This window comes from Anopheles marshallii, chromosome 3 (genome assembly GCF_943734725.1).
Source record: "Anopheles marshallii chromosome 3, idAnoMarsDA_429_01, whole genome shotgun sequence".
NCBI lineage: Eukaryota > Metazoa > Arthropoda > Insecta > Diptera > Culicidae > Anopheles > Anopheles marshallii.
The window spans coordinates 67,060,465-67,127,576 of NC_071327.1; the positions used below are offsets into that span (position 1 = coordinate 67,060,465).

Sequence of the window (67,112 nt, forward strand, 5' to 3'; positions counted from 1 at the left end):
ATCCATAATACTGCTGGTATTGAAATATCTACATTTAATCAGATTCAATATGAAACTTAAAATATATAGTATGGATTATTTTTAAGGTAAGTGACACATGTCGTTAGAACAAAAAACAAATCCAGTTAACAAACTAAACCAATAATCGAAATGAGGTTATTATTAAGGTTTTTATAACACCCAATAAAATGTGCAAGATAATTGAAGAGCGCTGTGCTTTTTAAGTCTATTTCTAATCAAATCTAAAACCAAAATATAGGAAATATAGAAATATACGGTTTGACCGTATTGTTCATAAACCTTATTCAAAAGATAAACGATTCCATTCAAGGATTAGTTTTAATAGGAATAGAATTGAGATTTATAAACGCTTTTTTTGGATAGCAGTATGCTACAATTTAGAAGAACAATAACATCCGGATACCAATAAATATATTTAAACTAAATGCCAATGCATTAGGTAAAAAAATATTAAAATTTGGTGTGTTCTAGTTTGTGTATATAAATTTAAAAATATGTAGTAACTAATATTGCAACTAAACTGAGTTCTCTACTACATCATGTACAACTTATCAGTGAACCGTGATCATAAGCAGAGTAAGATAAGAAATTATTTACCTTATTTAGAATCAAATTATCTTCCGTGTTAATAGAATCACATCAATTTAAGCATTTTCCCACCAATAACGATCTCTATCTAGGACTCCATCAACGTTCAGCAGATAAAGTTAACATCGGGTTGAGAAAGAATAAGATAAATAAGTATTTTCCCCATATCTTCTGTGTACGTACGTACGTACTAAGCGTACCCAAAAGCCCGCAATTCAATTTGCAGTTAACCCCAGTCGTCACCCTTTTTTTTCCTGCACGCGTACACATCACGTCCGTCTAGCTGTCCGCGAGTGGTTGTGTCATTTCAGCCTCCGGATGAATTGCGACGGCTGTAAACAACAATTATCGATGATTTTAAAGAAGGAAGAATAAAAAAAATATATGGAAGCCTTCATCGCCTCCTGGGAACGATTCCGCCGGGATAAAACTGTCCGTGCTGCTTATCGCGCGCCATTTCTGCACGCGGTTTGCCGTTTTGTGCCGGCAACGTTGGCAGCGCATCGATCATATATCAGGCAGGGACAACGTGCGCTAAAGCATTCGCCACCCTGCGCAATCGGGATGCACTCGCGTCATGTGTGCGCGGGATGCTGATTCGCGCTGAACCGCGTGAGAACCACTCGTGTGCGGGGCCACGCATGATCCGACCGCCATGATCGAACCGATCAGCTACGGTGCACGGTACCATCGGGCGGTCTGCAGAACGAGCGTCCAATTTATCAATGTCCAGTCCGGTTGACTGGCGGAACGCGCAGCTGCGTTTTGCTCATCATCGCGAGGACATCAAGCGTTGCTCGGTTGTACCCACGCAATGGCTTGCTGAGTGTTCGCCGTTTGGGCATGCCAAAACCCTTGACACTATAACAATCAATCGTTCTATTTAATGTAAATAATAATCACCAAACAGCATAACGATGTAATATGTCTTTCAAAGAGGACGTTTTTTTTAGGGCAAGATTGTCAGACTCATGTCGCTTAACAGGCTGCTGTGAGATGATTTCAAATTCAATTAAGAATATTATACGCAATAGTTATGCAACGATTCTAAATGGGTAACGTATTGTAAGATGAAATCTCTAGAATAAGCGAATGCAAGTTAAACCATTTCCCCTACATATGATATTCTACATAATCCGTAGGCAAACTTATTCGTAGACTCAGCGATCTTGGATTCTTGAAGTTCTTAGAAAAATATTTTTAAAAAACCTACATTTCTGGTAGCTACATATACGCTATCACGCTACCTTGTGTCAGTTTGACCGGACTTATCAGTGTCATTCCAATGACATAACCGACCGCCTCGAAGCCTGACAAGTTCTCTCCAGAACTTAGCATCTGGATACTTATTGGAAAACAACAATTAAGTGTGGTGTGGACCAAATGAGCATCTTCGACCTTCGGTTGAAATGAAGTGTTTTATATCGAAAAATATATCTATTCCACTTTAGTGACACACACACTATTTTTTGCATTTCGCTATCAAACGCTCAATGCTCAATCAATGTCTATCGGGGACATGAAGAAACTTTATAGTAAAATTATCTTTTATTACAAATAATCCATTATGTTATCAGTAATCCAATGCCCCGTAAGAAATCCGTGGTGCATATGATTACACCCCTGTGCAAAACGATCAATCGCGCCCATCACTACTTTGTACCGTATCGACCGATAGCGACGAGCTTTTGGTCGTTAAAATTAGTTTCACGTTGTTAAAATTCGAAACGCACCATAAAAATCAATTTGCGTTCCGAACCGCATATCACAAGCATCTTTAATCGGCACGGGTTACCGAACGGTTCATCCTCCCACGGCACCCTCGTGGTGAGATTTGTGCCGCTGTTGTTTCGCTCCCTGCCACGCAGTGCCGGTGCCTCACGTTGAAAGTTTTCATTTATCAAACAGCCACATCGTTCCTGCTGTGCGCCACGCTTTTGCACTATAATCAATCTTTAATGGACTTTACTTGGACTATGGACTATGTTAGAATACGGTAAGTATAAGTTTCAATCGACTGGAAAGATCAATCGAAATAAATGCCTGTTAGTGTTAGAAACACCTAACGGATGTCCTTTGTGGAGTGCAATTAATGTTCAATAAAAACAGGACAAGAAGATCCAAAACAATATTATCCTCGTATTCCAATTGTGATATATAACCAATTTCCAAATTTAAACGGCATTTTTCCAAGGCATAGAAAAAACTGATGCTAATATATCACAAATATTTTGCAATCCTTTATCGGTACGATAACAAACGAACGTAAAGTAACCGTTGCTGACCAACCTCCAAATATTTGGTTCGACCTTTTTTTTTCGGATGAATAATTTGCATAATCGGTCCAAAAAAGCAGTTCTTTGGCATTCCTTTTCATTTGCTTTCCAGTTTTTTATGGCGGTTGGGATGTATTTGTGTAAGATTACAATGCTCACAATCGTACCGAGACGGCTTCAAACGGCTGGAATAGCGAAAGGCCATAAAAAGCCATCAAGACAGAACACATCGAAGAATTGTGACAGAATATTGCAATCAGTACAAAGTCTGGTAAGTAAACTTAATTCATTGTACTAATAACATGTGATATATGCCTAGATAACAGTATTGAGCTAAATATTGGAGCAAATTTAAAATTGATGATGAAATGATTGTAAACTAAATAACTAAAATATAAAAAAAAACATGTAAGTTAATAAGTTTCGGTGTAACAGACAAAAAGTATTTTTCCTCTATTTGTATCTATAAACTGTTCAAAGAAAGAAAGAATCTGCGTAAACACTACAATTATGGAGGTTTATTTTCACGATTCGATACATAGTCTTGCTCCCATTGAGATCGTAGCACGTATTAGGAGGTAAACTTTGCTCGGTGGCTCTTGTTTAAAGTTCACTAAACTCAAATATCAATCGTAGCGAACACAACGCTGTGTTTCAGACAAGTTTTTACTTAACTTAAAAAGGATATATTAATAGAGAAGAATGAAAGAGACGACTTAATGGTATAAGTCGAGAACGTTTCGGCCCAATAGCACCATTTGAATGCATTATAGCGACCAAGTAGTATTGCACGGAAATGCTTGATAAACGTACAGTAAATGATAATGATATTTGCATAAACAAAACACTTGATATACACACACCGGTAACAAAACGGGGCAATAGATCAAAATAAAGTTACCTCCTAAACATCATGTTTGTTTACAACAGATCATCCGTTTTTGCACATTTTTGCACTACTACTCACAATATACGAACATTTAGAATATATAAATGCTGCTTTTCGCCGTACTTTACCACACCCAAGTGTGTTCCTAACCCATTGGACTAACTCAAAACCGTTGCGTTTTTTTTTGCGAACCTCGTACAAACGAAGAGCGCAATCTGCTTTAGGATTTTTTTTTTCGATTATTTTTGCCTAAGGGTCTAAAATAGCAGTCAATTTAAGTTTTGTACTGGACTTTTTTCTGAATTTCGAAGTGAAACTCTGCTATGCGAAACAGTTGAACAGTTAAGTCCGAATAAGAATGCTTTTCTCTCTCTTTTTACGTAACTGTCTAAATATTGGTCTTGTTCAACAATTTAATTCAACGACACATAGTTTTTTTCTCACCTTACACCAAAGCAGTTCGTTTCCATAATGTATGATACTTCTTGACAAAGCTTCTTGACAGATTATCCGAACCGTTAGTTACACATTCTATCGCTAAAGAAATTACTAATGAAATCATTGCGAAGAGTTGCGGAAATCTTGTTCATACTAAACTAGATGCATGCAACGCATGCTTCTGCAACAGCGCCATCAGTTGACGATTTACTAATGTCCTGCCTTCCTGCCTGCTTCCCGGGAACAGTTTATTGTTTTTGCATTGCTTTATGTTGTGTTTGCTTACAAAATAATAGTTATTATCGATTTTTTCCCATACATGGTTGGCTCATATTTAGGCTACGCCTCGGCAACACATACTAGAGCCCTCGTTCACTTCAAGATAGTTACTCTTACCTCACTAACGATCAGGCAGTTCCATCCCGTAAGGGAACTTTCATTTTTTTGGTAATGTCTTTTTTGTTTTCCTTGTATATGCGAGTTTATATGACAGAATATTTCGCTTTGAAATGTTAGAAACACGATCAAATAAGTAGAATAATACATGAAACAATAAAGATGCGGAAAAGTAATACAATATGTTTCGATCCGTAAACAATAATGAAATCGGCATACAATCCATTGTTTCTTAGGACTTGCACAGTCTAACATCCAACAAGCCATTTACTACACGCTAGCCGAGACCAGTTAAATATATTCCATTCATTTAGGCAGTTCGATATGCGTTCACATTACTATTCACGATAATAATACTCTCCTTCTTCATATCTTCTGGATTTACTAACAACCCGCACTAGTTCCTGGAACCATAGCGTTAACGAAACGCGTAAACAATGTTACCCTCGTTTCACTGTCAATTGTCTACTCAAAGGACAAGTTATGGTCGAACACTCGACAGTACCGCCGCGCGTCCATTGATCGAATTCTATTCTACGTTCGTTTGATTGATTGATAGTGACGTCCATGGCGCTAGCGGCCGGTTTGGACTGAGAATGAGAAGTGCTTTCCATAACTACCAGTGTTGCACTACGTTCTACGCAGATTTCGCTCTATTTTGCTACATTCTGACCATATGTGTTGATTCCAACTACATCTTAAAGATAGCATTGCTTGTTTCGTCGATTTAGTGCAAAAGTCTCAGAAGACGGCACGAACTATTCGCGTCAGCTTACATTTTCCTCATATTCAATATAGTCCAAAAACACAAAACACATAAAAAGAGATCTTCCTATTTTCTCCCCCTTAACGAAAAAAATGCACAAAACTCTCCGCAGAGGTGAAGAGTAGAACAAACATACACAAATGAAGAAGAACATGCCGACCTTCTCCGAACACGAAAAAATGTAATCTGCCAAAAATCATAACCACGATACGCACTACAAAACGTATCACTTTACCGTGCGTTGTAGTTTTTCACTTTGTCTGGTACTGCCGCCTTTTCCACTGGTACCAGCTTGTACAACTCTTCCAGCGAAGTTACGTACACGAGTTTTCGCCAAAACTTCGAACTGAAATATAGCAAATTGTTGAAACCATCGACTTGTAATGTATCAATTTAGCGACAAATTAAAAGGACTTACCTAATGAAGGGTCTTGCCATCCATACGACACTCTTTAGCCAAAACGTCGGATGCACCATGTAAAGATAGCGAAGGCTTTTTCTCAGCCGACGATCAAGCAACTGGTAACACCTAGATTGAGAGATGCAAAAGAAGGATTACTCTACAATATTCCGCATCGATATAGTCTAATCTTACTTTTTCAACCATGGAAACGGAGGAACATTGCCCCGGCTTGAACCACCGTGCAGATACACCAACACGTAGTCCTCCGTTACCAGCTGTTCGAGCGTTTTTACCACGTACAAAAACAGATTGTTCATCACGTAATGGTAATCGGCTCGGGAACGATCCGGCAGATGGCACGCACTGAATACTACAATCGCATTGTGTCCACCCGCCTGCAGATAGCCTCCGTGCGATAGCACACACTTGTACGGTTCGATCACCTTCATATCGATCTCGCGCGTTTTCCCATCCGGTAGCGTAATCTTCTGCCAGTTCCGTATATCCCGAGCTTCCTCTCGGGCTGAATACTGAGGCAGAGCAGTCGAACGCCCGGGTACCACATCGTGGACATCTGGATCGACAGCCAATGCGGCAGCCTTAGGTGTACCGGGTAGATCGAGAAAATCTTCATCGATATCCACGTTAAACCCATTATCATCCAATATGGAGGACGATGGGCTGAGCGACACGAGGTTCTGCTGCAGCTCGTCCACACTCTGGTTCGAGAGGGTGTCTTCCATCGAGCTAACGTCATCTACTAGCAGATCGCTCGGCAGTGGTACTTTACGGCGCTGGTGCAAACGTGGTGAGATTGATTTGGAATGTGGCTTGTGCTTTCGCTGCTGTCCACCGGTCGGTGACGGACCGTCCGACTGGGGTGGTGAAGCGTGCAATGCCACTGATTGAAATGTCGGTGTAACGGAAGCTTGAAATAATGAAACATCTTCTTCATCGTACGGTTCCTCGACCTCCGAATCGGTGCTGAAAAAATCTGAACCCATCTCCTCGGTTCCACGCTGACGGACGGGAGAAACACTGTTCGGGTCGTTTTCGGCACCCCTATGGATGGCATTGTTAATAACATCGAGTGTCGAGGTGGCTGTAGCTGTGGTGGATTTAACTTTCGAACCATCACTGGCTGCTGGCAACCGTTTCGATGGCGAACACTTAGTGCGTCTTGCTGGCGTCACCATGGCTACGTGAGAACGCTTCTCATCGGCTACTATCGATCCATTATCTTTTTTCTCCACGACACGACGATTCGCGTATGGGCTGGCCAGGCGCAATGGTTGCTCGCTCGCCGGTACCACGTCCGGATAGTGATAGTAATTACGCACGGACGGCTTTCGGCACCCTGCTGACTCCACTATAAACTCCGACATATCTGACTCGCTTCCCGTCGGTGACATCATCAGAGGATGGCTGCTGACGGGCGTCAGTCCGGTCGATGATGTTACCCGAGATGATACGACGGAAGGCGATTTGTTAACAGACAGTTTATGAATCTCTATCGATTCTGTCGTGGCGCCAGTAGTTGCGTTAGAATCGTTGTGCGATTCTACGCCGTTACCAAGCTCGGAGTCAGATTGGCATAGAGCAAGAAGCGGTTGCTTCACCTGTATGCCAGTCGAATCGTGGACGGGCGAATAATCCGGAGAACCTTCCACGTGAAGTGGAGGCGATGATCCGTGCGAGGTCGTGTTCTCCGATATGTCCATCCTATTGTCCGATAGAGGACTATCTTCCAAGCTTTCGCTAAAAGAAAACGTGTAAAATGGGAACAATTTACTATGTCGTCAAAGCATGTTACTGAAGTGGGAAAAAGGACTGAGTTAATTAAATTTGGAAGATTTACATCCAATTGCTAAAATTAACCTGTAAAAACTATTACATATTCATATCGATAATTTGAATTGCAACTTTTTCGCTTTTATCCCATTTATTTAATGTACATTTGCCCACAGAGACCTGGATGGAGTCCACCTTTTTGCATTAATTAACTGAATTATCCCACACATCAAAGTTCGGTCATACTTACCTCATCGACAAAGTACGTCGTCGCCACCTACGTATCAATAGTAGAAGTATTTGCTTACGAAAAAGGACGATTCGTCCACCGTTAGCCACTGACAACAAGTATGCTTCAAAGGATCAACCCACACACATACACCGCCACCTACTACTGCAACAGAACATGGTGTCCATGAACATCTATCGAGACGGTAGGCAAATATTCCTTCGATTCTGTTGTCGCGTTAACGATAGTATGACGATAGTATCTTCCTTTCTTCTGGGCGTTAGTAGGGGTCGGAACTTCTTAATCACGGTAAGCACGAGATGGCGAAAGAAGCAAACCCCCGAGCAAGCACCGTTTTCAACCACAACACTACTGGCTGGTTCGATGAATCATTATAAACCTGCACGACGCACATAAAAAACTGCACTGTATACGCTATGACGAAAGCCAATTTTGCTAACCTTTACATTTTCTTTCGAGAATTGCTGGATCTTAATTGATTACACATTGTCCCACAGAACTACGCGCACTGGAGCAGTTTGGAAACGAACGAACTGCACTTGCATCTTTGATTGTGTTGTAGGACTTCTCGTGATGATTTTTTTCTTTCCACCTTGCTGTCAAATGGCTAGCAAAACAAAGTGCGCTGTTCAACGGCAGTGTTGCCAAACAGCAAGTGATAAAATAATTTTTTTGAAAATTGTGCAGTTTCATAACGAGTTTTATTTTACTACAATAAAACTTCATTTATTGTTGTACACGAGTTGCAAACCAATAAACACTTCAAAGGATAGGAATTGTACATTTTTATTGCGTTCCAGTGTTTGTACAATCAAAAATAATTAACAGAATTGGTAAAAAACAATCGTATTCCTTTCAACTAGTGCTTAACATAAACTTAATCATGTGGTAACGATTCATTCCCATTTCTGTGCTTTGGACCGGTTGCATTTGGGTATGCAATTTAGAATATTTGATCAAATAAACCATCAGCTTCTTTGAAGCATGCATGGTGTCGAGTAAAATGGCTCCTCCTGTCTCTCTTTCTTTACCCATGGAGCCCTACACCTACAACTCTGTCCACATACCGATACCGTAAGTATTTCGCCTAACTTGTGTTTGGTTTTGTAAGGTACACTAGCGTAGAGAATATTGTAATCATAATTGAATTGCGTTATCTTTCCCTCTCATCGGTAACCGGTACCAACCCCTCCTCCATGGACGCTATGGTTGTGCATGTAGTAACTTTCGACAAAGTCAAACGATATGTTACATGAATCACAGAAAAATGGTCTTTTCCGACGATGGTTGGTGGAATCTACAATCGGAGATATGGGGATAATTAATTCGCCTGAACGATACCCTACCGCCTGATTGAAGGATGCTTTCGGTGTACTCGTCATTGTGATCAGCTTTTCGTCAAACAGCCGATGGTTGGATTCCATATGCTCTTGGAGACAGTCGTTGGAAGGGAAGAATTTTTCACACTCCACGCAGTAGTGGCTAAAATCAGGCACCATGGTAACTACGGATGACTTGCTGCTATTCATAAGAACTGTTTCGTTACTTGGCAAAAATCCTTCAACCGAAGGCTGCTGCAACGCGTTCGATAACACAGGAAACAATTCACAGCCACTAAGACCAACCACCTCCTGTTGACTCTCGGCCCTCGGCTTTACCAACGTAGTGTGGTAATTCTTGCAGCACTGATTCTCGACCGAAGTGTCATTCGGTGGCGAAACATGATCGGTCGATACTGGCTGCTGTTGCTTTTGCTGACTCAGCAAAGGCAACTCGTCATAGTTAATCCAGTCGCGCGTTGAACTTTCGATGTTTTCGAGCGTGGGTATGGCACCTTCTGGAAGCATACTATCGACCATCAGCATGGACAGTTCCTTGGAAATCGAGGGGAGCTGTTCCATCTCACCTAAAACTTCTCCTTCGTAGTTGTGTTGAACTGGCGGTTCCTCCGACATCGATTCGTCTAAATAACGTATGTAATATGTGTATCCATCTTTCACCACCACATGTTCTGATGGATCGTGCTCCGACGGCACCGGTACAGGTATTTCTTCGTCCACTTCCGCGACGATATTAGGATTTGGTTCGATGGACAAATAACAATTCCATGCATTTTGTTCCGGCACACTGAAATCGACGGTGGAAGTATATTCATTACACATCCCGCTGGATGTGTCAGACACTCCGGGAACAATACCATCCGGTGATTGCGGTATTGCTTCAAACGATCTATTTGGTTGCCTTCCATGCGGGACGTTGTTGGAACATTGGTGTGATGATCTAGATGGAATCATATTCCTCATCTGATTAGTGCGAATGTATGATAACTAAATTAAGCAGTCTCTTTGCACCGTGTCACACTAAAAGAATAATAAAAAATAGCATCAATCAGCGAGAAACACACGGGGATTACGAATTTATTCACCGATAAAGACAACTTACCTTGTAGATAGCGCATCTTCCTAACCTGTGCCATTTTCTATGCTTGCTTTGTGTTTTGCACTTGAAAGACAAGTCCAAAGAATAACAACACCAGTGCTGCCAGAACGTTCCACCGGCAAAACAATCTAATGCCTGTTTACACGAAACATATAAATCAGCGAAACCGCGGGAACAAAAAACAATCTGCTGCAAAAAGCGTGTGGAGGAATTACATAAACCTGTTGGTTATTTTTCTCTTATTGTGCCTTCTACCTTTGGGGAAGCTTCGCGAAAGATTCATTGTTGTATTTCCTTTTTAGAAAAACTACAAACTTTGTACATCGTCTGGCAACCACTGTTGTGGACAAAAAAGGGCAAACACACGCGCGGTAATATCGGTTAGCACATCAATTGTCTTATCAATGAAGGAAAGGAACCAACACAACCCTACTAACGTGCGGTTTGTAACTTGCCCTACTCTCAGGCCGCCTTCTGAAAATGTGCTCTAAGCATCCGACGGAATCTCTCAAATTCTTCCTGCTCCGAACGGTGCGCTACAGCTCTCGGCGATCTTTATGCACGCGAAAAAGGGAATCTCGAAACTGCGCAAGTGTGTGCCGCTGTCCCTTCGCGAACTGTGCAGGAAAAACAGATCTCGCGTATAGTAGAGATTCGCGTTTCATCAGTCTTGGTCGGCCCGCTCGGTGGGGCTGCTGTGTAGGTCGTGGATTACAATTTCAAATGTTTGTGCCAGCTGAAATGAATGCAAAACTGTAACTTTAAGAACCGACAAAAGTGTGCAGTGTACCAGCGAATCGTACGGTAAGCAAAAGGCGCGATACAAAAAACGGCTTCAAGGGGATGTATGTTGGACGACGCCTTTTTCGGACGGCGGTATGTTTAGCGGCGAAAAAATCAATATCCTTGAAGGGACTCTGGCATTCTGGTTCGGCATTGGCCATAACAGATGCTAAGTACGCAATAACCTTTACCCAGTTCGAGGTATGAAATGGAAAGATGTGAAGTTTTGTTAACTTGAACGAAACAAGTGGAACAAAGTTAGTGGATAGTTTGGAAAGGAATTATGCTGCGATGAATGTCGACCAGAGACGCAACAGCGATTGGAAGAAGACATTTTTGTTCTGCGTAGCGGAAACGTGAACCAGCGTGGTGTGATGTGTGCGGGAAGGGAACTGCGATGTGAACTGTCGGTGAGCTCTCGCTCTTTCTGTTTGGCTTCTCTCGCGTGTCCGTGTTGCGAACTTCCCCGTCCGAATTCTTTCCACCCATTCCGGTCGCGACATACGCACCAACAGATACGCGCGCGCACGCCTCTCACGGTCAATGAAACGGGTGGATAATGTTTTGATGTTGATATTCTTATATGTGTTATATGTGTTGTTACGATTGCGATTGTGTTTCGAGATGTATCACATTCCTATCACCAGTCCAGGTCAGAATGCAGTTGGTGTAGAGTTATAAACGACTTAAAAAAGACGCACTGTTTTTAAAACATCAAAAGCAAACTCACGTGAGTGGTTAAAATTCCCGCAAACGAACAACTATTCGCCGTAGAGTATTTCGCGAAGAAAAACAAGAAAGCAACCCCCAACGATAACAAGGTGATCTGAGTGGAGACCTCGTGATTAATGCCAAATGTGTGATGGTGATGTGTGCGGTATGCGGATTTGTCGGTGGATTTAGGCTTGCACCGTCGAGCACCACACCACAAACATGATAAGGATGCGGGAAGAAACAAGTGTAGCAAAACATATCGCAAGCACAGTGAAAGTTAACCTGAGTGTTGCTAACATCAAGGTTTGCCATTAGGTTTCTCATAGCAACGCTCGAGATTGGTCATTTGTTCTGGCGATGGAAGTAAGCCAGAAATCCATTTCCCAGTATTCTCCGTGCATATCTGAAACAGTGTACAGTGTTTGAGTTTGAAGCTGCAATAATAGAACAGTGCACAAATCACATTCCTGCGACATTCGCCAGTGATGACGCCATAGGCCGGTTGCAAACACACAGCGTCAGATGATACGCAGAACCGCAAAGAAACACCAACACCAGTGAATTTATAAACAAACAGGCTAAACGCCCCCTTCGGTCAGAAAACTGAGACGTGATTCCGCGAAGCATTATTCAATTCTCCACTGCCTAACATTGGTCCCCCATCTGTTGATCAGTTGTTTCGTCAAGTCTTATCGAAACACCCAACTTTCTTCAACAAGCATACCTTCTAAAACAACTGATGCGAAGATGCGTTTATCCACATCAAAGATAAGTGGCTTCCAGATTACAGAGTTGTAACCTTTCGCGCTTTTTTACCTTTTGTTCCAGGCTACTATGATGAAGTTAGTCTCCAGCTAAACTAATCAAGCATCGGCGTAAATGAACTGAAATGCCGGAACAACAGCAGTTTGATTGAGAGGTGCTCAGAACACCGCCTGGAGTGCTTGGAGGCGCACTCATACTTACCAAACAAACCAAAAGAAGACACTCTAGTCCACAGGCATAAAATCAGTATTGGGGACCGGTGTATTGTGCAGTATCAGCTAACGAACATGTATCCCCTACAATATCTTCAGCATCATTTGGAGCCTTCGCACGACTTCCGGGCTATAAATTTGCAAGGACACTCCACAAGAGCAATGCTCTCAATACGGAAGCATGTGTTAGGGTTCGGGTTGGTGCTGATATTAATGTTGCTGTTTCCTGCTGGACAAGGTAAGGTTGAATTCAGAATAGTATGTATTGGAATTACAATCAGCATTTTTTGGAAAAATTTAAATCCTCCTTAGGTGAACACTGAAACACTGAAAATCTTCATGAAATGTGTATTATCCTGAAGAGCCTAATCGCATGTTTACCACGATCGATCGATGCGGCTCTGTTCGTGTTCGTTCGTTGTAGACGTCCGTACACCCTTGCACATTAAAAATAATAACCCCGACCTTCCGTGCTGAAAACAATGATACACTCAAAGGAGGAGTCAGCTAAGAGCAGGCGCGGTCTTATGTTTAAGGAGATATTTTTTTTCCATTGGAACGAAAGTAGCACCTTTTTTGGTCCTGAAATAGGTGTTTTCGAATCGTGTCCCATAAATGACAAAGAGTACAAAAACTAGAAATAGTTCACGTTCCGAACTGTATGCGTTATATATAATCCGTTCTGGATAGTAAGATTAATCGATATGTCTATTCTTGTCGGAAGTGATAATGTTCAGATGTTCCTATGATCCAGTTTCTAGTATCTGTAGTTATTGTAGCACAGAAGTAGAACGGAACTGTATTTGATTGAAACCACAATGAACGATTGATTTTATTTTACTTTCCTTTTGATGCTTAATGTTCTTTTTCTCTACCATTCGCAGCCACTCCAATGAAAAGCCGTTGCCTACAATTCGGCACAACATCCACAACCAACACGCAACAGCAGAATGGGCAGGACTTTGTTGACGATTACGTAAGCTACGACGACCAACCGGAACCTTCGGATGAGCCAGTTTTCGACAAGAATGTTGTAAGTGTTATACAAAAATGTTATAAAAATGAAATCCGATACATTGTTGGTTCTTTCAACTTTTAGTCTACAGTCGTCACATGCTCTCGGACGGCACCATATTGCTACACGCTCTGGACATTCGACACCGTCAAGAATGCGAGCCGAGTTGTTGTGCAAGGTATAAGTGTACATCTTTGACTAGAACTATTCACTCTAATCTCTTCAACTCTTCATTATTGGTTATTGGTTCATCCTGCGCACAGGTTGCTGGGGTTCGACAGACGATCAGGAGTCCTGCAGTAATGCGGAATGTATTAGTACGACCGAAACACCCACCAAGCATTTCTTCTGCTGCTGCAGTGGCGATAGCTGTAATGGGAACTTCAGCTATCTACCGCCCCCTACCACGGCCGACGGGTTAAGTATGCCGGAAGAGAACGAAAACATTACGCCATTTGCGCCGTACACTTCGATCTGGAGTTCGCCGACGGTGTACATCTGCTTCGCATTACTCGCCATCATGGTACTCGGAATCGTGGGCTTTCTGAGCTGCCGCCAGCTACCAAAGAAAGGTGTTGCTGAGCTGCTGGAACACATGGAACCGTCCGGTCCGGGATATAGCTCGAATCTCTATAACGTCGATAATCTGAAGCTTGTGTCCATGATCGGGCAGGGCAAGTAAGTGATTGATTTGGAACATTCAACTAAAACGATTCAGTATCGGTAACACATTTTCTGGCTTATTTGCCATTCGCTACAGATACGGAACCGTTTGGAAAGGTATCGTTAACGAACAGCCAGTTGCGGTGAAAATCTTCGCTGCCCAACATCGCCAGTACTTTCTCAACGAACGTGACATTTACACGGTGCCGCTGATGGAATCTCCTGCACTTTTGACATACTTTGGTAAGAATTTTTGTCTTTTCTCTGACTACTAAGCTGTTGCTTCAATACTCTGGATTCGCCATCGCATTCTCCCGGTTTCGTAGGGTCTGACGAAAGACGAACATTGGATGATCGTATCGAATATATGCTGGTACTTTCGTTGGCACCATTGGGTTGTTTGCAGGATTGGTTAACGGACAACCGTGTGCCATTCAGTACGTTCTGCCGAATGGGTAAATCCATCGCCAACGGGTTGGCACATCTCCACACAGAGATCCGCAAAGGTGACCTGCTCAAACCATGCATCTGCCATCGCGATTTGAACTCTCGCAACATTCTCGTCAAATCGGACCTGTCCTGCTGCATCGGCGATCTCGGTTTCGCGCTGAAAACGTTCGGTGCACGGTACGAGTACCGTGGAGAAATAACGCTCGCCGAAACGAAGAGTATCAACGAGGTTGGCACGGTACGTTACATGGCACCGGAAGTACTAGAGGGTGCCGTGAATCTACGCGACTGTGAATCCGCCCTCAAGCAGATCGATGTGTACACGCTGGCACTAGTGTTATGGGAGCTGGCAAATCGCTGCGAAGATTTCTATCCCGAAGGTACAACCGTGCCGGAGTATCGGGCACCGTACGAAGAGTATGTCGGTCCCAATCCCAGTTTCGAGCAGATGCAGGTTCTTGTATCCCGCAACAAAGCGCGACCTTCGTTCCCGTCACACTTTGGCGCAAGCCTGGTGACGCAGATCGTTCGCGACACTTGCGAGGATTGTTGGGACCACGATGCGGAAGCCCGACTAACAGCAATGTGCGTACAGGAGCGGCTACAAGAGATTGCCCAGATAAACCCTAGCGCAAGAAGCATGCCGGTGCGGGCGTGCAGCCACGACGATGGCACAGCGTTGGAGAAGACCCAACTGTATCAGTTGGAAAGCGATGGCCCCGCGATGGTGGCAATGATGGGTCAACTGCATCAACGGTACAGTCCGGACGGGACGATCGCATTCATGACTCCACCAAACCAGCAGATCATTCCTCAGCTGCCACCGGCCGGCTATAGGGACGATACAACCGGATCGTACAAATACGGCAAGCTATCTGGCGGTAACATCTCAACAACGAACAGCGGTGCACCGTCGTCTCAGTCCGATGAAGACGAGCAGCACACCGTGCGCAAAGGACAAGCGCCATTAATTCAGAAGGAAGTGCCCTTTGCAAGTGGCCCCGGTAAGGGTCTTGGGGGCAGTGTGAAGGTAATGCTGCAGAAAACATTCCACAAAAATCATCAGGGAGGTGGAAACAATCCCTCGCTAATGGGTCGTGGGTACGATGGCACCCAACACAACTGTGACGATGGTGATGATCGTTCCAATTTGGTAGTGGTAGTCGAAACCACCGATCCATATCCCCAGCAACGGAGTGCCCTGCTTTCGCAGCAGGAGATTCTAATGAATCACCACAACAACCAGCAACAGCATATGCAGTGTGCCATGGAGCGACCGACGAATCTGGATCTCGGTAGTACCGGTAAGTACGAGAGTAACTTACTGCTGCACGAACCGCAACATTCCGTTGGAACCATTTCCACCGCCGATGCTGCCGGTAATCCACGGGACAGGGTAGAACGATACGCCAAGGCGCTGGCTGACGCTGATTTCGCCCGACAGTCGTTTGCCATACTGGATGAGGTCCGTGACGGCGGAGGTAGCGTGGACAGTAACTGCACAGTAGCAGCGCCCGTTCCCGACGACACACACCAGACGTTGCGCATTGTTGTTTCCAAATCGGCGAATGCGATGCATCCGCACAAAGGTGGCGTATACGCACGACAAGGGTCGGGAAGCTCATCGCCACCACCGTTCATGGACGATCGATCGCTGAAAAGACAACGGTCGCTGGAAGTGTTCCAGGAGGTGTTCGGTCCCAAGGGTAGCATCGAGCGTCTGCGTAACCCTAGCCAGCGCGTCAAGACACCCGGCGATGTGCCGCCCTCGGTACGTAAGGTGCGTGCGTCAAAGACGCTGTCGCTCTATGACGATCGCATGATGACGGCCACGGTAGCAACCGGAAACCGTTTAGCAAACTCAGTATAGCACGAGGAGGTATTGCTACTGGAGCTATAAAGTGTAAACACGTGCACGTGCATGATGTATCGCAAGGGACTTTGATAGTTTCGTTAGGCTGAGAGGATCACAGATTCATTGCATTCTCACCTACTGGATATATGCCGGTGAAGTATTGTTTAAAAAAAAAAGACAAGAATCTTTCTATTTTTGTGTCTATTTGTTTGCTTTGTGCCATTTTTCACAAGATGCTTTTTGGGCATTCAATAGAAGTACTCATCACGCAATGCACATGTTCGATTTATGTTTTGTAGCATCGTTCTAAGCTTTGTAATGCAGTGATATCTGCTGCAAAGGTATAATCTCCTGCAAAGACCGCATTGCAAACATGAACATGGTTTAGTTCAAAAGGTCCGTTCTGTGCCGTTCGCAGTAGAATATAACTGCATTCTCATAACTTTATTATATTCATAGTAAATTATGAAACAAATTTATAAAACCATACAGTTTTGATACTCCAATGAATCACTCAACACGGCGCAAGAACACTTTAAGAAGCGTTTATAGCGCACAGATAACAGCGACTAGCTGCGCGATATGAATGATGGTTCCATTTTGCGAGTGCGGATGGGGAAAACTGGCCGGGAAATAGTTGCACACCAGCAAAAGAATGCAACGTAATGGACTGATTTAATGCCAGAGCACGCGTCACACCAGAGTGGCAACAACATTATTGGCAGTAAAGGTATAAAATGAAATTCCTACTTACTTCTAGAGAGGATTCGGGTCTCATGCGATCCATACATTACAGGACATTAAACCGAGATTGTAGAAGAATGTTAAAAATGAGTGTGAAATTAAATAAGGGAGCTAAAAGCTAAAAACCTCGATATATATATATAGCAGTAGGGTGTATCTAGGTAAGTGTCCTCTATTTACGATATGTCAGGTTGCATATAACCTGGTTACGATTACTATTTGCCATGCACGTGCTACACATTGCACAACACTTGCCAAGTTGTTTCGACTTTGAGTGTTTTAGTACTTTCCGTTGAATTACTAGTGATAATAATGCATGCATGAATGATGAACAGTATTCCTCTCTTGTGCAAGGGTATGAAAAGCTAAAAGGCGGCACTACATTCGTTCGATACCAAAACCCCACACTAAAACCAAAAAAGATAAGCAAAATACACATTGATTGGCAGGCCATTGACATTTTGAGAATAAAAGTTAGCGAAAAAGTATTATTAGAAATGCATAACAGAACCATTACAGCATAGAAGCGATACGTGATTGTGTTTTAGAAGCATTTGGATCCGAAATGTATTCATCGTTTAGCTTATTGGAATTGGAAATTAATGAGCCAAAAGCCAAGTTGATGGCGGTACCAAAGGCGTCCCAGCTAGCAAATCACAACTTACGCGCAGGTGGCGTACAGATGGGCGATCGCACCTTTGAAGCCGTTCCGAATTTCCAGCATTTAGGTTGACCTGTAATAGGAAATTTCTCTACTCCATACAAATGTCGCGACCAACGAAACTGAGACTATATGCAGCTTATATAGTGCCGATACACATTCCATGTATGCCAATTGATCCTTATTCGCTCTTTCGTCTAGAGTCCTCTTGAGTATTTTAACGTTGATGGGCCTAGTTTACTTTACTTAATAGCGCCAATCAATCGGAGGCTTTGTTCTTCAAAAATGCTGAATTGTCACATTTGCTCAGGTGTTTGCAGAACAAACAAAGATCAGGTGTTTGCAGATGATGGTTATTTACACAAAGGGTACAATTTATTCACCATCTTCTAATGTCATTATAATTTCATCTATCAATACGGAACATGTATGTTGATTCCGCTCCTTGATAGTACGGAAAAGGTTCCCACACTCCACACAATCATACTTTAGCGTTGTATCCTATCGGAAAAAGAAAATCACATGAAAAACAGCTCACTTTCTTCATACAACCCTTCATAGAATCGAGTAATACTTACCGTTTCATTCGCTACACTCCGCAGACAATATTTTGACGATCGGGAACCGGCTGTTTTTCTCTGTGCCCTTTCTATTCCAATCAGTGTGTTCGATTTTGGCTTTACTCTTGCATTCACCTTGATACCGTGGCGCATCATGTGCTTGTTGTACACCAGATGATGCTTAAAATCGTGCCCACAGCAAATATAATTATCCTGGTAGGTAATGCACGTGTGCCTGTTGAAATCTGTCTCGGTCAAGCATACCACCAAGCAGATTCCACATTCTAGATGCTGCGGGTGTTTATGCCGCGCGCTGTGCTCCTGCAGTGCTTCATCATTGTTGAATGATCGGAGGCAAATATCGCACACGAAGTATGTTTGTATCTGTAATGTAAAATTTGGTCATTCTTTACATTATGAAGGTACTCACGCTTTAACAAACCTTGTGTGCTTTCTCCACATGCATCCGCAACTTATCCCGCCTGCTGTATGAAACTTCGCAATGCTCACACTCAAACCGCACATCCGTATGAACGGCTTTGGAGTGACGGTTTAAATGATGTTGCGTTTTAAATGACCGCTTGCACAGCAAACAGTGGTAGTTACGCTCCGTAACGTGGGAATTTGTGTGCTGTTTGAGCAGCTTGTTGCTGGTAAATACTGCACCGCAAATCTGGCACTCCGCGCGATCATCGCTGATGTGCATGGCAGCCATATGATTTTGTAGCTCCGTTTTGGTATGAAACGATGACGAACAGTACTTACACTGGAAGTGTGTAATCCCGCCGTGCCGCTCCAGGTGCACCTCCAGCGATATCCGATGCTTCAGCGAGTTGCCACAAATTTCGCACACGTATACACTGTGTGGATTGCTCATTTTGTGTAGGTTAAGCTCTCTGGCCGTATCGAACATCTGCAAGCAGTACGGATTGTTACACACGTACCCAACTTTGCCTTCATTCTGTTTATGCTTGTTCATGTGGATGGTGTGAGCAATGGTAAACATCGTCTTATAGGAACATTGATCACACTGGAACTGTTTCCGCTGTGATTTGACTTTTTCGCCAGATGTGTCTTTGGAGGCTTCCTCATTCTCATCCGATCCTGCGTCGGCTTCGATATCGTTAAGTTCAACCGGTTCAAACTCTATTTTCAATCGCTTAGCTCTAACTGGCTCTGATTTTGGCGCTTCACTTGCTTCCTCAGCGTCGTAAACCGAGTCAAACTCTTGCTTCATAGATTCATCCGACTCGTGCCCGCTTGTTAGTTCCATGGAACCAATACCATACTGGTTGTACTCAGCCAACAGATCGTTCACTCCTACATCTATCTTATTGCAAAGATCCAAATCCCGGAACATCACCTCCAGTTGTTCTATTTTGCTTTCAAACAGATCTCGCAGTGGTCGTTCGTCCCCTAGCTTTACCCGTACTAGTGCAACGAGAAACTCATGCAGATGATTGATTTTTCGTCTATATTTGCTGAAGAATTCCATCACCTCTAGGCAAGCGATGCACACGGAAGTGGGTAGAAATGGTAAAACAGCCGCAGGTAGTTTGAATGAGATCTCCTGCAGGAATATAGAGATCGTTCCCTCCAACAGTGGGCGATGCGTATCGAGCGCAATCATCTGATCGGGATGTACCGATTGCAGACATGCTCGACAAACGTTGGGAAACGTGAGTAGATTAAAAACGGTCATTGTACAAAGGCAAACATGAAGCTAAATTCGAAAAATTAGGCACAAAAATCGTATCACAAAACATAAACACTGCGCTAGTTGTTCACCCTGTGCAGAGGTTTTTGTTTTCCTTCGACGCTTCGCTAATGACGCGTTTACATCTGCATTTCCGAATACTTCGCACAAATTGTTACCTTTTCTCGCTTTCGCTGCCATCGCTTGCCACTGGCTCCAAAAATATTTTCTGGAGAAACTGTTTGCCTTTTCTGTTTTCGTAAAAAAGCATTTATCGATGGAACTAGGCAAAATATTACCGAAACCTTAGTATACCTGTATAAAAACTTTTTATTTGATTTATTGTTTGGTCCAGCTGTTCCTGCAATAAAGTACAACGAAAGGCCCACATTAGCGAGGGAACTATTTCCCAAGCGTTATTAAAAAATAATACATATCATAGTTGCAAAGCTGTATCGAAATTACCTTTTTGGCGCCATTGAATGACGATGCATCTGACCACAAGTACATAACTACGCATTGCAAACGAGCTCACACGCTGTCAAGCGCGCTTGTCATACAACGTTTGCGACGTTTGTCTTTTGGCAGCCCTTTTTGGAGAGGGAAGAAAAGTTGCCGTAGGAAAAAAAGTAAAGACCAACAGCAGCAACAGCAGCGCGCAGCAGGGACGGCCAAGAGAAAAGTCGAAAAACCGATACAAAACGGCGAGCAGAAGGTGAAAAAAGCGACACCAGCCCAAAGTTTCCAGCGACGGCAACCAGCAGAATGACGCTGCCGAGCAGTGCCAGGGTGTACGCGGATGTAAATTCGCATAAACCACGTGAATATTGGGACTACGAGAACTACATCGTCGATTGGGTAAACCAGGATGACTACCAGCTAGTGCGGAAACTGGGCCGGGGCAAGTATAGCGAGGTGTTCGAGGCGATCAAAATGACGAGCAACGAGAAGTGCGTGGTGAAAATTCTGAAGCCGGTCAAGAAGAAAAAGATCAAACGCGAAATCAAGATCCTCGAGAATCTCCGGGGCGGTACCAACATCATCACGCTGCTGGCGGTGGTGAAGGATCCGGTCTCCCGCACGCCGGCACTCATCTTCGAGCATGTGAACAATACCGACTTCAAGCAGCTCTACCAAACGCTCAGCGATTACGACATCCGGTACTATTTGTACGAGCTGCTGAAGGCGCTCGACTACTGCCACAGCCTGGGCATCATGCACCGTGACGTGAAGCCACACAACGTGATGATCGACCACGAGAATCGCAAGCTGCGTCTGATCGACTGGGGCCTGGCCGAGTTCTACCATCCGGGCCAGGAGTACAACGTGCGGGTCGCGAGCCGCTACTTCAAGGGTCCGGAGCTGCTGGTCGACTACCAGATGTACGACTATTCGCTCGATATGTGGTCACTCGGCTGCATGCTCGCGTCGATGATCTTCCGCAAGGAGCCGTTCTTCCACGGACACGACAACTATGATCAGCTCGTGCGCATCGCGAAGGTGCTCGGTACCGAGGACCTGTTCGCGTATCTGGACAAATACAATATCGAGCTAGATCCGCGCTTCAACGACATCCTGTCGCGTCACTCGCGCAAGCGATGGGAACGTTTCGTTCACTCGGAGAACCAGCACCTGGTGTCGCCAGAAGGGCTCGACTTTCTCGACAAGCTGCTGCGCTACGATCACTTCGAGCGTTTGACCGCGCGGGAGGCCATGGAGCATCCGTACTTTGCCATCATCGTCAACGGGCAGATGCCGCCACCGCCGACCTCGTCCACCAAGGGCGGCACCAACTAAATAAGCGCCCTGCCCTCCCCCGTCATGTCCGTCTGCAGTGTTGCGCCCTTCCGTCACAGCGCACCCTCACCGGCAGCGCAACACCGTGAGCGTTTCCACCGCTGTAGGCAGCAAGAGAACGGATGGCTCGGTAGCAGACGGCCATTCGTTATGGCCGGTGGATCGCGTTTGACACGAATGCTGCTGGGCGGATGTGGCGCGTACATCTCGCTGGTTACCTTCAACCACCGACGGACCGTGGGTGGAATGTGGCCGAAGGCGGGACGGTTATGACCGAGCGCCGGGGAGGTGTCGAGCGAAAATGAAGAGTAAGTAGCGCGCTTAAAACCGAGTAATCGTATGAGAGAATGTGTAACGGAGTGTCTGTGTATTTGTGTGTGCGCACGCTGGACAAGTTCTACAACCCGGAAGCGATGTCCAGTGCTCACACACAGACTCGCAATCCAGCAGAAAAAAATCGGCATGTTGATGATGAACAAAAACAGAAAAAAGAAAAAGCGTTTCAAAAAAAATCTGGTAGAGGAAGAAGAATAGCCCTTAAAGTTAAAAAGGGAATATTTTAGAGTAGATTCTCAAATGCTAAACCAGGAGAATTTAACATTGTAGCAGAAGATAAAAACAAAAACGAAACATAAACAGTTGAGGGATAGTTGCAAAAAGGCGAACGGGAGCGATTGCTAGGAAAGAAGGAGAGAAGTACACCGGAGCAGATTAGAACGCAAAAGAAAAGTAACCTTTCATGCATTTTCCCGTTTTACACCCAACCCAGCTCCTCCAACTCAATCCGGAAAATCTAGGGACGCGTATAACATCGATAATTAGTAAAAGAAGCAGTTCAAGGCAAAAAAGGCTAACCTTGAAAGGAGATTCTAATGGCAGTAGTAAACAAACGACACGGAACTGTTGTTTCGCTGATGCTAGCATCTCCCAAACAGAAAACCATTCCGATAGATCGGGTCAAACAAAAAACACAGCGATAGTCAAACGAACACCAGGAAAGACCACCGAACAGAACAAGAATCGTAAATAACAACATATTGCAGGCAAGGAAACAATTTTGAGCAACATCAGCATCTAGCAGCATTCAGATAAATATAAGCAAAGGATTAAATCGACCATACACTGAAATTGCGTTCCTCCATCCCACGCTTACTGTGTTTTCTCCGCTCTAATCTTTGCTCGTGTTGACGAAAAGGATATATCTGGAAAGCAAATAGGACGTTTTATGTTGTTTCATATTTGACGGCACGGCCATATACTACCAGACAAAACTAGTATATGGCACGCTATGCATTCGAATGACAGGATAACACGAAGCAAATGAAATATCCCCCATCCCGATAATGGTTCGAAGAGCATTACACAATTGAACACATCCTTATCAAACCCGCTCGCCCGTTCCAATGCCCTGCCTGGTTCTAGTTCTGCGATGCGTGAACGTACTGGATACTAATAATCGTTATCGATCGAGCATACGCTGGTGTATCGAGTGGTCGAACATTGTTCGGCATGAAAACGGGACAGAACAAAGCCAGCAAACTAACGCGAAAGATACAAAGTTGTGAAGCAAACCATGTTTTTTGTTCTTGTAGTACATGGGTAGTAGTTGTGCAGTTGATGGTTTAGTATCGCTAGAAGGTCGTCGCATCTTCACATCCACCACATAAGGCTTTGCATTTGTTTTCGGGTCGTAAAATGGACAAGCAGCATAGCGGCAGCGAAAGTGTGACTAGCTAAATCTATTGTTTTCTTCTTTCACGTGTCGCTCTTTGTTGGTTAATTTCTTTTATTCACTACATTTTGTTTTCTATTTTCGCGGGAATAATTTATGTCTATAATTTTGATTAACTTTTCAAACCTGTATTTTTGATGTGGGAAACGTTTTTCGCACATGTTTTGCTACTCCCTTTTCACAAATTTTCTCCCCAGTCGCTCTCCTTCTTTCTGCCTTTAGGCTCATCTGTTCCACTTTGGAATATAATTATTTTTGTGAAACATAATCAACTTATGCTAGACTTTTGTCGTTTTAACCTAGGGTTGGCGGCTCTCCCACATTCTATCTGTGCACCTTTGTTTTTCGCTCGTTTTCTTATTCTTTTCTACCTGAAACGGAAACAAGTTAATAAGAACAGATTTAAACAACAACAACAAAAACACGCTAGGATTACAACAGGTATTTTGTTCTGCTCTTTTCTTTTGTAATTAAAGTGAAATCAAATATTAATAAAAAAAATCAATTACCCCCCAAAATGGCCGTCTGAAGCTCATGTAACCACGACGACACAATGTAAGTGGTTGTAAAGCGGAAAAAACATGTGTGCTGAGAAACGAAACAACAAACAAACAAGAATGTATCTTCTCCGAGTCTGCTTAGAAAGGATACACCACGAAATATATCATTCCTGCCGGTAATAACGCAGGAATCATCGCCTTTATCTATTTGCTAGCAGGTCTTTTCTGTTTGTTTCGTTATACACTGTAGTATAGTACGGCTGTCGTTGTTTAAACTATCTTCTCCCCAGTTTAGTACATGCGGTTCAAACTTCTCAGTCTGCTCGGATGGTAACTCGGCAACCGATGTGACGGCATCATCAGACCGGAAGCGGACGGGCTTCAAACCTTCAATAGTGAATTGATGTCGGGCGGAGCAACCCTTAGTGGAGCATTATTATTAGTAGATGTACGTGAACATGAGTATATGTTAAAGCAAATGCGTTTCCTCCTTGCTGCGCTACCGACACACACTCATCTCTTTTGTCTCGTCCCCGGTTAAGTACAGATAGGCGCGACGAAAGTAAAAGAAGTGATGAGCTTTTGTTTTTTTTTATAAACAATATTATTTTAAACAAATTATAATCCCGGTCGTAGTTTGGTAGGTAGAAGTCGTTAGCGTTCGAGATGGAAGCTACATAACCGTTAGGCGTATATGTTTGATTAAATATTTCAATTTCTCCCAACTCTGAATTATGATTATATCCCCCATCTCCACATTATCAACAAAAGTATGGATAAATAATAAAGAAGAATCTTTGGAAGGAGATACAACCGTCCCGCCTTTCTTCCTCGTCTTACTATTTCGGATGACATGTCCTTTAAAAAACGCAACCCGCCTGCTTTGTTCACTCTTTGCGATGTGGTTTTTATTCACCGATAAATAGTACACTAGGGAAACTATGGACTTATATACAAACTTTAATGGGTGTGTCGTAAACTTCAGACTGTTTTTTTTTGTTTACACACCTTATCCCAAATGCGGGTAGTTTCAAATCAATTTCGATTAAAATAATCTAGCTGCAAACGCACAATTGAGAAAGTAAAATGTTACTAGTTTGATGTTTAATACTTCGCAACACCACGAAACAGCTTTCTGTGACACTCTCTCCATCTGGAGGATCGGTCTTCATTCGTCTTATTAGTTAGTATCCGATAAGAAGATTCATCTACTAATCCTTTCCTAAGAGTTTACCCTAAATTGTTCATCTCTAGTATAATCGGAGCTTGTCTGTGGTGATTGTGATTGTGTGTGATTGTAACAGTGAATTTCACCTTATGTAAAATCCATATCCTAAACCCCAACGGTTTGGGATACTTTAGTGGTGTACGCGTCTTCTAGTACGCAGGACAAATCATCCAGCTTTGGGTAAGTCAAGAAAGGCCAGCAATGGCCGGTCTCTTGAACCACCTGAGGTTGTAGTGTAAAAAAGGGACTAAGAAGTTGGAGAAAAGGAAATCCTATGCCTATTGCAACTTATTCAGCTAATTATTGATTTCTTCAACGTATAGTTTGATAGAACATGCCTTTCAAAACCCCCGAACCGATAGTGGTTCGCCGTCTGTGGTCAAATGGTTTTACTATTGATTACTAAGACTCATTAAACGAACAGCTTAACACTAAGCACTAAATCTTGCATCCCTAGCCCTGGTTATTCGACTATGTGGCTGTCACGCAGAAAACGCTCAAAACTTCTCGACTGTAATGTGTGAGATTTGCGGGTTTAAAACTATTATTATAAACTACTAAATTTTGTCACCTGGACGAAAAGCGCAGCATCCTTAAGACTAATATACTAAAGCAATCTTCGCAACAGTGGTGTCGGTTCTCGTGTACAGAACGAAAATTGTGACAAACCATTTCACGATACTCTCGACGAGCGCAATGCACGAAACTGACTGAGGAGCGTGCCCTTGGGCAGTTTAACCCGCGCGTTCGTTTTTATGTTGTGCACCGTCAACATGTGCCTGTTGTAATAGTAATGGTAGCCGAAATCTTTCCCACAGCATTCGTAATTGTTCTGGTACGTGATGCAGATATGATTTCCTCCATAATTCCCATCCGAAGTGCGGGCGTTCGGTGTCAAACACGTGCCACACTCGAGTGGTTTCGGGTTCTCGTGGCGGTAAACGTGCCGCTGTAGCAGATCGTCACTCTCGTACGACACCAGGCAGACTTCACACACGAAGTAGCTTTGAATCTATAGTTTTTGAAGGGAAATTAAAGGAATGGTAAGACACGCTCATTACAGACGCACCCAGTGAGGCATACACGCTAGTGATCTACCTTGTGAATGAGTTCCAGATGCGCACGCAGCTTCTCACGGCGGCCATACGACGTGTGGCACACTGTGCACGGAAACCGTTGATCCTGATGGATGGTCGCATGATGACGCTTCAGATGGTAACCGGTCTTAAACGATAGTGGACACTCCGGACAGGGGAACTTTCGCAGCGCAATTTCAGCGGGAGACTCTACTTTCGGCGACTTTTGTTTACGTTTCCCGGAACCGTTGCGTTTCCGGGGCTGTTTCGCTTTAGTCGCATTTACCGCTGGCACATGCGTACCATTGCCCGCCGCTCCCGGTGGCTCATCCTCGTCACTTTCGGTATTGTAGGGATTTTTGAAATACATATCAATACGCTCGCCCGGTTGGCCTATCCTTTTGCCCAAATCCAAACCAGCGAGTGAGGCAAAGTGCAGCTGAAGCGATGAACCTTCCGTATTTTGCGGTGCATTGCTAATGGGGGCACCCGGTGGATAGAACTTTTTCATATCCGCCGCAGCGTATTGATCATAGTTTTGAGCGGGTTGCGCTCGCCCAATGGCAGTGCTGTCAAGCATACGCGTTTCGTCCATTTCCCGATACGTATTCTGATTTAACCAGCGAAAGAGGTTAAGGCATCCAGTGCTAAACAAGTTGGTGGAGTTTCTTCGTAGACCGGATCTGTGTGTACGCTTATATCGTTTACTGGAAGCTTTTACCCAAATAGAAAAGGCACCTGGACTTTGTTCGATTCAATTGCATGCCCAATATTCTTTATTTTAGCCGTAACACAAGCGACCAAAGTGCTGTAACAAAATAGGGGATACATAATTTTGATAACGTCTCTTTGAAACGGAAACTTCTCCTACTTTCTACTGCAGACCACTTTTCGAGACCACCTGGGGTGGTAATCATATCGTGAGTCACACTTTCCGTTCTGTGAAGGTGCAAATATTTTACACATGCAAACCTGGAGGAAATCAATGTTTACCGATAAGAGGCTACGGTTGTATGAACAATATCTAGTTGGGTTTGGCTTCTGTTCCTATAAAGCTCGCTACAATGGACGCTGGTAGCAGCTTGTTTGACAACATGTTTTCATTTGGAAATAAACCCCGAACACAACTTTGGCAGCGGTCAGAATTGCTTAGCTTTTACTTCAATCGTAATGAATCTTGAGTCTCTTACCGTACAAGTTCCTCGTGGTAGTTCGTTTTACTTGAAGATGTACAAAATATGTTACGCTGCAGCTTATTTGGTTTTAGGGGAAGCGAGATTGTTGTATTCCCAGTTGTTTACCATCAAGAGGAGCGTGACGTTTTCAAGATGTAGCCATCTGCTTCATGCGTATCGGCAACGGTCGCTTGGAAGACAATATGCACAGCATGCTAATTTTAAATTGATGGGTTCGAGTTTTGCCCAGCTACATCTTACCTGTGAATAATTTAATTTCAATTCCAAAAACTCGTTTTCAAGCATCTAAATGTGGCATCTAAACTTCATAATCAAAACCATGTAATTTTATTTTTTCTAAATTGATTTGTTCTTGTCTGCTTACGTTCCCTGCACCACCGGTGCGGTTCAGCAGTTATGGTGTACTGCAGAAGGCTCCAAAGCTGCATGCCATCATTCTATTGAATGATAAACGCCATTGATCCTGCTCTAGCCTAATCCTTTGTACACCGTACACTTAATAGTGGTCGACGTTATTGTGACTTTATAATCCACATCAACCCCATTTCCTTATCAATAGCCATGAACCGAGTTCATGTCTCAGAAACTTATTGCAATACTTTTTTCTCAACTAGTAACACAATCACTGAGTAGCCCTGGTTTACTGAAGAATTTCGATACTGAGCAGTTCGACATTTCTCGATGAGTTATTCGGCGAGGTGGTGTTCAATTCGCTTCCACTAGAATTGGAATCTTCCTCTAATTTATACTGAAAATCATCCTGGAAAGAGAAAGTTAGATCACTTTCATTAAGCCATACGGCGTTTTCATCCCAACCCAGACTTACCTGCACTGGAGGATGCTTCCGTTGAATGGACGTGGACGATGGAATACACTTATGATTATAGAACCTATTCTTACTTACAAACACACCGAGACAGACTCGACACACAAAGTGCTTCGAGTCACTATGAATCTTTTCGTGACATTTGAGGTGCTCCTCGCTGTAAACATATAAAAGCCGGTTTGGGTTAGTGTTACGAATAGTTATTTCCAGCTGCTAGATAACACCCACCTTCGGAAAACTTTCCTACAATTTCCACAATTCCACAGCTTCTGCTTGGGTCTCTTGTTATTATGCGACAACAACAGAGCCCTTGCTACAGCGTGACTATTGACGTGCTTTTTATACAGATCGTAAAATTTTATCTTTGCTCCGCAGGTAGGGCACTTGAAACATTTGTGGCCATCTCGAACGTGTTCCTGTAGAGAAGCTTCATCTAGGAACCATTCCCTACAGATGTCTTCGTATGGACATATCCATTTCTTAGATCTAAAATTATCGTCACTTTCTTGTTTCGGTGAACGTCGCAGATTGGGCCGACTTTGGGTTATGTCTTCCTGTGACTGCATATTAGCATCCGTTTGAAACTTATCCACAGAATAAACCTGATTGAATACGGTGTACTTTCTCACTCGTCCATATGTTGCCACCTCTTGTTCCAACCGTTCAAGCGTTATCGTATCCTCCGATCCATGGCATATGTTCAAACTTTTCAGCACATTCGCCAAATGTGTTCCCTGCTCTTCATATAGATCTTGTAACGGGTTTCTGTTTCCCTTCAGCAGATGGGCCAGTCCTGTGCTGAACTTTCTCATACATTCCATTTGTCGTTGGTATTGGTGAAATATGATCAGTGCTTCCAGGCAATCCACGCATACTTTATCCGGCAGAAGATGGCTCAGATTCGCACGATCCTATTGGTAGGTGTGAAATGAACATTATGTTACAATAGATGAATCACAGTAAAGAAAGGACACGTGATCTTTCAAACCTCTTGAGTCAATGAAACTCCAGCAAATTCTTCAAACTTCTGCTCGATCGTACACTCCAGCTCGTCGTGGTAATATGCGAATGGTGAGAACATTTTCTCGTCAGCGATAGCTTTGAAGCATAACGCACAAACGTTGGGAAACCTTTGCAACCGGTAAACAATCTTCTGCAACATTAGCGATGTGTCCTGGGAAGGTAGAACATACGTTACTACTGTTTTATCCTAAATCAAACAGCTTGCAGCAAAACCTTGTAAAGTTTTGTGCTTTTCGAAACAAAAGACCAACAATGAATCGTACTTTCAATTCTTCGATTGTCCCTTCGCTGTACGTGTGATCTCTGTCCGTGGACTGCTCGTCAAGTGTCGTGTTGTGATAGAGTTCCCTCAATAACTTTTTACGAGTTTGCTCGTCGAGCTTTTGCTTTTTCGAAATGGTAATGACCGATCCAGCCATAACACTGGGAAATGCTAAACGAAAAACAAAGAACACATTAAATACACTGTATGTGGAAAATCGAGGCACGCTTACCGTTTAGGTTAAGTCTTCTAAGATTTTTACTCCACACCCGCGGAGAGTTGGCCATTTGATAGTCATTCTTTTTGAAATGGACCGAGCATATCGCATCGGTTTTGTACGGATTCCAATTTGCACCACGCTTGCAAAACTGTATCCATTTGGTTTTTAACGCCTCTTCCGATGGAAAGGCATGGAAGATGATGTCCAGTTTCCGTTTTTTTGCCTCTGCACGTTTGTTGCTGCAGAATGCTGCTGCACATTTGGAATTCGGCATCTCGTGTGCTGCAATCGAACATCGGAACAACACACAGGAGTTCACATAAAGGTCACCGTTTTAGGCGAGCTGGTTTTGTGCTACCAGTGTTCCGGGAAAATGCTCACCTTGTGCTTTCTCTTATCTTACGTACCCGATTAAATTGTACATCAACAGACAATCTCGACTGTTTAGCGGATAGTTTTATAAGCAAACAGTATTTAAAATTCACTAAACAATTTCCATTTGTTCTTGTTCAATGCTACACTGCCCGCTTTTGAAACCGTAAACAAACGAACGCGGAAGGCGCCTGCATGGAGTTCTCTTTGACAGCCATGTTGAATGCTACTTTGATGGTTCACATCCATCTGTGCTTAGGTTACTGGAAACCAACACAATCAAGCAGCTATTTTCGATATAGAATGCAAAAAAAAGGAAAAGAAATTAGAACATTACTTTCCAGATCTGTTCTTGTTTGGGGACTTCCTGCTGATATAGCCAATTCGTATACCAATTCGTTTCCAAAGAAGGTTAATACCCATAGATCATCATAAAGAACTATCCGATGCACAATTTCAGATGGTTTCTACCTACAAACGCTACAACCGTCCTTCACATTCCCAAGATTTCATTTATTTCTGTTGAGGGCTCTTTCGTATCCGGCTTCTCTATGTTGCTATTTTTTCTATCAATCGCCACATGCTGCTTCGAATTCAGGACGTCTAGCTGGTCGGTTTTTGGGTCCTGAGACTGGTCCTCGATGAGTTCGACTTTCACACGGCTCTCATCGTTCTCCAGAACCATTGATTTTCCCGGCTCCTCTATCACTAACACTTCGGGCTCTAATGCTGCGAAGGCAGTTTCAGCGTCTGCCTCTAGCCACAGGTGCTTCCATGCAGAGGTTAAGCTCCTCGTAGTGACATCCAGCCAGACCTGATGGGGGTTATCTTCTTTGGCTTCTATCATTGCGGATAACGGTGCGTTGTTAAACTGCCATCCATACGTCGCCTTCATATCCGAGTTTGGTGCCTCACTATCGCTGACGACGGGTTGAATGCCGAACCTTTTCCTAAAGTTTACAAACCAGCCCCGACTTGCCTTGAACGAGTCTTCCGATTCCTCGTATGGGTGAGGATTCTGTGTCAGCAAATCACCGTAAATAGCTCGTGCTTGATCACATATAGCCGGTTGTGTTAAGTTTTGTCCTTTCTGCTGCTCCTTTCCCATCCACGCTATCAGCATTTTCTCCATCTCGCCATGAAGTGCGGTCCGAAGCCTAGACATTATTTTAACGCCCTTAGCTGGTGGCATACTCTTTATTAACTCCTTTCGTTTAAGAACGGCACATATCGTTGATGTGCTACGACGGTACATCCTGGCCAAGTCAGTAACACGCGCACCTTGTTCATACTTTTCTATGATTTCACGCTTTAATTCGATTAACATCGACCTTTTCTTCGGGCGCTTGGTTATAGTTTTGTTCATGGACGCGAGATTGCGATATTGCGAGTCGCGAGAACCGTTCGAGATTGCTTCAAAATCGATGTAAACAAAAACACAACCCTACAGGTAGAGAAAGCTGTCAGGGGCCAGGCAGACAAAACCACCAATGTAACGCTCGGTAACGCTACTTCCGTTTTTAGCGCAAAAAATACAAAATAAATCAATTTCCATTTTCAATATTCAATTTACTGCAATGCTTAGCTTTTTGGGGTTTTCAAATGTATATATCAAGTCAAAGCATTACATTACATTTTATTTTATGCATTTCTTTGATTATTTACGATCGTTTTTTTTCCTGTTTCGCAGGTTTGACCGAAAAAGTTATTAAAAAACGGATGTAGCGGAATACGGGGGCGTCTCGACGCATCTATGCCTGCGAAGTTTCATCGCTAGATTGCTGGGCGGAAGTATTTTTGGTAGAACTTAGCTTCACTACGTGCGCCACACATCTATGCTTGCTGTACTCCTGATCTGTTAGATACACACCGAGACACGTTCCGCATACGTAGTTTCGCTCTCCTGAATGGGTCGTTTCGTGGCGCCGAAGTAGTTCCTCACTGTAATAGATGAAGAGCGCAAGTATATAACAGTTGCAATTGCGTCCCCTTCCTAACGTTCATACACCATACCTTTGAAATGCCTTCTGGCAGGTACTGCATTTACTTTCCTTATTCGATCCCTTTTGATTATGGCACAGCAGTAAAGCGCGTGCGATAGCATGACTCTCGACGTGCTTTTTGTACAAATCGTAGAACTTTATCTTTGCACCGCAGCTACGGCACTTGAAGAATTTATGATCACTACGGACGTGATTCTGCAGCGTGGTTTCATCCCGGTACCATAGCTTACATACATCCGGATAGGGGCACACAAAGTAACCATTAGGGTCCATACCTTTCAAACCTTTCCGCGGTCGCCCACGTGCTGGGGTCAGTTTCTGCGGGGATATGCTTCGACAAGATTCGATGGTAACTGAGGGAATTGATATCGAATCCATATCTATTACAGATTCTTCCTCAATCAGTTCGTCATATTGTTCATCGATAACCATCGGAATGGAAGGTATGAATTGTTCTACCTCATCCTGTTCGAGGTTGGCATGTGGCACAACTAGACGATACATTGCCACTTCTTGCTCCAATCTTGATAACGTCATTTTATCCTCGGACCCCTGGCAAATGTTGAGACTTTGCAAAAGGCTCACCAGATACGTGTCTTGCTCTCCGTAGAGAGCTTGCATTGGTTTTTTGTTTCCTTGTATCAAATAGGCCATCCCTGTGGCGAACTTTTTGAGACATTTCAGTTGTTTTTGGTATTGGTAACATGTGATGAGTGCTTCCATGCAATCCTCGCACACCTTATCCGGCAGCAGATGATTGATACTGGCACGCTCCTTTACGAGGCGGACGAGAGAACACAATGTGATGAATATATTAATCACAGAAAAAGAAAACGTTAAGTCGAAACAAAAGTACCTCTTGGTCCATTGGATCCCCAGTAACTTCTTCGTACATCTGCTCGAGTGTACATTCCAGATCGTCATGGTAGGAATTGAACGGTGAGAACAAATTCTCTTCAACAATATCTTTGAAGCAGAGCATGCACAAATAGGGAAACTTTTGCAGACGATAGACGGGTTTATCCAACGGATTCGGTTGTTTTTGCTGCCAAAATAGAATTGCGTTAGTTGAGAGGAACTAATTTATAGCAACACAACGTACCTTTATGTTGTCTATATTATAGATGTCGTCATACGAATGGTCGTTATCCCGTATCTGAGCGTCTTTACTATACAACTCGTCCAAAAGTTGTTGCCGCACTTTCTCGTCCCTTTGTCTGCGTTTCTCAATCGGCATAGGTGTTCCTTTCAAAATCGATGGAAACGCTGTATGATAACAGAAATAAAGTTGTAGGCAATATTTAAAAAAAAAACCTTAACTATTCAGCTTCTTTGGAGATTGGTTCTAACCCGTTAAATGTAGCCGTCTGAAACTGTTGGAGCTTCTCATCAACGGAGACATGGCCATTTGATAATCTTCCTCTTTGAAATGAACGGAGCATATGGTTTCGTTGGATTTTGGGGACCATTCCGCTCCTCGTCCGCAAAACTTTACCCACTTCTTCCTCAGTAGCGCATCACGCGGGAAGGTATGGAATACGATGTCGAGTTTTAGCTTTCGTACATTTCTTCTGTTGTACGAGCAACTCGCAGCCGCGCACGTAGAGTTCGTCATTTGCTATAGCTGAAACAAATGAAATTGCCTTGCGTGATGGGTGTATACTGCAATATAGCTAACTCCTTTACATACCAATATGTCCAAATCGCTACGATTATATCAACCCGAGGAAATGAAAAGTTCGCACAGGTAGTTTAGAGCGTTCAAATTCGCAAAACGTTTTGTAAGCGTCGTCGTTTGTTTCTTGCGCTTCAACAAAACATTCGCAACAACAAACAAAAGAAGGAAACTTTTGACAGTACCTTGTAGGATTGTGTGTGTGTGTGTGTGTGTGTGTGTGCGCGTGTGTGTGTTTCGATGGCCTTTGAATAGATGCCAGGCCGGGTCATAGTTAAAATTGTCAAAAATATTCTCATATGGCGTTTGACAGATAGGGGACAGAATATACGTTGGGTTTGAAAACATACGTGCGAATATTTTTGAATTCTAAACTGGTATTGCTTGCCTTTAATTTTTTTGCCAACACTCTTGGCTGATTATTAACTATCGCCATTATTAGCCGTGCAAAGTAGTTTTGTCACCATTTCAACTAAAAATTGATTCAATTGATCAAATCTTTCAACGGAAGTATGAAGATATCAGATAAGAGATCACCAAAAAACGAACCAAGATTTGCATTTTACTAATAGTAGAAGAGTTCTGGCGATAAACTTTTCACCAATACAAAACATTTCGGAATGAACTTCAAACTAGGACAAAAGGCAAGAAGAATGAACGAAAATACTTGCTCTTATTCAGTTAAACTCAGAAAAATTAAATACTTCATATAATGGAAATATCATCTTATCAATTAAGGCGATATTCTTATAGCTGTACAACAAGTTCCTCAACAAATTACGCCACCAGGGCTTAATAATCTCTCTCTCTCTCTCGTTGGCCTGTTCACGATGGAGCACGTCGTCGTGACATGGCCCGGTCAACAATTGTTCAGCTCGGTCCCTGGCTGCTGCTTCCCATCCATGGAGACTCTCGCGTTCCGTCAAGTTCTGCTTCACCTGATCCAGCCAACGAGCTTAGGGTCGCTATTAAACACCTTCTTGGTGCTGTATGAGTCCGGCATTCTCATTACATGCCCCAGCCATCGTATCATGTCGGATTTCGCCACGGTTCGGATGTCTGGTTCGTCGTATAGCTCAGAAAGCTCATGGCTCATCCTTATCCTTGCATCCCACGCTCATCCTTCTCCACACTCCATGCTCGAACATACAAAAATTGTCCGAAAAATGCGTCACTCAAACATGCCCAAAGCGTTTGCATCCTCCGCTCGGATGGTCCAAGACTCGTGTCCATAGAGAACAACTGGGCGAATATATCTCACATTTCGTGTGGTCTCGAAGTCTTCTGGATCTCAGCAAATGGTGAAACCCGTAGTATACACGGTTCCCCTGCACAATGCGTCTTCGGATTTCGCTGATGATGTCATTGTCCGAAGTAACGACCGTCCCAAGATAGCACAATTCCTCTGCTACCTCGAGGACGTCGCCGGCAATTGATACGCTGCTTCCCAATTGGGAAATACCGGCAAGCAGGTATTTCGTCTTCATCGCATTGATTCTCAGTCCAATTCTAGCTGCTTCACGTTTGAGTCTGGCGTACGGCTCACACACCTTCGCTATCGTCTTGCCAATGATGTCATTCGCGAAGCCGAGAACTTAGAGAGACCGGTAGAATATCGATATTGAAGAGTAGACCGCGTAAAAGTATACAGAAGAACGTGTGGAAGTCAGTCGTGACCGACCCAGCATTGTGCTGATCGTCTGGGATCAAAAACTGCTACTTATTGCGAAGTTACTGCATTTCATTAAGAAATTCGATCTCAAGTAACTCAATACTCTTGCTAGATGTGTTTGTAGTGCCAGCAGTTGAATTGAGTGCTGCTTTTGCATCATCCAACAGTTCTTCAAATTCTACCATTTGAGTTTCAGACTAAAAGCAAAATCAAAGGGAAATATTAATATATATCCCTCTTATCCATTATCCACGATATATAAACGTACCTTCCTTTTGCCGCTGTTTTTCAATATATCTTGAGGTGTAGCTAGTTTTCCTTTTGATGTGCCCTTTGAACATCGATGGCTGTTGAACTGTTTATCGTTAGCGTACACACCAAGGCACACGCCACATACCCAGTTTCCTATCGCGTCGTTCGTCCGCTGCCTTTGGCTTCGCGGTAAATTATCTTCACTGTAAATTATCAAACAATCAGGGTAAGTGTTAGCTTCGCTACAAGTGGCACCTCAAATGCATTACCATTGGTAGGATTTTTCGCAATCTTCTCCTTCCTTTGCCAAACTTGAACCCGGTTTGTTATGGGATAGCAGTAGCGCACGCGCGATAGAATGACTTTCCACGTGTTTTTTGTAGAGATCGTAAAACGCTATCTTAAAGCCGCAAACATGACAGGAGAAGCTTTTATGATCATCGCGTACATGCTGCTCAATTGCAGTATTTGTCGAAAACCATTCGTTGCATATATCGATATACGGACAAGTGTACAGCTGTTTGGACATGTTCACATCTTTGCTTTTCATCACTCCATCAGTTGCTTGAATATCAAGCCGGTCGCTGTTATCTAATACACTTTCCGTGTTTGAGTACAGCTCGAGCGACAACTCATCTGCAGAATCCTGTTCGCATGACGAACTGCGCTTAACGTTCCCATACGAGGTAACTTCCTCCAGTAACTGCTCCAACGATTGATTGATTCTCGTACCTTGTGCCGTATCCAACCGTTTAAGTATGCTGACCAAATATGGCCCCTGATCTTGATAAAGATTTTCCAACGGTTGTTCATTGCCATACAGCAGGTGTGCGATTCCGGTGCTGAATTTTTTTATGCATTCCAGCTGCCTTTGGTATTGGTGGAATTTTACTATCATTATCACACATTCGTCACACGCTTTATCCGGCAGCAAATGTTGAATGTCGCTACGATCCTAGAAGCAAATGAAATACGATCGAAAAATGCTCCCAAGTGGCACAATTTATGGAAGTTTTGCAATACCTCTTGGTCCATTGGATCGCCAGTTATTTCGTCAAATTTCTGCTCGATCGTACACTCCAGTGCATCGTGGTAGTGTGTGACTGGCACGAATTGATTCGCATCTTTTATGATTCTCAGGCAGAATGCACACACGTTTGGATACCGTTGCAAGAAAAAGATGCTCTTCCGGCATCCGTCCACAGGACCCTGTGTAGATGGACAGCGATCGTGAGTATTGTTCTGATGAGACAGGCGCGAGCTTACGTTTAAACGAATTCGTACATACTTTCTTTTCCGTTCGGTCCATCTTCGCCTCACTGTACGTGTGATCGTTTCCCGCAGCTTTATCATTATCTTCATCCATTTTCGTGTATAGCTTCTCCAAAAGTTGTATACGTACTTGGTCAAGCTTTTCTCGTTTCGAAATAGTAATCGCAGTACGGTTGACGATAGTAGGGACCGCTGAAGAGAATATGCAGTTATTATAGTACACACGAATGCCTCGGCAAACATTGCAACGTACCATTCACATTTAGGTGCCGTATTCGTTTGCCTTGCTTAATTACGGGAGAATTTGCCATTTGAAAATCGTCATCTCTAAAGTGGGCCGAACACAGCACCGAATGTTTGTGGGGTATCCAGTTTTCTTCGCGCTTCGCAAACTGTATCCACTGGTTTGTTATGGCATACTGACGAGAGGGAAATGTGTGAAAGGTTATATCTAATCCCCGTCTGGTCACATTGTATCTATTGTTTTTGCAAAACGACGCTGAGCAGCAGGAAAACGGCATCGTGTAAGCTGAAAAAAAGAGTATTGATACGGATCAGCAGTGAACCAATGAAGCAGATTGAATAATTCCAACGGAAGAACTGGTTTACCTGTATATTGGCACCAGTAAACTAGAAAAATGTTGGAAAACTAACGTAAACATCAAACACTTCCAAGCCACTCCGAACTTTACGCTAAATATTGGAAACATAAATAAGCATCTTTCAGTGTTTGTCAATTTTCTTCCATTTTTCTTCACCGCTTGCGTAAATGTCATTTCCATTCGTCTTTCGGTACCGTGCACGATAGCGTGGAAGACAAATTACAATGATTCAATTTCACTCAGCGGTTTTTTTTAACAAAAATATCATTTTATTACGCATATACTGTTGGAAATACAGAGGAGTGGTGCAGATCTACACAGCGCGAATGGGTTTAGAAATTAGGCTGGACACAATTTGGCAAGCAGTTTGTTAAATATTCCCTTTAGAGATGCACGATTTTCCTTCATTCAGTTTTCGTTCGTTTCGCTATAGTACGAGTTGAAGTTGATTCTGTTGCAAGAAGAGACAAAATATGGTATTTTTCATACGTTAAGCTTAAACTTATAGCTTATCACCTTATAACATACCTGTATATGAGATTGATAAAACGTTCCGATGTGCTTAGCGTGGCGACATCGGCGATTTTTCGAAGCAACATCATCAATTGGTCAGTGAAATCGTGACGAAATTGTTCCACCCGCTCCGAGAACGATTCCGTTGGGGCCATTGTAGTTGCGCTCTGTATAAGGGGAAAAAAGTATTTACCAATAAGTGCTGGGGTTAAGGTCAAGCGAAATGATTTCCTAAACAAGAAAAAACATGTTGCATTACAGATTGTATCATTAAGCAAATGGTTTTTAAATGTTCGTAAAGATCATGTTTGGCAAGTGAAGGCGATAAAAATGGGTTTTAATAGTCTCAAAAATCCTCTTTCCATTCGATTTGATCTGTTAGCAGTTGTATGACGATGTTCATGCTGGTTAGTTTACTGGTTCGAAGATCTGCGAGAGGGAAATAAAGTGCAAACGGATCAATTGTACCTGTTCGTAATCGGACTCGGAAGATAGCGAGCAATCATCGCCTGTTGCGAGCATGCATGTTAGTTCTGCATCGACAAAATGGCGCTGTGATTCCTGTTTTGTTGTATAATTAATATTCCACAAAACCGATAACAAGAAATCATAGGACCCCATTAGGACGGAAAGTAATTTTGTTGAAATAACAAAAATGATCATTGTTGTTAGAAGAAACCATGAAGGAGATCATAAAATGAAACAAAACCAGCAGTTTAGTTGAGATTTTTGACGAGCATAAAAATACATCAAAAACATATGCAAAACAAGCAAAAAATCACAAAAACAGATCGTAAGGAAAAAGAGAAAAAGAGAAGAGAATGAGAGAGAAAAGTTGAGAAATCTTATCATTTCGTTGATGCAAGAAGATTGGCACAAAACAAGTGTTCGTTGTCTGGTTGAATTATATCTTCTCCTAAGTGTAGATTGACCGCGCAACAAGTAGAACGTACGGGCACTACTTACCGCTAGGAAGTCGCAAAATTTGATGCATATATTGCATAGATTAATGATCGGTTTTAGTAAATCTGGCACAGTCAGCATACAGTTCTTCAGACACTGGTCTAGAAAATCCTGATGATAGTTCAACACGTCATCAATATTTTTAACCTGCAGCAGAGAATGAAATGTTAGTTAAACAGGCACGGTACTGACCCGAAATCGTTGTCCCTTCACTTACCTGCTTCATGTTCTGATAGAAAATGTGCCAATTGGGCTCGATCACCTCGATCATCATGTACGACTCGAAGCTCTGGATCGCGATTAACATCTTCTGGCGCAGCGTAAACGCCGACCGATACAGTTTGGCCGGGTTCGGTGCGAACTGGCGCGTCTGATTGTTCGCGATCCACACCCGGCACAGGATGCGCTCGACGTACTTCAGATAGAACAGTTGCCGGAAGATCATTTGGTACTTTGAAATAGTCCACAGGTTTAGCACGATCGAAACCGGCCACTTGGCCTTGTACGTGAAGGTAAAGCACTCGATACCCTTCAACTGGGACGTGTCGCTCAGCGTGTCCACAAACGCATCTTCATTGTTGACAATTTTCGAAATCTGCGTCACAATACCGTACGGCAGTAGCATCGTTTTCAGATCCTCATTGTACACGTCATGTTTGGCCGAGGAAAGCCCCAGCGCTACATCGAGCAAATTGGCCAGCCGGATCGGATGCAGCGTGTCAACGTTTTTGCGCAAGTCTTCCTCAACTGCGTCCATAAACTCGGTGATAAAATCACCCTGATGTAGCAGAAAGTAGCGTTTAACCGACAGCAACCGGCCCATCAGATCGTACTTGTTCATGATGAGATTCAACAGCGACGAGGAGGCAAAGTTGTACGCTTCCTCAATCACGTCGATGTACGACTGATCGAAATGTTTGTACTCCAGCTGCTTGCCCGGCGTAACCGAGCCCTTGTTCTTGGTGGCCGAGGAATTAACGTCATCGGTGCCGTTGGTATGGCCGGGTTGAAAATCCGCACCACCACAGACGCGCACCACATTCAGGTACTTCCCGGTGCGAAGAATGATGTCCGCATACTTGGACAAAAAGCATGGTACCTTTTCGTTGCGAATAGTGTACTGCTTCTCCCAGTAATCGACCAGCTCGTTCTCGGTCAACTCCATCGAGCTGTGGTCTATGAAGAACTCTTGTTGTGGATCATTTATGACACCGCGATAGATCCACAGCTGCAACATTTCCATGAATGGAACGGCGGCCGATTCGATCAAATGCACGAGCACCTTCTGCGCATGGTTCGTTCCACTCTTGGCCGTAATTCGATCGTGCAGCAGTGAAAGTACCTGTCCGCCCCGGCTATTGTTGCGCCGAATTTCCGACACCGTTGCCGCCAACTCTTCCATCGTAGGAAAGACGGGCTTCAGGAACTGAATCAACCGTTGCATGCTGAGCCCGCGGCGACAGCGCAGATCGTCCAGCTGTGCGATCGAGAGATAGTAATCCGTCATGATCGTTTTCAGCACCGAGCGAAGCGCGTGCAATACTACACCACCCTCAAGAATGCTCGAACCTTCGATGAACGACTGCACGCAGGAGTAGTTAGCTGCCAGGGGCAACACTTCCACGACCATATCACGGCACGAGTCGGTAAGCTGGTTCGAGAGCTGAAACTCCACCGGTAGCGAACCGTCCGGATCAACCGTGGAGGTACTTTTCTTCGGCATAATAAGCGTACCTTTCACGCCGATCAAACAGTTCAGCACTTCCTTCAGCACGATCGGTTCTTGCGATGCGACCGGAATGGCTGCCACGTTCGCTTTGCTCTGCAAAGGATACAACTCCTCGTAGTTGAAATTCCACGCCACAATGGGGGGCTTCCGGTGCGAAAATTCGAAGCACGGTCGACTGAGTGAAGGATAGTTATGGTGATGGGTGGTAATGATGCTGCCTGGCGGAAGCGACGTCGAGGATGATAAACGATTGATGGCGGCACCCGATGTAGCCTGTACGAGCTTTTCCTTAATTTCCTGCACATTTTCTGGCGTTACCGGTTCGGGTGCGATGCGGGTCGAGGATAGGGGAGGACTTTCGAACAGCGACACACGCTTGTGGACCGGTTCTGAGCTAACCTGTGCCGGCCCTGCCGTATCGGACCGTTGCTGTACCGACTGTTCTTGCTGTTGCTGTGCAGCGGCCGTCTTTTCAGCATGTGCTGTTTTTAAATCGCTTGCAAAGCGATTTAGCACCAATACCAGCGCGGGATATGATTCTTTCCTAAAATGACGAACCGATTATGGGCCAAGCAATGCGATGCTATGTCGAGCGAGTGATACTCAAACTTACAAATTAGCAGATGCATACATCTCCACGTACTTGGTCCCGTTGGGAATGGGTTTGAACAGTTGTGCCAAGAGTGTCGCCAGTCGCTTGCTGCTGTATTTGCCATCGCGGTTATGAAATATGGTCACTATATTTTCGGACGTGTAGGTGCAACTGGAAGAGCAAACAAGAGCATAATTACATAGAAACCCGGATTATCGTTCCATTGTTCCGGAGAGCATGCAACCGCCTTGGTTTATGCAGCACGGCCTACCCAGATTTTTTGACTAGTTCGGCAAGCACTTTCTTTGCGACGATTTCTGTAGACATTACAACACATAGGCAACACTCGGCCGGTCCGGATGCGAACTGTTTTATTGAATCTTACGCGCAGCAACAACGAAAAAGGCCAGCCAACCGCAGGATAAGCTATCAACAAACTAGGCGTACAAACAACAAAACGCGTGTGTTGTTTACTATCGGAATGTCAAGCGGTTATGATGCTTGCCCAATTTTGTAACGAGCTTTGGGTGGAAAATAGCCTATTGTTTGCTGCAATAAATGAAAGAGCATATGATCGATTTTATTTTGTCTCATTCTTTGCAACGATTGCAATATTTTTCTTTCGCGAATTTTATTTAATTATCCACTATCTTTCTCAAGCTATCGATGCAACCCTGTGCAAAGACAGTTTCTCCGCCTGCCTTCCGCCCTTCGTTTCAACACCCTACACGAACGGAACAAACGTCAAACGACGTGGTGTGCTTGCTCCTGAACTTGATGCAATTTTTCTTTCACCTGCGCTAACATCGGAGATGCGATAGGCCGAGGCCAGTTTTAGCAAGTGATTGTTGAAATTTAGTTTCTTTAGAAAGTGTTTCGTTCCTTTTCCGGAAGCTGGTAAGTTTCATAAAACGTAGTGAAAAATGTTGATCCGTGCATATTACGTTCCACGCGGTCAAGTTGCGTAGGAAGCCGGGTTTTTTTGTCGGGCCACAATGGTTCCTAGTTTCCTGCATTTGGGAACCCAAAAAAGTGATAAGCTTGAATGAACTCGTGGCTAATAGCGGGTGCGATAAGTATAAAATGGGAAGATGATTCCGTTACTAGAGAATCACCACAGAATGTTGCTCTCCCATATGTGTGGTGATAGGGCAAAAATTGCGTGTATTATTATGCAAGCTAGAATTAGATTCGTACGACTTCCTGGTTAGCAGCATGACGTGTGTACCGAATTCTATTCGCGTACTTCCTCTAATTGCCTGTACTTGATTGCGTTCTTTCGCGTTTTCCTCATGAATACCGCTCGGCAATATATTTATGATTCTCGCCAAAACTAGACGGTGCGTACCTGAGCTGCAATGGTTACTGAGACGATTAAGGAAGAGCCGGTAGGAACCGGTGCGGACGAGTCATCGAAGAAGGCCGCGAAAAAGGCAGCAAAGGATGCGGTGAAGGCGGCAAAGGTATGTTTGTTTTGTCACACTGCCAAACGCATCACGTTTAAATGAAACGGTTTCATCTCCCAAAACGTTGCTGGAATGATGCAAACATTGCATCATTATGATATACGAGTGCGCATGTTAAAGCTTTCCTTTTTATCTCTCCGTTGCAGAAAGCTGAACATAAGGCCGCCGCTGCTGCAGCGGCCGGTACGGGTGGAGCAGGAAATGACGACACCGGGGCAGATGGCGTTGACCAGTCTGAGGGTCGCTACGGAACAATGAAAATGATCCAGAGCGCGGAGAAATATGCCGAACGTGTGTTCGTCAAGGTGTCGGATCTGTCTGATTGCAAGAAGGATGCCCAGGTGTGGGTACGCGGACGGGTACACACGTCCCGTTGTAAGGGTAAACAATGTTTTCTGGTGTTACGCCAGCAAAGCAGCACCGTACAGTGTTTGTTAGCGGTAAATGAGCACGTCTCGAAGCAGATGGTCAAGTTTTCCGGCAGTATACCGCGCGAAAGTATCATCGATCTGAAGGCAAAGGTGGTTCCGGTTGAGCAGCGGATCGAATCCTGCACGGAGCAAACACTCGAATTGCACGTCCTGGAGCTCTTTTTGTTATCAGCCGCTAAGGCGCAGCTTCCGCTACAGATTGAAGATGCATCGCGGCCGGAAAAATCTGACGATCCGGAGGCGCTCAAGATTCGCGTCAATCAAGACACGCGACTGGACAACCGTGTGCTTGATCTGCGCACACCGGCAAATCAGGCCATCTTTCGGCTGGAGGCAGGTGTGTGTAAGTTATTCCGCGATGTACTAACCGCAAAAGGTTTCACGGAAATACACACACCGAAGATTATATCCGCGGCCAGCGAGGGCGGTGCGAACGTGTTTACGGTTAGCTATTTTAAAGGTAACTATAAGAAGCGGAATAGTAATATGTGGTTCGATTTGTTAAAAATGTATCTCTTTTTATAGATTCCGCTTACTTGGCCCAATCGCCACAGCTATACAAGCAGATGGCCATTGCAGCCGATTTCGACAAGGTGTTTACTGTGGGTGCCGTCTTCCGTGCGGAAGATTCCAACACTCATCGGCACTTGACGGAGTTTGTGGGGTTGGATTTGGAGATGGCGTTCAAGTATCACTATCATGAGGTGCTTGATACGATAGGCAACACGTTCACGGAAATGTTTAAAGGATTACGCGACAAGTACGTTTAACAATAGTGTGGCGATCAAGCAATGTTTATGCATTTTTATGTTTTCATCGTTTGTTTTTTCTTTCTTCAATTTTAGCTACGCGAAAGAAATTACTGCCGTTGGTCAACAATACAATGTGGAACCGTTCAAGTTCCTGGAACCACCACTAAAGCTGGAATTTGCCCAAGCCGTTGCCATGTTACGCGAGGCCGGTGTGCAGATGGACGACGAAGAAGATCTGTCGACACCGAGCGAAAAGTTGCTGGGCCGGTTGGTGAAAGCCAAGTACGACACCGATTTCTACATCCTGGACAAGTTCCCGTTGGCGGTACGTCCATTCTACACGATGCCCGATCCGTCGAACCAGAAGTACTCCAACTCGTACGACATGTTTATGCGGGGCGAGGAAATTCTTTCCGGTGCGCAACGAATACACGATCCCGAGTATCTGATTGAGCGGGCCAAGCTGCACGCTATCGATCTATCGAAAATTGCTGCTTATATCGACGCATTCCGGTACGGGTGTCCACCGCATGCGGGAGGCGGCATCGGTATGGAGCGAGTGGTAATGCTCTACCTGGGTTTGGATAATATCCGCAAAACGTCCATGTTCCCGCGTGACCCGAAACGATTAACGCCTTAGGTGCTGCACCACGTTCCTGTAACGAGAAAACGCACAAGATGGATTGGAATTGTAATTGGAACGCGTTTTTCGCGGCTACTTAAAAAAAAGACTCATGCTGTTGTTTTGATAGTATGCAAAACGACTGACTGGATTACTAAACAGAAAAGGATGCACGAATAAATCTGGAATTAAGGGCGATTAAAACGAAGCTTAATAATCACGGCTGCGGTGATTGGAACCGAATTACAAAACAATCCGAAAGTACAGCGCATGCCTTGTTTGGAAAGTAATCATCCTGATTTACATATGCAACAACTCACCCACACCAATGCGTATCATCAAGCGCATTGTATTAGTGTTCAATACATACATACTGAGGAGCAGAATCACTAAAGGAAGCTGAACAACAGGTGCCCATTGCTATTACGTCCCACCGAGCAATGCACCCCCTTACGTTGCTTTACACGGGTACGAGTATGTGTGAGTATTGCATCGTGAGACGATTAATACGCATTTGCCGCACACTAATGCGAACGTTACACAGCACCGTGCTAGCAATGCCCGTGTGTAGTGATAACGCCCGACCAGACTAGGGAGTGGTAGAAACTTAATCAAAACAAAACCGCCTGGCAAAGGATGTACCGAATCGTCCTCGTAGCATAACCGGTCGCGTGCTCGTGCGAACCGGATGTTCTACAGTCACCGCAGGGTAGGTGTCGCAGTGAGTGATCGCACCAGTGCGTTTGCAGTACCAACCGTATTATTGTTGTGAATATTATTGCCGTTAGTGTTTTCAGGTGATGCGATAAGATAAGGAACAAAGTGCCCTGATTGCTTACCCATCAATTCGTGACAGTTTTCATGATTGCGAATATCTTTAAAGCTCTTGAACGATAGACTCAAACGTTTTAAACCTCGCAGTACAACTACTGTCTAGTGCGGTGAAGCTTTATCATGAGTGCAGCAAAGACGGCTATTCTACAAAAATTAACTACTCACACTAGCGATGTAACGTCACTGGATTTTTACGGAAATGCGCTGCTGGTGACAGGGTCAAGGTAAGACACGGATCGATCATTATGCATTAGAGTGCAATTATTTTTACCTTTTTGCCCTATCCCCCTATTCTGGATGACGACAAGTATACACACTACGATAAACGCATGCATCAATGATGTACCCGAGGATTGATCGCTCCTCATCCCCGTGTCTTAATTATTCATCATTAGCTTTCCAACGTACAATCGATATTTTTGCCATTTTCCCGCCATCACCGTTGGGAATGTGCCAATGAGGTCCCGGCAGAGTGTTTGTCGATTTCCACTTGCTTCCCTTTAATTAGTAACCGTGCCATCCAGCGAGTTTTGTTTCTTGTATATTTGAGCTTCTCAATGCCTTTATTGCATACTGTTGATATTTTAGATAATCTTTCGGTGTTCATTTAAATTTTAAATGTCATCGTGTAAAAACAAGTTTAATCTCAGTCGATCGCTGCATCGAAGATTCATCTTGAACGATTGATGTAAGTGGCACAGTTTCGAATAGTTCAAAATCTTACAAAACGCCAAACAGTTTCCATAAATTGCTTTATTTTTCATCGCCTTTCGGAACCGATTAGCACTGAAAAACGGATGCGCAACACTGTTGTACCGGTGATAAATTATGGATCAGTTGCATACATTAGCTTCATTAGCGCCGATGTTGGCGGTGACATGATTGCCATCTCGCGGTGTACCGTCCCGGTCGTTCACAACGGTGTTACTCCCCCTTTATTGGAACAATTTTCCCGTCTGAAGTTTGCTCATGACTAATGGATTTCTTTTTGTCTCTTTTACTCACTCTCCTGAATTGGTTTTTTTTCCAAACAGTGACAAAACGGTTCGTGTGTGGCGATGGGTGGCAGGCAGCGGGTTCCGGGAGGAATCGTTCTCACCATTGCTTGGTCACCGGTATGGGGTGACGGGTGTGCGCGTATCGCCAAAGGTAATGTACACGGCGTAATGTTTCACCACTTCACAGAAACACATTCAGATACTGGCGCTCGGTTGGATACTGTTGCTCCAGCAATCGGTACCGGTAGGAGTAGCGATTACGATCCTCGAACGATCCCAGCTCGTGGTACGTTTGGGCCAGATACACGTACACATCCTTCGCCTTACAATAACATTCCAGCTTTTCAAACATATCTACCGCTTCCTCGAACGTTGGCAACATCGTACCGAGCTGTTGCAAGCGTTGCGCTTTTGTTGAATGTTTTTCCATCTCGACCAGTGTGCGGGCGAACAGAAACAGTGCTCGTGCCCGATCGTATATTGGTCCATTCGCGAGAATAGTTTCGAGGGAAGCTTTAAGCGATAGCGATGCTTGCATCGGTGCATGCAAATGCACCAGCAGCAGATACGCCAAATGTAGATTCACCAATGCTTCTTCGTACTGCAGGTGATACTTTTGGGCGAACATTTGGGCACAGCTTAGCATGTGGAACGCTTTCGGATGTCCACAGTGAAGGTATACGTTTGCGTGCAGAATCATCGCACGAATGCGCGTCAGCGGATCCAGCTGTTCGTCCTGCAGGAGGCGTGCGATAAATTTTTCACCCATTCCAAAATCCTGCTTTTCCAGAGCGATGTGAGCAAACAGAAGCAGCGCCAGGTTGCGATCGTATGAGAATAGACACTGGCATTCGCCGGTCGCTTCCACCCAACGGCCACGGTAGATGGCACGTAACACCGTGACGTAATGGTCGGCCAGATGCCAGTCGCGCGATTGAGGGTAGCGTGGAAATCGCTGTTTCGTATGTTGCAACACGACGAGTGCGTGGCCAAACTCGCCCAGATGCGCTAATCGGACGACGAGCGAGCAGAGCACCTGACAAATACCATTCCCGTTGTACGTTTTACCGAGCAATTTGAGATCGACGTTCAGTAGCAATTGGGCGCACAATGAGGCCTGCTCGTGTTTCCCGTACACGGTCCAAAGTGCGGTCCGTTCGGCGATACCGGTCGCCACCAGATCCATCATTGATCGTTGAGCATTGAGCAGATCGTTTACCATCAGTAAACCGTACAGCTTCGAGGGAGGTACGCCGGTCATGGACCCGTGCCGCAGATGGGACAGTATCCGCAACGAGGTTGCGTGAAACAAACTTCCGCTAGTGTTTTTGTCCGGCAGTGGCATACTGTGTCCCTCTAGATGGGACAACCAGGCATGGGCCAGCTGTAAGCACGTTGTGTCATTATTTTCCTGCGCAAGCATTATGCATTCCCGCAAGCATGTGCGGGCCAGTTTGGGCTGTCCGAATTCAGCATGAAGAATGGCTAGATTAAGGCTCGAATACTGATATTCTTTGCATTCGGATGTGGTCGTCGATGCTGCCGGTGGCGCACCGGCCGAAGGATTGCGATCGAACACTCGCTGTAACGCGTGGACAGCACCGAAAAATTCCCGCACACGCAGATTGTTCATGTAGGTAAGAAAGTACGCCTGGGAACAGTGTGGACGGTCATGAATAATTTCATTCAGCCGTTTTTGTAGCTCCTTCGGGGGGAGTGCTTTCGCTTCGTTCTCCTTCAGCAATGCGCTCTGCTGGGCGATGAACAGTTCCGATTGTTTAACGGACCACTTGGCCGAAAGCTGCCCATGGTCGGAGGGTTCAATCGGGGTGTACTGGTTCTGGGTTTGCTTCACACTATCACCCTCGTAGCTTGCGTCCGGACAGGGAACGAGTCGGATTGCGTGCATGCCCTTGTCGTAGTACGCGATGGTGGCAAGATACAGATCCTTCATCTCGTGAAAGCTCATCCGGTCCATCGTTACGAACACCTTGCGCAAGTACAGCCCAACTATACCGATCTGGAAGCTGGCCGTGTTTTCCACAATGAGCTTATCGATTTCGTTGTACAGATCGAACATTACATCAATGCCGACGGTTTTCAGCAGCTTCATCAGCTTCTTAAACTCTTCCAAATGCACCGGATGTACACCGTACACCGGGGACAGCAGCAAACCGTACAGATCCTTGTACGGTAAGTCGGGGTACTGGATCAGCTTCAGCAACAGCAGACAGAACCGCTTCCGGTCACCGGCACTCACCTCGATCTGGTGCGGCTGTTCACGTGTTGCACCATCGGCAACAGTTTTCTTCAGCCGCAAATACTCCTGGATGAGAAAGACGACGATCATTTTGTGCGGCGTTAGCACATCCATCTTGCCGGCCGTTTGGTTCGGCAACCAGAAGCAAACGTTTTCCGAATCTTTCTTGCTCATGGTGAAGGTAAAATTATTGTAAACACTTATTTCGGAACCGGTAGTTATGCGCGACCACCGTTTGAGCCCGGGTGCGGCTTTCAATGGTAAAGGAATGAACAGGCAAAACTTGGGCCCGTTTTACTTTTCCGTTGCGTTGAAAACCGGTGTTTGTTTACTGTATTGTGTTTTGACGTTCGGGGTGCGATTGCGCTGAACGTTGACAGTAGGTCAGGGTATAGCAATTGACATGTTCAAACAGCAGTTACAACAATTTATCGTTGTTGTCTTCGTACTGGTATTTGAAAAGAATTTGTGTCGAATTTTTTTCAATGGTTCAAATGTTTGACTATTTTTTACATGGGTGCAATGAAATGTGACATAAAAATCAAGATTGCCTAAAAATTAAAATAAACTCTGGAAATATCTGTCACATCTGACGTTTAGTATGGCGGGAAAAAGGTTTGAATTCTGTAGAATGCAAGCGTGCAGTTGATGACGCTGGATACTCTTATTTTCTTCCCAGGGTGCAGTGCTAGCGTCCGCCTCCGTCGATGGCACGGTAATACTGTGGAATCTGAGCAATGGTGAGATTTCCAATGTGATAAACCAAGAGGGTGGTGAAGCCATTCGTGCGTGCATTTTCAGTCCCAACGGATCGACCATAGTTAGCTCCGACGACAATGGGTCCGTTTGTATCTGGGGTCAGGATAAAAGTTTGAAGTGGTACGTGTCAGAGACCTTCTCTTCTTTGTAGGAGAGATTCATGTAATCTTTTCTTCCACAGCCATGTTAAAGTCCACGATGAAGCTGTGCATACGATCGCGTTTTCTAGTGATTCGGACCTTCTGCTGACGGCATGCACACTGGGCAATGTGAGACTATATGCAGTAGAAAATGACGCTGCTGGTAAGATGCGGGTGTTTTTGTTTTTTGGTTAAAAAATCAAATTCATCTGACCGTGTTTTTTAGGTGATCTCTCATCTGCTGACTGTTCGATCGATGCCGCACATGATATGGGGGTACTATCGGCAGACTTTTGCAAAATAGTCCATACTGATCGTAAGATACTGCCAATTAGTACCTTTTATTCTCTGCACAACTACTATAGCATCTATAGAAATCCTTTCCTCCCTTAGCTACCGACAAATGTTCGTTGATTTACACCGTCGCAACGTGCGGCACTGATCATTACATCAAAATCTGGAGAATCTTCTTCATGCCAAATAACATTGAACGCAGCCGTCGATCGCGGCTTATACCGACAAGCCCCCAGGAACATTTTGCGGGCCAATCGACTATCTACAGCACTGAGGTCATGAATGCTAGCTGCGTACAAACGATATCAGCTCACGGGAGCTCAGTCACATGCGTACGGTAAGCACTGACATAACCAACATACTAACGCTCTCGAAGCGAAGGTGTAACAATTGTCCACAATTGGTTCTGTTTTGTAGGTTTAATCCAACCGGTACGCTGCTGTTCTCCTGCAGCCTCGACAAGACAATAAAAATCTGGAACCAACAGGGCACGTGCCTTAAGACGCTTTCCGAACATTCGCGGTACGTAAACTGTTTGGCCATCAACAGCGATTCGTCGGTGATTGCGTCCGGTTCGAACGATCGGACGGTGGTGGTGTGGGATTTAACCAGCAGGTTGAGCTTGAACTCGCACATAACTGGTATAAGATCGTTGCTGTTCTCGCTCGCCGTGAAGACGGCTGACATTCCGCTTGAGTTTACCTGTCCGATCACGCATGAGCTGATGAAGGATCCTGTGTACGCGGAAGGTAAGAAGATGCCGTGCATTCCAAAGCCAACCGTCAAAGTGAGCACAACCAAACCGTCGTTCCAAAACGAAAACTGTCTATTTAAATCCACCGAAAAATAAGTGTTTGAAAGTGAACAGCAGGTTAGTAGATTATTTGGGTAAAAAAAAAAAAAAAACTAACCAAAGGGTGAAAAAAAAAAGATGGGGGTCGATGACCCCGGGGGTGGTAGGAGTTTCGGCTCCTACTATGAGTGCTTAGAGGAAGATAGGAGACCAAACTCGAAAAAAAGGAGGAAAAATAGGCTGGACCTGAGTGATACACAGGAACCAGAAGAAGTGTTTGTGATAGTAGAGTGCACTACGCCAGGAAAAAGTTTAGCCACCTACAATCCTTTCCTATTCGCGAAAGCGTCAGAAATGGCGATCGGAAAAAAACCATTACAAACAACGCTTTTACGCGATGGCCGAATACTGCTCAAAGTGAGAAACCCCACGGAAGCAAAAAAAATTGGAAATATCAACCTTAACCACGGGGAGATCAAAATCAATATTAAAACGTACGAACATGAAGCCCTAAACTCCACAAAAGGGATAATTAGATGTGACGCTTTCGTTCATCTAACGGAAGAAGAACTCCAAGAGGGATTATCGGAACAAAAAGTAATAGATGTGACAATAATGAAGCGAAAAAACGCCAAAGGGGAATTAGTCAATACTAGAACAGCAATTATCACATTCAAAAAAACGAAGCTACCGCGATCAGTAGAAATAGGGTACTATACAGAGCGAGTGGAACAATACATCCCAATGCCATTAAGATGCATGAATTGCATGATGTTTGGACACACAAAAAAAAAATGCACCCGTGAAAAGGTTTGTGCCAAGTGCGGAGATTTATACCATGAGGAATGCAAAAACCGTACGAAATGTTCAGAATGCGGAGAGGGTCATTCTACGTTAGACAAAAAGTGCCCAGTGTTCGTAGACGAATACGAAATAAAAAAAATACAAACGGTTAACCGAATAACCATGCGCGAGGCAAGACGTATACGTAGGGAAGCGGTACCAATGGTGCCCAGAAGCTATACTAACAGACCGTATTCTAGCGCTGTCAAAGACAGAACATCAAAACAAAACAACGATACGGAAAAAAACAAAACACCCAAATACCAAATTAGTAACACAGAAGATCTTAAAAACAATACAGAAAGGAAAACCAATAAAGAAAAGATTAACACCACGGAAACAGAAAATAACCAAGCCACGAAAAACCTTACAGAAAAAAAAACAGAAAACACAGAAAACCAAGAAGTAACAGAAACCAAAAAAAACACCGAAGAAGTAATATTTAGCGACACCGAGGTAATACTTAGTGAATCCGAGATGTTTCACAGTCCCCTCAGCAAAACAGAAGTTGAAACACTCCCCTAAAAAAAAAAAAAAAAAAATAATAACAACAAAAATACAAAAGAATCCATCAACGTCGAACCATATAGCGATACAAGATGGTAAAAATTAAAATCCTACAAACAAACATTCAAAGTTTAAAAAGTAACAAAGAGGAACTAAACCACATCCTATAGTAGATTATTTGGGTAAAAAAAAAAAAAAAACTAACCAAAGGGTGAAAAAAAAAAGATGGGGGTCGATGACCCCGGGGGTGGTAGGAGTTTCGGCTCCTACTATGAGTGCTTAGAGGAAGATAGGAGACCAAACTCGAAAAAAAGGAGGAAAAATAGGCTGGACCTGAGTGATACACAGGAACCAGAAGAAGTGTTTGTGATAGTAGAGTGCACTACGCCAGGAAAAAGTTTAGCCACCTACAATCCTTTCCTATTCGCGAAAGCGTCAGAAATGGCGATCGGAAAAAAACCATTACAAACAACGCTTTTACGCGATGGCCGAATACTGCTCAAAGTGAGAAACCCCACGGAAGCAAAAAAAATTGGAAATATCAACCTTAACCACGGGGAGATCAAAATCAATATTAAAACGTACGAACATGAAGCCCTAAACTCCACAAAAGGGATAATTAGATGTGACGCTTTCGTTCATCTAACGGAAGAAGAACTCCAAGAGGGATTATCGGAACAAAAAGTAATAGATGTGACAATAATGAAGCGAAAAAACGCCAAAGGGGAATTAGTCAATACTAGAACAGCAATTATCACATTCAAAAAAACGAAGCTACCGCGATCAGTAGAAATAGGGTACTATACAGAGCGAGTGGAACAATACATCCCAATGCCATTAAGATGCATGAATTGCATGATGTTTGGACACACAAAAAAAAAATGCACCCGTGAAAAGGTTTGTGCCAAGTGCGGAGATTTATACCATGAGGAATGCAAAAACCGTACGAAATGTTCAGAATGCGGAGAGGGTCATTCTACGTTAGACAAAAAGTGCCCAGTGTTCGTAGACGAATACGAAATAAAAAAAATACAAACGGTTAACCGAATAACCATGCGCGAGGCAAGACGTATACGTAGGGAAGCGGTACCAATGGTGCCCAGAAGCTATACTAACAGACCGTATTCTAGCGCTGTCAAAGACAGAACATCAAAACAAAACAACGATACGGAAAAAAACAAAACACCCAAATACCAAATTAGTAACACAGAAGATCTTAAAAACAATACAGAAAGGAAAACCAATAAAGAAAAGATTAACACCACGGAAACAGAAAATAACCAAGCCACGAAAAACCTTACAGAAAAAAAAACAGAAAACACAGAAAACCAAGAAGTAACAGAAACCAAAAAAAACACCGAAGAAGTAATATTTAGCGACACCGAGGTAATACTTAGTGAATCCGAGATGTTTCACAGTCCCCTCAGCAAAACAGAAGTTGAAACACTCCCCTAAAAAAAAAAAAAAAAAAATAATAACAACAAAAATACAAAAGAATCCATCAACGTCGAACCATATAGCGATACAAGATGGTAAAAATTAAAATCCTACAAACAAACATTCAAAGTTTAAAAAGTAACAAAGAGGAACTAAACCACATCCTACGCGACGAGGAATTCTCGATAGCATGCTTACAAGAATCCTGGCTAAAGCCAGGAAAAATGATTAGAATCCCAGGTTACAACATAGTAAGACAAGACAGACAAGACGGCTATGGAGGAAGCTGTATACTAATCAAAAAAAATATTAAGTACCAAATCAACAATTTCACAGACATAACAGAAAATATACAAACAACCAGCATAAAACTAACAACAGAAAACCTAACAATTATAACAACATATATAGCCCCACAAGCTAACATAAATGAAATAAAAAACACCATTAACAAAATTATACAACACAACCTTACACAGAACAGAACCATAATCACAGGAGATTTCAACTCCCACCACACCTTCTGGGGGGACGACCTAACAAACAGAAAAGGAGAAACAATAATGGATGAACTACAGAACTCAAATTACATCATAATACCAAACGAAACATATACACACACACCAACAGACGTAAACAAAAGACAAACAGCAATAGATTTAACAATAACATCCAACGACATATACAATCACATTACAAGGAAAATCAAGGACAAACACGTAGGTGGAAGCAATCACAAAACAATCGAAATAATCTTTGAAAGCCATACACAAAAAACCCATCACACCGTCCTCAATAAAAAAAAAATAAAAAACGATATCAACAATATTAACCCCCAAGAAATCAACACAATTAGACAACTAACCAACAAAATAAAGAAAATAATAGCAAACAACAAACATAAAACAACTATAAACCTAAAATCATGGTGGAATGACGAAACAAAAGCAGCTTTCCAAGATAAAAACAAAGCTAGAAAAAAATTCAACCAATTAAGATCACTAGAAAACGCAATAGAAGTCAGGAAAAAATCGGCAATATTAAAAAGAAAAATAAAAAAACAAAAGGAACAGAACTGGCAAAACACTTTAGAAGGAATCAATAAAAACACCAACACCAAAGACCTATGGAACCTGGTGAATAAATTGAACAGTAACAACAATCTGAACAGCAACAATCACAAAGAAATAAATATAATACATAACGAAACAAACAAGGCAAAGGATTTTCTTAAGCTGAACTTTACAAATAATACAAACTCCAAATTCAAAATAAACATTCAAATAGAACCAAATCAAGAAAACGAACTCATTGATCAAACTCTATGGGAACAAATAATAACAGGAAAGAAGAACACAGCACCAGGACCAGATAAAATTACATACGACATGCTAAGAAACATGAATCCTGAAACTTTGAAAAAAGTCCTAAACGAGGGAAATAACATGTGGAGAAAAGGAAGAATTAAAAAACATCTAAAAAGAATGAAGATAATAGCCATATGCAAACCAAACAAAGACACAAACGATATAGAAAACTACAGGCCAATAGCACTAATCCCAACAAACACAAAAATATTCAACACAGCCGTTATAAGGAAAATGAACAAACACATAGAGAACAACAATATACTCCCCGAACTATCATTTGGATTCAGAAACAATAGAACCACTAATCAACCAACTAACTACATAACAAATCATATACAACATAACAAAAGGAAAAATTTAATAACGGGTATAATATTCATTGACCTTGAAAAAGCATATAACAAAGTTAAAACAAAAATATTAATTGAAAAAATGATAGAAACTAAGATACCAACACAAACAATCAAATGGATTCAATCATTCTTGACTAATAGAACAATAGAATTAGAGAGCAATAATCAAATAATCAAAAAATTAGTTACGGATGGACTACCCCAAGGTGACGTTATGTCACCAACCTTATTCAATTTCTACACCAAAGATTTACACAAACACATAGATAACAATCACATAAAACTAATTCAATACGCAGATGATTTCGCCATAGTTGGAAACGGAAAAACTCAATTAGAACTAGAAACAAACCTACAACATGCCACGAACATTTTTGCTCAAGAAATAACAAAACTAAACTTAACGATCAACACAGGGAAAACAAAACTTATGACTTTCGAAGAAAACATCAACAGAATAATAATCATCATACAAAACAACCCAATTGAGGAAGTAAAACATTACAAATACCTGGGAAATATTATAGACAGAAAACTAACGTTTAAACCTCACATAGATTACATAAAGAACAAAACAAACACCAGACTAAACATAATAAAAATTTTATGCTCTAGGAAAAACAACTTATACCCACACAAAGCGCTAAACATATACAGAGCTAACATTCGAAGCATAATAGAAGCAGGAAGCTCGTTTACAAACAACAGCACACAAAAAATACAAAAAACTTTAAACACAACCATTAACCAAGCACTAAGAAAAGCTACAGGATGCACTAAAACCACGCCTTTGAACACATTACACGCTTTAGCCGCAGAAATCCCATTCAACATAAGAAACAAGTACACCACCCGGAAAGAACTAACGAAAAACATAGTATTCTCAAAGCCAATAAGATCACAAATAGAAAAACATCAAAAAATCAACTACAAAAAAAGAAAAAAAACCTTTCAAGAATCGCTATTTGAAAAAGACAAAAACAAATATACCCACCTTTATATAGCCACAACAAACAATATTGAAGAACAAATACAAATAGACATAACACTTACCAATGAAATAGACAAAAAAATTAACAATAACAGAGATAGGATGAAACAATTAACACTACAAAAAATAGAACAAACAAACCAAAACAGACCCTCCATATACACGGATGGAAGTATAATTAATGGCAAAGCCGGAATAGGGATATATATTAAAGAAACGAACGTACACACATACCTCGACTACAGCTTAAAAAAATACGCCTCCATAACCACAACCGAAATTATAGCAATAAGCAAGGCCCTCGACAAAGCAGACGAAATGAAACTAAAAAAACCAATCATATACACGGATAGCCTAACAGCATGCAATATACTGAAAACCGCCCAACAAAAACTGCTAATAGAAGAAAATATATACAAAATAATAAAAACATGTACCAAATTAAAAGCAGAAATAGTTTGGATACCATCCCACACAGGAGTAAGAGGAAATGAAATCGCAGACTCTCTAGCAAAAAAAGGGACAATATCTCAAGTGAAAATAAACAACAAATACAGATACCCAGATATTATTAAATTATTCAAAACGGAAATGATTAAGGAAACTTTAGAATGGTACCAAAAAACAATAAATAACAAAGGAAAAAAATTTGCCAAATTTCAAAAAGAATTTAAGCTCGAACCATGGTACAAACAAACTAACCTAACAGGTAGAGAGGTAAAAATATCAAACAAAATTTTATCAGGGCATGATCTCTCCGAATACTGGCTGGAAAAAATGAAAATAGTTCCCGAAGGAAACTGTGATACATGTGCTAGTCCAAACACCGGGTGGCATAAAATTTTTGAGTGTCCAAAATACGTCAGATCCACGGAAATTAATATGAATAACCTTATAGAAAAATGGCAACAGAAATCAGGACGAACTCTAAAGAAAATTATAGAACTGATAGACAAAAATAACATAACTATATAGAAAGGCAATAAAAGACAAACAAAAGACAACAATACAAACACCCCAAAATCAGAACAACCATAACTAAACAATAGAATACAAAGGAGATTCCTAACTTCTTTACAAGAAGAGCAAATGAATCTCCTAATACTTTCAGTATAATAAGATATTCCGACCTTGAAACGACAAAACAATACGTAAAGCTTCGATCTCAAATCAAAACACAAAAAGGAAGTTTCTACCAAAAAATAACAATAAGTAAAAGGCACCAAATATTCATGATGATTTCTGACGTTCCTTTGCCGGACAAAGCTTACGCCAAGAAAACTAAGAATAGAATATCTACACAACAAACAATAGGAACACAATAGAATACATAGGAGAAACCAAGCAGGAAAAAAAAATACAGGAAGAAGATAATAAGGAAAAAAAAAAAACATGTTTCAAAGAAAGACGACTACAACCCTCTAAGCACCACTCAAAAAAAAATAAATAAATAAATAAATAAATAAATAAAAAAAAATAATAATAAAAATAACATTATTAACACCCAAAAAAAAAAAAAAAAACAAAAAAAAAACAAAAACATACAAAAAAAAAGAAAAAGAAAACCAAAATAAAATAACCCAATAATCATACTAGCTGGAAAAAAAAAAATGAAGTGGAAATGAAATATAATAATCTGACTAACCAAAAGACGGTAACACATGCTCGGTGATGGAAGATAAATACTGACACGACACTCACGCAACAAACAAAAAGAGAAGAGACGAACGACGCAACAGCAACAACATCAACATAAATCGGGACAGAAGACAATACCGACAATAGAAAACAACTCAGAAAATAACAAAACAACAACAAAATCCAATGGAAATGGAACGAAATATGAAGGAACATATACACTAACATAAAACCGGTGACAGAAACTAACAACAAATTCACAGAAACTCACCTGGAACAATAACATCAAAACAATAACATCAGAGAAATGGACTCACAGTCCTACTCTTTCACAAACAGGGTGGTACGCCTCTGATTATGACAGCAAATGTCATAGGAGGTTTCAACCCATCCACCTAATAAGAAGAAGAAGAAGAAGATGCCGTGATATGGATTTTTATTTTGAATCTTATTTATTCGAAATTTGAAACTTACTTATTTATTTTATTTTTGAACTGTAATTTATTCTAGATGGCTTCACGTACGAGCGATCCGCTATAAAGGAATGGTTTTCCAGAGAGAAAGCCATTTCACCGATGACCAATCTGGAGCTGTCTACCGATGAGTTGGTGGAAAACGGTAAACTTAAGCAGCAGATTGAGGATTACATGCGGTCCCTGGACGCGGATGTTGGAGAAGTGCACTGATCACGCACTCCTGCCAACTTCAAGCAAATCTTTCAGTGCCTTTCCCACATGGGATTTAAGATGTTCTGTGTGTGTTTTTTTTTTTATTACCGTCAGAACGGCCAAGCCTTATATCTGAAGATGTTTTGTTAATGTAGTAACTTTGGTTCCTTGTGCATTTTCAAGCAAAACATGTTTTTCTTTAGATGTGTTTATTCTCCTCTTCTTTTCATATCTATACTTTAGTGTGTGTTTTTATCCTTATCGATAGACAACAGCATTGCGTTAATGTAACAGAAATCGATAACGGTAGTGTTTTTTTTTACCATTGTGTTGCACGAGGTGCCGATGGGCGATAAGATGTGATAGAGAGCAAGCGCGCTTTATTGCGCCACGTAACATATAACTCCAACACGTACGCAGCGAACACACTTCATCGGGAACACCTGATATCTCTAGTATTGGTACCGTTGCGACGTGCTAAATCATTGTACTTTCGAGTTGTGGTATTAGAAAACAACTGCACATACTCCGATAAGAGAGCCTCCCTCGCCCCTTTCCCTACAGCACCCTCATTCTTTTTGGAAACCGTTTTTCAATGGGCCATAGCTGCTACATTGTACTACTGCAGCACTGCGTCCGGTGTGTTGAAATGATATTTTAAGTGCCTGCAAAACTTGTTAACCTGAACGATAAATAAAACATTGAAGTTGAAATGACGTGTACACGTGCAGAACAGTCGCATACAGCCCATCTCCGTGGGGTACACCCCTGCACATGTCCGAAAAAAAGTAAAATTAAGGTCATCAAGCAATTCATATCCATACTTAACCAAAATTCGGTACTGGAAACAGGAAACTATTGTCACTGTAAATGAGAAACACATCAGCTATTACATTCACTTCCATCGTCTACATATGTGCACTGTAACTACCTGTGACTTCGTCATGGTCACATGGCACCATCTCCAATGACGCAATGTCCCGAACACGTTGAATATCGAATTGTACATAAAGAGAGCAATTCCATGACAGTGAATTATATCCCTACTGTCGACGGATAGCTCTCTTTATTTTCATATTCGATTAGGATCTTGTCGATAATCAGCCCCACCGTCACGGGGTATGGCACACAGCAGGGTACTACTGGACGTGTCATCACGGCTGGAGAGTAAATTTGCGCAGAGAACTTGCAAATCCATCCCGCCTCGATCCTTACGTCATCGAAGCGGTATGGTAGTACATGCGACAGTTCGAGTGACACATCCGTCATCTTCCTACCAGAACAAAGCCCTAGAACGGAAAACGTGGTTGCACGAGTACTGTCTCGATGGCGAACCTCCGAACAGGTGTAGCGGAGGCAATGTACTGTCGCTCGGAAACCGAACTAACCGATCGTCGAATGCGCAACGGGTAATGTTGACACAAACAATCGAACGGCACCGAATACGTTTCTCTCCCCCTAGGTTACCCCTCGACAATGGACCACAAGGGTGTGCACGACACACACCGAAGTCGAAGAAGAAGCGGTTGAACCCTTCCACGCAGCAACGTAAAATCGTTGGTCGAAGATGCTGCGACGATCGATGGTTTCGACCATCTCTTTGCCTGGTCCAATATTTACCTAAAACAACAAAACAGAACCCCAGCACACGGCAGCAGCTTCTACGGTATCGATCGGGGTCGCAAACTGTACACACGATGGAGCCATCAAACCGGCTTCCAAGTAACGCGCTAACCGTGTTTGACGAACGCATCGTCACGAAACGGGGGACATTATGTTGAACGTGTCCCTCACTAGCTGGCTTCAACTACAGTGCTACACCAACGGACACGCTAGATCCTCCGACCAGTGTGACTTCGACCACGTTTCGACACGAAATGAGCTGACGTGCCGGTGCGATACCTTCCTATAGCCTTCCGAAACCTGACCGACCGTTGCGCAGACTGTAATGCGAACAGAGGAACCATTTGCTTTGACCGCTTTCCGCACGTCCTGGCCGCTCCACAACGACTGCCACCCCTTTGCCGGATTCACGTCATCTCGGTTGCCTGCCGGGTTAGGTGTCGAGTGTACAGGTTTGCTTGTGTGAGGGAAGAGCAAATATGTGATAATTGATAAGATATCGCACCATGCGGCACTTACCTTCCCATCCCATCCCCACTGGGATAGATGTGTCCCGCTCTCGCAAACGCATTATTCCCTCAACAGGCACCTGTTCTTTAGGGGGAAGGGGAAAAAAAACGCTGAAGCAGTGAGGAAGCTACCTGACGATCGTCTGCGACCTGCGAGATGACACACAGCCACGAAAACAAGAGCAAACGAACACTGCGCCGCAACCGGCGACCGATCTCGAGCGATCGCCGTAGTAATCGTGCGCAGGGAAGAAAATGGCGTTATCTATGCAAATACATGCATCTATGGAATTGTTTTATTGTTGGCTTTACCTATCGTCGTTGGGCTCATACTAGGCATCTTCAGCTGGTGGAATGGGGGATCAATTTCGAGTGGAGCGCGATAAAGCGCAACAAAATGTACTCTTTTTTGGGTACATTTGAAAGAGTTGAAATCTTTTTTAACGTAAGATATATTGAAATGTGTCCTTGAGTAGTGTACTTAAGCTACTAAATAGTGACATTAGTGAAAGAAATTTGGAAGAGTTTGCTCACGTCACTGCACTTTCGGTTAATTGTTAAATGTATGAGCATTTTTTTTTAAATTATATTAGAATTCGTATCATTTGTAATAGTGTAGGTAATCGTTTTACAATACGATAATATCACACCCAAAGTGCGTAGTTATCATACTTCGGTAAGGGTGATGCATGTGTAAGTGAATGTTTTTACGCGCCCCTCAACCACATTGTCACAGCATCTTCACACCTTCCGATCTGTCTTTGTTCTTTGCGTATCATAATGTTTGCTTGTTCAAGGCAAGTACGATAGCTTTTTTGTTTTTTTTTTTTTTGACAAAAGCGCACCTTTACAACAATAGCGATGAAAAAAAGGCAACCGAAAGCCGAAATATTGATTTTATGGACAAAATAAACAAGTGATCTTAAACGATCGGATGCTGCCTACTGCCCGCATCCAGGACATCTCGGTCCAATCCCGAAAGGGAAAGGTCACACGGGACAAACGAAGCAAGTGGGACACTTTTGCCTACACCTCTGCCGGTTTCCCCTTGTAATATCGACGCAGAGCAGCGAGCTTTATGTACGAACAGGTACGGCCACTCTACCACAACGTAACGAGCGGGTTTTGTGTACATACTGTTTGTCTAATATGTTAACACGGTCTGGAATCATCTCTTTCTAGCCTTATGGGATGGAACATCACCCGGCAGTATGAGGGGTAAAGTGCGGACAAACGGAAACGTATCAGTCACCTGTCACCGAGGCCACGGTGTCTCAAAATGATGAAGCTTCTGTTGGTACTGTGCGGATATCCAATGCCAGCCATCACCATCCACCGCACTGCAATAGGGCTTCACAGCGTGTTTAACTTTATTTAGGAGTTTTGTTTGGGGACGAAGTGGAATGGGTGGCTATGGTTATGATAAATCATGACCCATTCCACGTACAGCACCACAGCACAAGCCTTGCGAAAGCAGTTTTATTTCAATTCCGCTGAGCGCCCGCTGGTGGCACGCGGACCATCGTCGCGCACATGATCATACCATTATCACCCGACGGTTCGACGGGCGAACCGGTGGAGTTGTTTGTTGTTCTAGTTTGCCGTGGCAATCTAATTTGGTGCACCTCGTATCTATAAAGACATACACACCAGCAGCTTCCGGTGTACCGTGTAGCTTCAGTGCGCGGTGAAAACTTAGGAGGATAGTAGAGAACAAACTTTCAGGTGCGCATGTCTAGAGCCTCGAACTCGCCGTACGGCGAAGGAAACAACGAACATGGATTGTTCACTTAAAAATAAGAAAAGAAAAAAAAAGATATGCAATATATCTACCTCATATTGGTTAATGGCGTCTACCGCAGCGATGAAATGATAGCAGCTCAGAATCAACCACAAGGCTATCTAGAGAGCTGATCGATCACTTAAGTATAGTAATTGAAGAGGCCTCTTTATATGGCGACCAAACGTATGCTATTTTTCTTCCAATCCAATATTACTCAGCTCATCCAAAAACTAGCCTAATAGGAATGGCGAGCCCTTCTAACTGTATGACGAACTCACTGGCGTACAGTGGGTTAGCGTCGCCAGGCTCCAGTGGGCTGGTCATATCATGATAATGACACCGGACGACCCAGCCCGCTAAGCCCTTTCTGGTCGTCCACATGTGCAGAGGAGGCGCAGTAGGCCCAAATTGGGATGGAATGATGGCGTTGACAACAGTTCCTTAATTTTGTTGATCAATCGAAACCCCCGTTCCAACTCATCAATCTTCAATAAGGCTAATTTAATAACTAAAAAAAGGAAATACCAATCACCAGATCGAGTGATCAGGGCTTTAAAATTATGATATGTTAAGTCTAAGTAGCTGAAATGTTTGGAACAAATTAGAAACGTCTTCCAGGTGGACGTGTTCAGGTGTGAGGGATGCTTTTTCACTTGCGGATCCAGGTAAAATGTGACGTGGGGCTGCAGAACAACGGCGCTTATTCATTGTGCAGCCCCGGGCACCCGTTCGAATCATGCTGGCCGGTTTTGATACCTTACTTCATACATTCCGCTCGCGCGGGAGATAAGATAGTGGCGAGAGTACAATTTTAGTATTACCACCACCGGCCAGGTTGCTGGCAGATAGGCGACACGTTGTTCAAATGAGGTATCGCGTGTATGAGCGTGGTATGACGGTGGTGGGCTATTATATTGCTCAACAGTGCGCCAGCAAGACATTGGCTCTTCTTCACGTTGACTGACTGTCTTACCAGGTGCGCCCGATTGGTTAGTATTGTTTTAATTCTTTTTTATCATTTTCTCTGTTACCTTTACAACCCTTACCGGTGCTTTCGTCCCCCATGGCTGACAACCCCAGCGGACAAAGTCTTTAGATTGCCGAGATTTCTGTTTCCGCACTGTTTGCTCCAATATGGCGCCGGAGTGCCAACAACGGGTGCAATGGGCCTGCGCGTTCGGGGCACCTTGTGAGCCGGATGCTACGAAGATGTAAATACTTTGAGATACGGTCAACAAATATAACGTGACGAAAACCGGGTACGATAAGGCAAAGAATCGTCTCGATGGCGTTGATATTTTTCATCTTTATAACATTTTAGTTACATTTTATGTAATTTAGCGTTTACATTATTATAAAATGTTACACGTTTCATAATGGTTTAAAACTCTTCTTTTGGGCATCTAAATCATCTAAAGCTCTCTACACCTTTATGTTGACCTTTGTCTATGCTCATGAATAGTTTAATCCAGATTTTGTGAGCGATTCGAATGCCAGCAGGGAAAATGAGGTTAAGTAAAGCTAAAAGCGTGTCTCACCTGAATACATTTTGAGGTTGTGTAGTTCGTGATCGAGCTAATTAGCACCCAGTTACTATATACCTAAGGGTCAACTTGGAACTAGCCTTGCGCTGTTTTAAATGTGCCACCAGCGGTTAATAGAAGATTACAAAATATTGTTACATTGTACTGGTTTTACTGTTTGCCAAAGCAAAATAAGGATCGTATTGAAATTCCTGGTGGCTATTCGAACATAACCTAATATAGTAGGCTATGTTCGAAAGAGAGTTGCATTGGAACTGTCAAAAGCGTAAAGTCAGAAAATGCCCCGCCGTGATACTCGTTCGAAAACGGTTCCTCCATCCCGTAAATTTACTACCACCGACACTAAATCTCAACATGGAACAGGCCAAAGTGTCCCCGCCAAAGCAGAAGCCGAGCCAACGAAATCACCGTCTGCCTCTACAGCACCAGGATCGGGCCTTTTCTCACAAATGGCAGCTACTGCCGGTGGCGTTGCAATTGGGTCCGTGCTAGGCCGCGCACTGGGTGGACTATTCGAACGTTCCGAGCCAAAAGACGCAAGCACGAATGCCGTGGAGAAGGACCAGAAGTCTGCGATGGAGTCGATCACGCCGGACAGAAGCGCCTCCGTGGAGCAATGCAGCATGGAAATCAAGCAATTTCTTTCATGCGTGGATAAGGAAATGGACGTGAAGATTTGCGAAGGTTTCAAGGAAGCGCTGCAACAGTGCAAAACGAAAGCCGCCTCTAGTATATCTATGTTCGATCACGTGTAGCATATTCAGTATAGCAGATAAATCCATACCATGTTTTAAAGATTAATGGAAATCGCTTTATGTTTGATAGTGAGCGTCCTTCCACAAATACTTAACAGTCTTTTCCCGAGTTACGCGAATCCAAAAATTTTGACAATTCGTGTAATTTTGTATGTGGAACGTTACATTTTGATCTAAAAAACATAAATTTTGGTAAAAAGTTACTATAATTTCCGTAGCGATGTAGTGTGACCGTCCGCCAACTCGAAGCCAAATCGAAGGGTCAAATTTAAAGTTTCTCTGCTCGCACGTTGCTCTCCATTCCACCGCCTTAAACAGGTTCCAACAATTTCCGCATGATGGCGCTATTCGCTAGAAGCTGCATGCAAGCTATGAACAGGCTGTGACCATGCCGACCCCATTTTTTTTTTAGCTTTTTGAAAATTTAACACATGGTTAAATCATGTGAACATTCAACTTCATAAAAATGTGAAGATAATATTGAAGTGAACAATAATCAAGAACATAAAAGCGCTTAAATTCGCACGGGTATTCACGCAATTAATGACCCTGGTTTTCCAAAGGGAGCAATAAAAATATAAAACAATCAGCAAACACAAATGATCTTCAGATAAAAGATGATTTTTTCAGTTGATCAACCAGAAATGTCGGTACCGCTAGTGTAGCGCCAGGCGTATTTTGGCGTACGGCAACGTCAACGCAACAATGTAGAGCCGGTTCCGCTGGCCCCACACTTTACGTCGGTGTGCGTATATTCGAACCGAACGTTCCGGGTACGTGTGTGTTGGGCAGCACGTCTAACATCGGTTACCCGGCACTTGCATCACCAGACTGCTCCATCGACAGTACCGAGCAAATAAACGACCGCGACGGAGCGTTCGAGCGACATCTCACCGTTCATTTGCCCGTGCCATCCGCCAGTGGAATCTTGTCCCGCCAGTCGGAAACAGTGTGAATTGTAGCAATTTCAAAAGCGAAAGCATCTGCAATGGCCTTCCGTGTGCTGACGCGTACCACCGGCACCCAGCAGCAGCAACAGTTGAAGCTTCTGTCCGACCTGTTGATCCGTTCGTTTAGCAGCGGCCCCAAGAATGTTGGGTTCATCGGTCTCGGTAACATGGGCGGTCCGATGGCAAGCAACCTGATGGCAAAGGTAAGTATCACGATTTGGTCCGGGTCCCGATCCGCATCCGATCGCGCGTTACGTAAAATGAGAGTGAGTGAAATTGCACACGAATACTCACGTGTGCCCAAATGCGATTGGAGAGGGAACATTTCAGGAAGACAAGGTAAAGAAATCGGTTACGCAGAAAAGTCTGGCCCCCCGTCCACAAACACGCCATATCGGGCGATTTCTGTTTTATCGAAAGCAAGCAGCTTGGCGATAAGCTCAATGTCAAATTGATAAAAGTGACTCTTCGTAATACCCGTAATGATGATCGGACGCGTGGAGGCTTGGCGATCGACGGTGTGCTGTGTGGGACCAACATCGCACGCCTACTTTGATAACGTACGCACACATACGCGCAACATTAGAAACGCCAGTATGCACAGAAACCCCACTAGGGAACATGCGCTATATCACGGGACTGCGCAATGTTGCTAATTACTGATAACTCTGTCGTGCCCGAAAGAGAAGTGTGAAATATTCCATCTCCAGTATGTTATGATCACGTTCCGATTGGTAAAGGGCCGGTGAGCGACAAAACGTTTCTAAACTATTCTTAGCTGACCTTGAACATCAATCCATGTGTATTACGTTCGCGGAAGGGCTCGGGTCGTAATAGGGACGGTTGGTATAGTTCATTTGCACGGTCGCGGTTAGAACGAAAGTGAAACGGTCACGGACACATAGATACAAG

At 43.3% G+C, this 67,112-nt stretch overlaps 15 protein-coding genes across 15 annotated transcripts in view; 6 read left to right on the forward strand and 9 right to left on the reverse strand.

Annotated features, from left to right (window-relative positions):
• Positions 1 to 5,605: 5,605 nt before the first annotated feature.
• Positions 5,606 to 7,823, reverse strand: LOC128713053 (protein prune homolog 2). Its single transcript, XM_053807915.1, has 4 exons — positions 7,819 to 7,823; positions 5,970 to 7,535; positions 5,793 to 5,903; positions 5,606 to 5,720 (listed from the first exon to the last, which is right to left on the reverse strand). Exons 1-4 carry the CDS (start codon positions 7,821 to 7,823, stop codon positions 5,606 to 5,608), a joined length of 1,797 nt encoding a protein of 598 aa, XP_053663890.1.
• Positions 7,824 to 8,984: 1,161 nt separating this feature from the next.
• LOC128715240 (uncharacterized) lies at positions 8,985 to 10,121 on the reverse strand. Its single transcript, XM_053810121.1, has one exon. It carries the CDS (start codon positions 10,119 to 10,121, stop codon positions 8,985 to 8,987), a length of 1,137 nt encoding a protein of 378 aa, XP_053666096.1.
• Positions 10,122 to 12,806: 2,685 nt separating this feature from the next.
• On the forward strand, positions 12,807 to 16,729 carry LOC128713456 (uncharacterized). The gene is made up of 6 exons (XM_053808317.1): positions 12,807 to 12,969; positions 13,616 to 13,764; positions 13,831 to 13,924; positions 14,010 to 14,424; positions 14,507 to 14,652; positions 14,736 to 16,729. The coding sequence occupies exons 1-6, from the start codon at positions 12,807 to 12,809 to the stop codon at positions 16,727 to 16,729; spliced, it is 2,961 nt and encodes a 986-aa protein (XP_053664292.1).
• Positions 16,730 to 18,494: 1,765 nt separating this feature from the next.
• Positions 18,495 to 20,381, reverse strand: LOC128713054 (zinc finger protein ZFP2-like). The gene is made up of 3 exons (XM_053807916.1): positions 19,122 to 20,381; positions 18,698 to 19,063; positions 18,495 to 18,620 (listed from the first exon to the last, which is right to left on the reverse strand). The coding sequence occupies exons 1-3, from the start codon at positions 20,379 to 20,381 to the stop codon at positions 18,495 to 18,497; spliced, it is 1,752 nt and encodes a 583-aa protein (XP_053663891.1).
• Positions 20,382 to 21,021: 640 nt separating this feature from the next.
• LOC128715828 (casein kinase II subunit alpha) lies at positions 21,022 to 22,234 on the forward strand. Its single transcript, XM_053810746.1, has one exon. It carries the CDS (start codon positions 21,141 to 21,143, stop codon positions 22,170 to 22,172), a length of 1,032 nt encoding a protein of 343 aa, XP_053666721.1. The 5' UTR covers positions 21,022 to 21,140; the 3' UTR covers positions 22,173 to 22,234.
• Positions 22,235 to 26,305: 4,071 nt separating this feature from the next.
• LOC128715100 (PR domain zinc finger protein 10-like) lies at positions 26,306 to 27,303 on the reverse strand. Its single transcript, XM_053809981.1, has 2 exons — positions 26,731 to 27,303; positions 26,306 to 26,644 (listed from the first exon to the last, which is right to left on the reverse strand). Exons 1-2 carry the CDS (start codon positions 27,301 to 27,303, stop codon positions 26,306 to 26,308), a joined length of 912 nt encoding a protein of 303 aa, XP_053665956.1.
• Positions 27,304 to 28,544: 1,241 nt separating this feature from the next.
• Positions 28,545 to 30,509, reverse strand: LOC128714853 (uncharacterized). Its single transcript, XM_053809733.1, has 6 exons — positions 30,248 to 30,509; positions 30,017 to 30,186; positions 29,719 to 29,904; positions 28,959 to 29,641; positions 28,762 to 28,887; positions 28,545 to 28,686 (listed from the first exon to the last, which is right to left on the reverse strand). Exons 1-6 carry the CDS (start codon positions 30,507 to 30,509, stop codon positions 28,545 to 28,547), a joined length of 1,569 nt encoding a protein of 522 aa, XP_053665708.1.
• Positions 30,510 to 32,358: 1,849 nt separating this feature from the next.
• On the reverse strand, positions 32,359 to 34,225 carry LOC128714741 (uncharacterized). Its single transcript, XM_053809621.1, has 5 exons — positions 33,961 to 34,225; positions 33,713 to 33,876; positions 33,467 to 33,655; positions 32,621 to 33,384; positions 32,359 to 32,548 (listed from the first exon to the last, which is right to left on the reverse strand). Exons 1-5 carry the CDS (start codon positions 34,223 to 34,225, stop codon positions 32,359 to 32,361), a joined length of 1,572 nt encoding a protein of 523 aa, XP_053665596.1.
• A 1,791-nt stretch (positions 34,226 to 36,016) lies between these two features.
• Positions 36,017 to 38,002, reverse strand: LOC128715142 (uncharacterized). Its single transcript, XM_053810023.1, has 6 exons — positions 37,735 to 38,002; positions 37,498 to 37,673; positions 37,233 to 37,418; positions 36,491 to 37,164; positions 36,226 to 36,334; positions 36,017 to 36,154 (listed from the first exon to the last, which is right to left on the reverse strand). Exons 1-6 carry the CDS (start codon positions 38,000 to 38,002, stop codon positions 36,017 to 36,019), a joined length of 1,551 nt encoding a protein of 516 aa, XP_053665998.1.
• Positions 38,003 to 38,491: 489 nt separating this feature from the next.
• LOC128711119 (gamma-tubulin complex component 2 homolog) lies at positions 38,492 to 42,207 on the reverse strand. The gene is made up of 7 exons (XM_053805984.1): positions 42,152 to 42,207; positions 41,902 to 42,051; positions 39,777 to 41,832; positions 39,563 to 39,706; positions 39,065 to 39,157; positions 38,612 to 38,763; positions 38,492 to 38,534 (listed from the first exon to the last, which is right to left on the reverse strand). The coding sequence occupies exons 1-7, from the start codon at positions 42,205 to 42,207 to the stop codon at positions 38,492 to 38,494; spliced, it is 2,694 nt and encodes an 897-aa protein (XP_053661959.1).
• Positions 42,208 to 43,238: 1,031 nt separating this feature from the next.
• LOC128711732 (aspartate--tRNA ligase, cytoplasmic) lies at positions 43,239 to 45,169 on the forward strand. The gene is made up of 4 exons (XM_053806617.1): positions 43,239 to 43,343; positions 43,493 to 44,237; positions 44,303 to 44,537; positions 44,623 to 45,169. The coding sequence occupies exons 1-4, from the start codon at positions 43,239 to 43,241 to the stop codon at positions 45,167 to 45,169; spliced, it is 1,632 nt and encodes a 543-aa protein (XP_053662592.1).
• A 936-nt stretch (positions 45,170 to 46,105) lies between these two features.
• On the forward strand, positions 46,106 to 59,054 carry LOC128711731 (WD repeat, SAM and U-box domain-containing protein 1-like). The gene is made up of 8 exons (XM_053806616.1): positions 46,106 to 46,209; positions 47,020 to 47,134; positions 49,923 to 50,122; positions 50,184 to 50,305; positions 50,369 to 50,458; positions 50,536 to 50,773; positions 50,854 to 51,185; positions 58,879 to 59,054. Exons 1-8 carry the CDS (start codon positions 46,106 to 46,108, stop codon positions 59,052 to 59,054), a joined length of 1,377 nt encoding a protein of 458 aa, XP_053662591.1.
• Positions 47,165 to 49,417, reverse strand: LOC128711730 (anaphase-promoting complex subunit 5). The gene has a single exon (XM_053806615.1). The coding sequence runs from the start codon at positions 49,415 to 49,417 to the stop codon at positions 47,165 to 47,167; it is 2,253 nt and encodes a 750-aa protein (XP_053662590.1).
• A 5,719-nt stretch (positions 59,055 to 64,773) lies between the features above and the next one.
• LOC128714425 (hemiasterlin resistant protein 1-like) lies at positions 64,774 to 65,250 on the forward strand. Its single transcript, XM_053809299.1, has one exon. It carries the CDS (start codon positions 64,774 to 64,776, stop codon positions 65,248 to 65,250), a length of 477 nt encoding a protein of 158 aa, XP_053665274.1.
• A 988-nt stretch (positions 65,251 to 66,238) lies between these two features.
• Positions 66,239 to 67,112, forward strand: part of LOC128711109 (probable 3-hydroxyisobutyrate dehydrogenase, mitochondrial) — a 2,014-nt gene continuing 1,140 nt past the window's right edge. The window contains exon 1 of the mRNA XM_053805974.1: positions 66,239 to 66,403. Within this exon, the coding sequence (XP_053661949.1) occupies positions 66,239 to 66,403 (165 nt within the window). The remainder of the gene's footprint in view (positions 66,404 to 67,112) is intronic.

Bases quoted from the DNA above. Each gene is read 5' to 3' on its own strand.
- LOC128713053 (XM_053807915.1), bottom strand. The intron at 5,904-5,969 runs GTAAGATTAGAC...CTCTCAATCTAG, and splicing joins CCGTTTCCATGGTTGAAAAA to GTGTTACCAGTTGCTTGATC. The intron at 5,721-5,792 runs GTAAGTCCTTTT...GCTATATTTCAG, and splicing joins ATGGCAAGACCCTTCATTAG to TTCGAAGTTTTGGCGAAAAC.
- LOC128715240 (XM_053810121.1), bottom strand. From the start codon at position 10,121: ATGAGGAATATGATTCCATCTAGATCATCACACCAATGTTCCAACAAC.
- LOC128713456 (XM_053808317.1), top strand. From the start codon at position 12,807: ATGTATCCCCTACAATATCTTCAGCATCATTTGGAGCCTTCGCACGAC. The intron at 12,970-13,615 runs GTAAGGTTGAAT...TACCATTCGCAG, and splicing joins GCTGTTTCCTGCTGGACAAG to CCACTCCAATGAAAAGCCGT. The intron at 13,765-13,830 runs GTAAGTGTTATA...TTCAACTTTTAG, and splicing joins CAGTTTTCGACAAGAATGTT to TCTACAGTCGTCACATGCTC.
- LOC128713054 (XM_053807916.1), bottom strand. From the start codon at position 20,381: ATGACCGTTTTTAATCTACTCACGTTTCCCAACGTTTGTCGAGCATGT. The intron at 19,064-19,121 runs GTTTGTTAAAGC...TTTACATTACAG, and splicing joins ATGTGGAGAAAGCACACAAG to ATACAAACATACTTCGTGTG. The intron at 18,621-18,697 runs GTAAGTATTACT...TTTTTCCGATAG, and splicing joins GGAGTGTAGCGAATGAAACG to GATACAACGCTAAAGTATGA.
- LOC128715828 (XM_053810746.1), top strand. From the start codon at position 21,141: ATGACGCTGCCGAGCAGTGCCAGGGTGTACGCGGATGTAAATTCGCAT.
- LOC128715100 (XM_053809981.1), bottom strand. From the start codon at position 27,303: ATGGACGAAACGCGTATGCTTGACAGCACTGCCATTGGGCGAGCGCAA. The intron at 26,645-26,730 runs GTAGATCACTAG...CAAAAACTATAG, and splicing joins ATCTGGAACTCATTCACAAG to ATTCAAAGCTACTTCGTGTG.
- LOC128714853 (XM_053809733.1), bottom strand. From the start codon at position 30,509: ATGCCGAATTCCAAATGTGCAGCAGCATTCTGCAGCAACAAACGTGCA. The intron at 30,187-30,247 runs GTAAGCGTGCCT...TTTTTCGTTTAG, and splicing joins TAGAAGACTTAACCTAAACG to CATTTCCCAGTGTTATGGCT. The intron at 28,888-28,958 runs GTGGGTGTTATC...ATATGTTTACAG, and splicing joins TGTAGGAAAGTTTTCCGAAG to CGAGGAGCACCTCAAATGTC.
- LOC128714741 (XM_053809621.1), bottom strand. From the start codon at position 34,225: ATGACGAACTCTACGTGCGCGGCTGCGAGTTGCTCGTACAACAGAAGA. The intron at 33,385-33,466 runs GTACTTTTGTTT...CGCCTCGTAAAG, and splicing joins GGGATCCAATGGACCAAGAG to GAGCGTGCCAGTATCAATCA. The intron at 32,549-32,620 runs GTATGGTGTATG...CATCTATTACAG, and splicing joins TGCCAGAAGGCATTTCAAAG to TGAGGAACTACTTCGGCGCC.
- LOC128715142 (XM_053810023.1), bottom strand. From the start codon at position 38,002: ATGCCGTTTTCCTGCTGCTCAGCGTCGTTTTGCAAAAACAATAGATAC. The intron at 37,674-37,734 runs GTACGTTGCAAT...TATTCTCTTCAG, and splicing joins ACGGCACCTAAATGTGAATG to CGGTCCCTACTATCGTCAAC. The intron at 37,419-37,497 runs GTATGTACGAAT...CCATCTACACAG, and splicing joins TGGACCGAACGGAAAAGAAA to GGTCCTGTGGACGGATGCCG.
- LOC128711119 (XM_053805984.1), bottom strand. From the start codon at position 42,207: ATGTCTACAGAAATCGTCGCAAAGAAAGTGCTTGCCGAACTAGTCAAA. The intron at 39,707-39,776 runs GTAAGTGAAGGG...TCTCTGCTGCAG, and splicing joins TCTATCAGAACATGAAGCAG to GTTAAAAATATTGATGACGT. The intron at 38,764-39,064 runs GTACAATTGATC...CCCCTTATACAG, and splicing joins CCGAGTCCGATTACGAACAG to AGCGCAACTACAATGGCCCC.
- LOC128711732 (XM_053806617.1), top strand. From the start codon at position 43,239: ATGGTTACTGAGACGATTAAGGAAGAGCCGGTAGGAACCGGTGCGGAC. The intron at 43,344-43,492 runs GTATGTTTGTTT...TCTCCGTTGCAG, and splicing joins ATGCGGTGAAGGCGGCAAAG to AAAGCTGAACATAAGGCCGC. The intron at 44,238-44,302 runs GTAACTATAAGA...CTCTTTTTATAG, and splicing joins TACGGTTAGCTATTTTAAAG to ATTCCGCTTACTTGGCCCAA.
- LOC128711731 (XM_053806616.1), top strand. From the start codon at position 46,106: ATGAGTGCAGCAAAGACGGCTATTCTACAAAAATTAACTACTCACACT. The intron at 46,210-47,019 runs GTAAGACACGGA...TTTTCCAAACAG, and splicing joins CTGCTGGTGACAGGGTCAAG to TGACAAAACGGTTCGTGTGT. The intron at 51,186-58,878 runs GTAAGAAGATGC...AATTTATTCTAG, and splicing joins GGATCCTGTGTACGCGGAAG to ATGGCTTCACGTACGAGCGA.
- LOC128711730 (XM_053806615.1), bottom strand. From the start codon at position 49,417: ATGAGCAAGAAAGATTCGGAAAACGTTTGCTTCTGGTTGCCGAACCAA.
- LOC128714425 (XM_053809299.1), top strand. From the start codon at position 64,774: ATGCCCCGCCGTGATACTCGTTCGAAAACGGTTCCTCCATCCCGTAAA.